Source organism: Ischnura elegans, chromosome 5 (assembly GCF_921293095.1).
Source record: "Ischnura elegans chromosome 5, ioIscEleg1.1, whole genome shotgun sequence".
NCBI lineage: Eukaryota > Metazoa > Arthropoda > Insecta > Odonata > Coenagrionidae > Ischnura > Ischnura elegans.
The window spans coordinates 1,784,614-1,856,702 of record NC_060250.1 but is presented as its reverse complement, the minus strand read 5'-3'; positions in this window follow the sequence as shown (position 1 = coordinate 1,856,702).

The following is a 72,089-nucleotide window of genomic DNA, read 5'->3' as shown; positions in this document are numbered from 1 at the left end:
GCGATCCTGGTGGCCGAGGATATTGTTCACGAGCGAAGCAGGCGGCTAGCTGATGAATTATTTATGGTCAGCGTTACTGCATTTCTATCACACGAATTTTTGTTTTAGTACACAATGTTTCATGAAATATGTTACACGGACTTTTAACTTTTTCGTAAAGTACCACTGCGACAACTTACTGATTAACACAATGAATGGGTTTAATTTCTCAGGGGCTCTTTCCCATGACAACATGGCAACAAGTCTTCCGCTCGTTTCCCCTTCCTGCATGGCTGCGTCCTCGCCCCTACCCCTCCACTCCACCCCTTCCTCCTCCCCTATATCCTCCGCCGTCCCGTCTCCCTCCTGCGGCTGCAGCCACAGTCGGCGATCAATTGCGCCGGTGTTCGCTTCGAACGTGTGTGTGGTGATCCCGAGAAGGGAGAGTGTGTTTTTTCCCGGCTGCTTCCACTGTGTTGTTGTTGCCCTCCTGAGCGGTTGTGTTCTCGTTGGCCGCGTGTGGAAGACCGCGGAATTATTCAACCACGGGTCAAAACCTTAGACACGTGCTGCCAGGTGTGAACACGGTGAGTGAAAATTCCTACGTGCCCCATTCTTCAATGGCAATAAAAACATGGGAAAAGACTTAAAGTAAACCCCATTTTTGACCACTTTGTAATCATTACGGACTCGTTTTTCCAATTCTTTTAACTCCACCAATATTGAATTGTTGACAACCCATTTTGGATTACACCCCGTCGTCATCGAACTAGCGCCAAGTCCTCGAAACCTCCCTTAGCCCTTATGCAGAATATACGTCCTGACTCTATCTTTATTTTTGGTATCCAACAACTAAATAAATGAGATACTCTGAGTAGACAGCAAATTCGGCTAGGAACTTGAGTATATTATATAAAAGTGATATTTCAGCGGAGTGTTGCGCAGAGTTGTCATTCTTAGATCGATTCTTTGCCTTGTATGGGGAATGGTGATCGCTTGACGCATTTTTGTGGCAGCTTTATTACACATTCAAATTAAATGGAGTTTTCAAACTCACTCACTCAGTTATTGAACCCGAATGTTGGTGTGGTTATGTGAGGGTAGAGCTCACCCCTGACTAGACCGAAGTCGTGCGAAATTCACATCATGGGCGGAGTTTGTAGAGTTTTATGTTAGGGGGGCCAGCAATCCTGCCGGGGGTTCATGGGCTACGGAATGCCCTCCAGTGAAACGGGAGAAACCCCAGGGCAGGGCCCTCCTCAGAACAGCAGTTTAAGTACTCTCTTAAACTAAAATTTATTTAAGCTTTTGATGTTTTTGTTTTCATGGTACTTGAATATTTAGGTTTAATATACTTTTTCCGGACAAATTACCGTGGACAAATTAAGTTTCGGGGTCCAGGCTCCTCCTTGACCCCCCTAAACTCCGGCCATGGTGTGGCGATTGAAATTTTTTAGATCGATTCGTTGATTGTTGGTGAATGGTTTGGTTAGATGAGGGTAGAGCTCACCCTCTACTGGGCTGAATGAAAGAGAATTTCGTACTATCAGGGCATCAGTTGTTTGGGGATGTCCGAAGGTTTCACTTGAGGTTTGAACCCGGGACCCCTCGATAGCACCCAAATGCTCAATCCACTCGGCTACCACACTCCCCAATCTATACTAATCCTAAATAAATTATGTTGCCATGGTGCTTCAAGTTAAATGATATGTTCTACGTTAAGGATTGTGCGTACAGTTATAAAAATACATCAACAAAACCTTAACGTTTATCGCTATTACCCCTCCCTAGGCTTTTTGGTTTAATATCCATTACTTAAATCACTTTTTGCCATTGAATAAAACCTTCCTGTCGGGTAATATCGGACACTTTATTCGCCATGTCGTACTGCTATTAAAGCTCAATGGCTTAGTAAATAAAATGTAAGAAATAATATTTTGAATGCCTGATTGCTCTATTTTTTTCATATGATCTTAGTTACATCAAGGATATAATGGTCAGTGTTTAGGCTGTGAGCGAGGATCATGAACTAAGTTGTCGGCGCACCCGATACCTCTTTCTCAGCGCTTGTAGCGCCGCTGGCAATCACAGAAGCTGTCCCCTTTAACTATGTTCACAAAAACCAGCCAGTTGACAATACAATAATTTTTGACACGCATTTGCCGAAGTGTTAGTATCGCGTGAATAGTGTGTTCTTTATGTTAGCGGAAGATTAAAAATTGAACATTGAGAAATGAATCGAATTTTTTAATAATTGATTTCGTAGTGCTCTTTACAATATTTTCATTTTCAATTTATTATTATTATTTTGAAAGTACAGTTTCAAGTCGACCATTCGGTCGGGTGGTAACGTAGATACAATCAGGGACGCCGACTTATAAAAAATATCGGGGGGGCCCAAACCAGAGATCATGCCCAGGGAAATTTTATAAGTACTGAGTTTTAAGTTTTGCAAGCATTTTGGAAGAGTCATGTGATAAAAATTAGATCCGTAATAATTCGAATATCGAATCGGTAGAATACTATAATAATAATGATATATGGACAGTCCGAAGGAAATCGGCAAGCCTGACACTTTTTTCCTCTCACCCATAACAAATTTTTGAGGGGGCTCGGGCCCCCTCAAGCGCCATGGAGTCGGCGCCACTGGATACAATTATATATAAATACACATATACAAGTAATACAATATAAACGTAAATCCAAATATAGTGAAATATACAAAATGAAAAGACCCTTACCATTCAACCATGTTTAACGTTATCATAATGAACTTAATATTTCGCGGAAATAGTTCCATAACTACCTTAGAAAGACCGTTCCAATCCCCTAATCTCTAAAGCAGGAAAGAACATTTCATCGAATTGGAGAGCTGTTTCGGAGGGTTTATTTTATGGAGGCTCTTTTCTTCACAAATTTATATTGTGTAAGTCGTCTTCGCCGACGATAAAGGGGTTCGGGGGAAACAGAGCAGGGAACAAGTCCAAATTCTGTCACACAAGCAACTTCCTTTATTCAGTCCCAAGCCATACACCTTGTTTCGCTGCACAACACCAACTGCCGACCCTAGCAGCCACAAGCCCACGCCCTGGAGTCACCGAAGGAATCGTTTGTCAGGCGACTCTTCCGATGACAGCAGGAACGTGCTTAATGGCTGGGTCTCAGAGGAAGTCCGTTCGAGGCGACCCTCGTCGTCTCGCACCTTATAATAATCTAAATGAAACTGCTCTTACATCCACATCCCCCCTCAAAGTGAGTTGCTAACACTCCCGAAGCAATTAAACCAAAGAAATCAACCCATCCAGAATATAATAAGTACATGTCCCAAACCCAAAATAATCCAAATTAAAAGAAATTACAAAAATTAAAACAAATGAGAGACATAAACCAGACACAGCGATAGCTCTTGGGTTCTACGTTTCCTCCAGCCACCACCCTCTTCCATCATCACTGCCCAAATTACACCCCCTCCACCGACGGTCGAGCTGCCCGTGGACGAAGGAAATAAGGGGAGCGTCCCAACGGCGAAGGCTGTGGGGGCGGAGGGGACACTGAGGGGTCTCCCGCCGACTCAGGAAGGGGGGAGGGAGGAGGGTCAACACTTGGCTCCGACGATCTGAGGTAGTAGGGAGAACGTTCGGCCGGCAATGGATGCACTTGGGGGGGAGGGATGTAGGGAGGCTCCGTGCTGCACGATGATTCCTCCTCAGCAAGGTCGGTAAAAGCCAGGTCGTGTCACGCATTTGACCAATGTAATCCGCCATCTTGAGTCTCTAGCGCGGCGGGAATTCAAATTTTACGTGCATTTAAACGGGAGACATAGGTAAAAGGAAACACGGTTTTCTCACAACGTAATCAATGCAGGGAAGTGAAAGTTTTGTTATAGATAGTTAATAAAATGAAAATTTATGATACGTCTGTATTTTGAGTCTATGGTCCACGGTTCGACTCTGGAAAAATTGTCAACTCACGGGAAAAATAAATTTCGCACTGCAGCGCTCTGGATGCATGGGTTGTAAGGCACCATGTCTTACTTCCTTATTTAGGAAGTCTGGTAAATGAAATTTTCTATGGTTATAGAAAATTATAATATACTTGCGAACACGGGCAGTTTTTGGCACTGAAGACCTCGGTTCGACTCTGGAAAAATTGCCAACCCACGCGACAAAAATGTCTTACTTCAGCGCTCCGGGTGCATAGGTACAAGGAACAATGTTTTATTCCTTTATTTATGAAGTTAGATTCATGAAATAATCCAATATTATAGAAAATTATAGTTTACTTAATAATACGGCCGGTTTTTTAGTCTGACGACCTCGATTTGACTCTGGAAAAATTTACAAGCCAAGCGAAATAAAATACGCTCTACAGCGCTCCGTGTGTATAGGTACAAGGAACCATGTCTCACTTCCTTAATTAGGAAGTCAGGTGCATGATATTTTCCATGGTCATAGGAAATTATAGTATACTTGACAATAGGGGCGGCTTTTGACCCTGAAGACCTCGGTTCGACTCTGGAAAAATTCCCAACCCACGCGACAAAATTTTTCTTACTTCAGCGTTCCGAGTGCATAGGTACAAGGAACCATGTTTTATTCCCTTATTTATCAAGTTAAATTCATGAAATCTTCCAAAAAGATAGGGAATTATAGTATACTTGATAATGCGGGCGGCATTTTACCCTAAAGACCTCGGTTCGACTCTGAAAAAATTTCCAACCCACGCGACAAACATTTTCTTACTTCAGCGCTCCGGGTGAATAGGTACAAGGAACCATGTTTTATTCCCTTATTTATGAAGTTAGATTCATGAAATATTCCAAAGTGATAGTAAATTATAGTATACTTGATAATACGGGCAGCTTTTAGTCTGAGGACCTTGATTTGATTTTTTTTAAATGCCCAAATCAAGCGAAAAAAAATTCGTTCTACAGCGCTCCGTGTGTATAGGTACAAGGAACCATGTCTAACTTCCTTAATTAGGAAGTCAGGTGCATGACATTTTACACGGTCGTAGGGAATTATACTATACTTCATAATACGGGCGGTTTTTGACCCTGAGGACCTCGGTTCGACTTAAAAAAATATCCAACCCACGCGAAAAAAAAATTTCGCCCTACAGCGCACCGGGTGCATAGGTATAAGGAACCATGTCTCATTTCCATATTTAGGAACTCAGGTGCATGAAATGTTTACATGGTCGTATGGAATTATAGTATACTTCATAATACGGGCGGTTTTTGACCCTGAGGATCTCGGTTCGACTCTGAAAAAATCCCCAACCCACGCGAAAAAATAATTTCGCCCTACAGCACACCGGGTGCATAGGTAAAAGGAACCATGTCTCATTTCCATATTTAGGAACTCAGGTGCATGAAATTTTTACATGGTCGTATGGAATTATAGTATACTTCATAATACGGGCGGTTTTTGACCCTGAGGATCTCGGTTCGACTCTGAAAAAATCCCCAACCCATGAGAAAAAAAAATTTCGCCCTACAGCACACCGGGTGCATAGGTATAAGGAACCATGTCTCATTTCCATATTTAGGAACTCAGGTTAATGACATTTTACACGGCCATAGGGAATTATAGTATACTTCCTAATCTGGGCGGTTGTTTAGTCTCGGGGCCTTGTTTCAACCCTGAAAAAATGTCCAACTCACGCGACAAAACATTCCCATCATAGTGCTCTGTGTGAATAGTTTCTAATGTATCTAGATTTTTCTACTTTATTTTGAAAGTAAGGTGCATGGAATTTTTCATGGCCATCGGCAATTATACACTTTGCTCTACCGCATAGGTTCTAGGATTCACTAATTACTTTCTTTTTCCGGATTGATTACTAATATATTAGGGTTTCAGCATAGATATAATAATAATAGGGTAGTTTCCTTCATCAAAGAAAACGAAAGGCATTGATTGCGATTCGTTACCCACCATTAGTGTATTCATAATACACAAATTATTTGGTTTTTGAAATACCGGTTTAGACGAATGGCAAGGGTCAAATTTTATCCTCATTTGAAAAAGGCCAGATTGGCGCCCATGCGATGCCACTCCACGTGACGTCACAGGGACCTAGTTTCTATACGAGAAGATAGCAGTTATACATCGTCTGAGGTTACCAATGCATGCATGAGGCACAGAGCTCAGGGAAACATGTCTTAATAATCACCTACTAAAACTGGCTAAGGTCGGAAAGTTTTCTTCGTTTGATAAGGTATTAATAAACCTTTTTTAAGCCAAGCGCTACCATTCAGCAAGGCACTCAGCTACCCGCTGGCAGCCTGCGACGTATCAGCGCTAAGCCTCGCCTCAAGGTCACCTCACCGGGCGGGAGGGGGAACCAGAAATACGACGTACGGAGATATTTCCCGGCATTCATACTTGAGCGTCGCGTTTTCGCGCGCTTGAAAATTTTCACTTTTCATTTAATCGCGAAAAATAGATATTGTCATTTAAAAATCTAAAAGCGTGAAATACGTTCTCCAGGAGTAATAATCTTTCGATTAAGGCAATAAAAAAATAATAGGAAACCACCCTATTATTCTTATTGGTCCCATGACTTTACATTGTCAAATATAGTACAAGTCAATACAAAAAATACATACACATTTGAAGCTTATTTGTGCTAAAATAGCTTTTGTTAACAAGGAAGAGTTTCAGATTGTAGTTGAAATTTGCCCTCGTAGGAGCATTTTTTAAGCATGAAGGCAGGGCATTACAGACCTGGGTAGGTATATGAATATATATACGTAGAAGGCAACGTTAGGCTATGTATGTGCTTCAATACCTCATTTTCTGTTACCGGAAAGAGGGCCATTGAGGACCTTATATGGGGGATCGGGTTGGTGTGGTGGCTAGAGTGTTGGCTTCCCACCCAGCGGGCTCGGGTTCAAATCCCGGCAGCGGCAGAGAATTTTCAAAGACTGCCCGATCCCTGCTTGAATGTTGTGTGGAGGACATTTCGAGCGCAACACTCCGTCCGTCGGATGGGACGTAAAGCCGTGGTCCCCTTGGCGCCTTTCGTTAAGAGCAGGCTAATGCCGACGCCGGGTTTCTCTCCACCCTTCCTTCCATACCCTTCCCTCATGGCGCAAATGACCTAAGCTGTCGGTCGCCTCCTCAAAATACCATACCATACCATACCAGGACCTTATATGTTGACAGGGGTCAGTATTAAAGCTGTCCCAACATATTATTGAATTCTGCATGCATAGGGGCACATTGGCGAGGTACTGATTGGCAAACACTGCCATTTGCATGGGATCGGTTTTTATTACTTACCATGATATTTTGGTCAGGTTTTTCGCCAGACTGATAACTCTACTGTAATATTATTTGTTAGTTCGTAATACAAGGTCCCTGTACATTTTTTAAACTCAAAATAATATGATTTCTCCAAATGATAATAATATACTCTCATTGAATGCTTATTAATTGTCTTAAGTTGAGGCCTATGTTGATTAGTTAGAAATTGTAAATATTGCCAATCCCAATAATAAATGTAATACTAGAATAATCCGCATGCAAATATTCCAAGAATCATGGCAAATAATGTGACACAGTAATGTCAGTGTGCACTCAGGTGAGCCTTTAGGTACATTTAAGATTTTACAAATAACTGCAATAAATGAATACACATCAGAGCATTAATTAGAATAGGATGGATTCCAAACTCAATCACTGATATTGAGGCAGCAAATGCTGCACGAAGGAAATGCATTCCAAATTGAGCAATTAGACTCAGACAATTAACAATGACAAGACAATCATGGATGTAAATAACTGAAGCAAAAAGCGCGATGTTATTGTACATTTCCATTTGTTTCTTCTGCAATCTATCGACCACAGAGCCATTCTTTTAGGATCAGAACAGTGGCGCCGACTCCATGGGGCCTGAGGGGGCCTGAGCCCCCTCAAAGATTCGTTTGGGGGGGCGGAGCCCCCTCAATAATTCAAGAAAATAATTAAGTTATATTATGCCTTGTGAAATCACAAAAATATATTGGCGATTTTTATTTCCCATGCTTGACGATAGTCAGTGGCGCCGACTCCATGGGGCTTGAGGGGGCCCGAGTCCCCCCAAAAATTCGTTATGGGGTAGAAGCAAAAATGTGTATGGCTTTTTGATTATCTTCTGAGTGTCAAGTTATCGAGAATCGAGTTTTCAGGTTTCTAATGTTGATCAGATGGAATCTAAAATGCTTTAAAAAACTTTAAAACTCACTCTTTATAAATTTTCCCGGGAAAGGCCCCCGGATTGCCCCCCCCAATATTTTTTATAAGTCGCCACCCCTGACGATAGTTACCTTTTAAAATAAATTAAACAATGAGTGTTGAAAAAAATAATTATAAGGTTAAGCAGGTTAACTGAATCAAGTGTTGTGAATCATGGTAGTGTTTCGGTGCTGCGACACACTTTCAATTTAACCTCTTCCTGGGGCAAGACTTCCGATATGGGCCCCCCCAATATTTTTTATAAGTCGGCGCCCCTGGATCAGAAGGAAAACGAAATATTCTTACTCCGTTTCTCGTGGAATTGGAGCAATGCGGAGCACTGCAACACAATTTTTTGAAATTAATTCACATGGCCTATGCTAACACCATGTAAACAACAGACAGGCGGGAACCAAGATGGGAGCGTGTCACGACCTGGCTTTTACCGACCTTGCTCCTCAGCTGTGTCCCACCCATCGTCGGACCCGACGGCCGGGGCGACCACGCCCACTCCCTCGCACTCCCATTCGGCCTCAGAAGTAACAGCGGCGTCTTCGGACGGCTGGGAGGGCGGCGATGCCCGCTCCTTCCTCGGCCTGCCTGGCCTGCGATCAGCTGTTCCTAAACTAGGAGGGGGAATGGGGCCAAAATAGGGTTTAATGCGATTCCTGTGTACCAATACGCTGCGGAATGGGAGCTCCAGCACTAGGTTGCATGTCGACAACACTTTTGATATGCGGTATGGGCCCTTCCATGGTTTGTGAAATTTCTTCACTTGCCCTACCTTCATACAGGGATCACTTAGAAATACGTAATCTCCTTCCTTGTATTGCCAACGCTTACCCTTCCCCTTCACGGCCTCTCTCCGTTTCCTTTCTGCTATGCGATCATTGTTCGCACACTTTAACCACATTTCCTTTAATCTATCCCTTAACCCAGACACCCCAGGGTGCTCTTTTTCTAACACGCCATCTTCGACGCATTGGAAAGGCGATACCATTTGACGTCCAAATACCAATTCATGAGGGGTGAAACCTGTGCTACGATGATAACTACAGTTGTAGCTCGCGACGGCAAAGTCAATATGGCGCCCCCAATCGTTGTTTCTTACATTGACGTAATGACTGAGGATCTGCGCAATAGTTCTATGAACTCTCTCCACTCGCCCGTTGCATTCTGGGTGGAAGGGTGACGTCCTCAACTGATTTATTCGTAACAACTTACAGACCTGTCTAAAAAGTTCTGACATGAAATTAGTTCCCTGATCAGTAAGAAGTGTTTCCGGCACTCCGAACCTCAGTATCCACTGCTTCACTAGTGCCACTGAAACGGATTCAGATTTCTGATCTGTTAATGGTACCATCACTAAATATCTCGAGAAATGATCAAGTATCGACAAGATATACCTATAACCCTCCTCTGTCTTCGGAAGGGGACCCACAATGTCTATTGCAATAAACTCGAAAGGCCTATTCGCTGCTGGTAGTGCTTGTAATGGGGCCTTGCACCTACCATAAGGGCTCCTCTGACTACAGGAAATGCAGCCCTTTACATACTTCTTGACATCTCGCGAATAGGATGGCCACCAAAAGTCCCTTTTAACCCTACTTCCTGTTGCCTGTACACCTAAATGTCGTGACAGTATATGGTCGTGGCACTGACGGAGCACTTTCTCCCGGCAGCTGCGAGGCACTACTACTCTTTTTCCCATTATAGTTTCCTTCCATAGTATACCCCCATCGACCACGAATCCCTCTCTTCCTTTCCATTCAATACACTCGGAATCTTTTTCCTGCTCCTTCCGAAAATCTATAACCTCTTCCACGGATACTTGGTGAATCTTCCTGCTTAAGGCATCCGCATTTGCATGGGTCTTACCAGGTTTATGAATTACTTCGTAATCGTACTCGCTCAATTTCAAAGTCCATCTCATTAACCTGCTACTGGGGTCCTTTAATCCAAAAAGCCAAGTGAGCGCGGCGTGGTCTGTCAAAATGGTAAATTTCCGGCCGTAGATGTAACACCGGAAGTGTCCCACCGCCCACGTAATGGCCAAAAGTTCCTTCTCCGTCGTCGTATAATTCACTTCCGGTTTCTTTAATTGCCTCGATGCGAATGCGACCGGGTGCTCCTCATTATTGACCACCTGTGATAGGACGGCACCTATCGCGAAATTACTTGCATCCGTCGCTATGATGAAAGGCAAGGAGAAATCTGGATATACCAACACTGGGCTGCTCGTCAACGCCCGTTTTAGCCCTTCCACTGCTTCGTCGCACTCCGGAGCCCAAACGAATGCAGTTCCCTTTTTCAGTAACATTGTAAGCGGGCGAGCGAGAATGGCATAATCTTTAATAAATCGACGGTAATAATTAGTCATTCCTAAAAACGATTGTGTCTCCTTTACCGTCTTGGGAGTGGGAAAGTCCATTACCGCCGAAATCTTACTTGGGTCCGGTTGAATTCCCTTTCCGCTGATAATGTGGCCTAGATAGCTTACTTGAGAAAGGGCAAAGTGACATTTTGTCAATTTCAAGGACAACCTGGCCGACTCGAGCCTCTCAAACACTCGGCCCAGCCGCGCTGCATGCTCTTCAATCGACCCGCCAAATACAATAACGTCATCGAGATACACCAAGCACTCTGTGGGGGTCATTCCCCTGAAGACTCCGTCCATCATACGTTGGAATACACTTGGCGCGTTTCTTAGTCCCATTGGCATACGTTGGTATTCGTATAATCCGCTATTTACAATAAAGGCAGTCTTCTCGCGTGACTCAGGGGCCATGGGAATTTGGTGATAACCTGCCGTTAGATCGAGGGTCGAGAAATACCTACACCCCCCCAAATAGTCCAAGGTTTCCGTAATGTTTGGAAGTGGGTATACATCCGGTTTAGTAATTGCATTTAAAGCACGGTAGTCTATGCAGAACCGGTACTTAGGCTTTCCGTCCTCAGATTTCTTTGGCACGATCACAACGGGTGAGGCCCAAGGGCTGTGACTAGGCGATATTATTCCCCCTTCCAACTGTTCCTTCACAAAATTTTCCACTAAAGGCTTTAAATGATGCGGAGTGCGATAGGGTCTCCGATAAATAGGACGGGCGTCACCTGTAGGAATATGATGCTCTACCAAGTGGGTCGCAGGGGGTGTAACCGTTAATGAGAACAAATGCCTGTACCTTCCTATTAGGGGATGCATAACAGCTTTTTCCCCCACATTCAGGTGCGTCAATTTCCCTTCAATGTCACTATCCGAAAGCTCGCACAGACTCGTACTCTCCACAGAGCGAACATTCCTATCGCATGCACCCTCAACATCATCCCCGCAGAATCTTTCATTTGAAACAAAATCTACATCGCTCACTGTCGCCACCACTGTGCCCTTGCATAGATTTACTGCCGACTCCCCATAATTACTCACGCGCACCTTCGCGCTTCCTCCCCCGTCCACTCGACACAAACACCGGGCAACTAAACACTCCTCCATCTCGAGAGCCGGCTCCAACACGCACTCTTCTCCCTCCGTCCACTCCCGCCCGGGTAAGGGGAGGGATACGAGCTTCGATGAACGGGCTGGGATTACTTCCGCCGCTGGGAGTCGAACCGGCACATCCACACGTGGCCGGCGGCTCCAAGGTCCCTCATGACCCACGAAATCAGGCCCCTCCAGCCCCTCCAACCCCTCCGCCTGTCCCACCGAAGAGTCCGTCGGTAGGATAGCCATTCCGCCCGCCCTCCGCCGCTTCCTTCCGCGCTGCCGCCTAGCTCTCCTCCTTGGTTTTCCCGCCCCAGGGCTGTCAAAATATCTCTCGGCGACCTCTGGCTTCCCTTCCGGGCCGGCTGTCGACACGTCCCTCGGTCGTTCCCATGACATAATTCCGGGTCCGCCCCCTCTGGCGGTGGAAGCCACGCCCCCCGTCGTAAATCCTCTCATGGTCGTCACCGCACATCCCGGCCCCTCTCCAAATGCCTCCTCTGACCGCAGCACAGTGGGCGGAAATCGGAAAAAGCCGGACAAAATTACAAAATGGCTTTTTTTGAGTTATAAACTTGAAACTTCGCAGGTATACTCAAAAATGATTGAAGTTTATTGATATGTACTTCATTTGACATATACCCTACCCGTTACTGAGATACAGAGGCTCAAACGTGAGCAAATTTCCATAAAAACGCCCGTCTTCAATTTTCTCTGAAAATCTTCCAAAGGAAGTGAATGGTGAAGTTATGGGTGGATTCTTGCCGAATAAAAAACCACATAATCTGTTAGAATGGTGTTTTTTCTTTAATTTTCCGTAATCTTAAAGAATACAGCCCATAAATTCTTACCGTGCAGTAACAAAATGGCGGATACTGTTTTTCGACGAAGTTTTACATTTAGGTAGAGTTTCAAATAGGTTTTCGGCAAGGTCGCGCAGAGTAACTTATATGAGAGCATTGTTTGAAGATTTCTTGAGGTCTTTATGCAGTTTTCTTTGAAATAAGTTTGCGTCGCCGGAAATTACATTGATTTTTCGATCGCGCGGCAGGGTTCTTCTCCGCGCGTCGGGAGTTGGATTAGCCGCGCCGCGGTAAGGTTATTGAATCTGTATGGGTTTTAACGCTCAACATTCACCGTTTTTATGTTTTGCTTCAAGACACCGATTCTCAAATGGTCTATGGTGAAGACAGTGGAGGTTTTTCATGCGATGTACTTGCACGTTTCATCGAAGTTCATTTCGTTATCTTTGGATACGATCGAAGACCATGCTTCTATTAAAAGCGTTCAAACCTCTACAAAGTGAGTTGTTTTCCTGGGACTCATACTAAGAGACCTACCAGAAAGATACCAGCTAAAACCCTTATACCTTCTTCAATCACCGATCCCTGACCCTCAGGATTCTAATTTCGAAAACGGTCGTTTTATGACACCCTGGAGCGGAGCCCTTGGCCGTCTTAACGGAGGTATTTCCATGGGAACTTCTAGCTTTTTTAAAATGTGCATCATACCCTCAGTTCTACTTTGACATACAGATTTTCATGTCTTTACACGCTAACCATGCGTTCCTCCCCGTGTACGCATTAGGGCATTGGATAACCATTGGTTCGACAAATTTATTATTTCTAAATTTTACATAGGCTCTATGCGCCATTCCATAGAAATTGCCACCTCAAATTATTACATGACTTGATATCTACAAAATAATATTGGAATTGGTAAAAAAATCATTCACTCGGTAAAAAATATTTGCTCCATTATTTATCGCGGAGGCTGAATTTAAGACAAGGCCCTGATGCTCTGAAATTTCTCAATGACTTCCTGACAAAACGCATTCTATGGCCATACCTTAAGAAATGGGTAGAGAGTTCTCGATATAATGAATGATTTTTGTGTCGATACAAAAGTTGGCTCGCTGACTCTATAACATTTCCAGAATTTGTTATGCATCACTTTCCCGATACTTCAACGACAGCCGGTTGAGTATTGTATTTTTGTAAAAATCTATTCCTCACAAATTGATTGACTAAATAAAATTCCCCCTGTAGCTTCATGCTACAAAATTCATATTATATTTGCCAGGCATTCCAGGGCGGCCAAAAAAATGTCGCACCTAATGTGTTAGATCACGCAGAAGAAAATTCAAACTTAAAAAACTACTGCTACTACTGCTGAGCTTGCTCTCGCGGCATCTGTGAGTTTGAGAGAGAGGGGAGACACTGCAGCAGCTCACCTAATTGCTGAAATAACAACTACGACCCCTAATCGGGCTAAGAGAGTTCTTTCAAAGTGGAGGACGAGTGAAAAGGTCCACCCTGAGGTGACAGTGGAAGAGGCACTGTCATTGATGATTGCCTCTGATTTGACCAAGCGTCAACATCGGTCGTTTCGTAGGACAGCTCTGAGTCATGGACACGAATTGTATACCAGTTATGATAGAATAGCGATAGCAAAAAAAGGCAGCTTATAACGAAGGAATTAAAATAACTGAGACCATGTGCGAAGTAAACCTTCAAGCACCACTGAACCACACCATATTGGGAACAATAGCCTACTTAGCCACCACTTCCACCTCTCAAGAATTAAAATGTGAGGTGAACTACACATTAATCTCTAAGTACCGTTTTGATGGCAGTTCGGGCCACTCTCAATATAAGCAAATGTGGCAACAAGTGGATGCTTTAGATAAATTCCTATTCATGAGTTCCCTTGTATCTCTTAATTTGATTAAAAAGCAGCAGGTAACAAAGGCGCTACAGGTAACGACTGAAGTTTCCACTTTCTCTTGGTTAATTACATTTATCTCTAAACTTTTTATAAAGAATTTAAATTGCATCGGAGGCACTTCTCACATATAGGCTCTACAATTTCAGATGTCACTATCTGGGAAAATCCACTGCCGACGTCGACACGATTTTGTCATCCCATCCGCTTTAGGTGAAAAAAAGAGACGAGAGAAAAAGAAGTTAAAAAATCAGAAAGACATTACCTATATCGAAAGGCAGGTGGATGGCCTTAATGATTTCAACTCTGGATTTTACACGATCAAGTTCTGTTTACTACTGACCATGATCAACGGAAAAGAAATGCTTACATTGCTTACCTTATTTTCCTAATTTTTTCTTAATCTTAAAACCCATATAATTTATTATCCTACAGGGAAGTATAGTCATTTCGAAATTAAGAAAAACGATAGTTTTTAGTTTGCAACACACTGAAGGACAGCTGAATCATTGGGTTCTAAATCTGCGGTGCAATAGCGTCGGGTATGAATAACTTAGGGGATGTAAAAATATCGTTCACCTGATATCGATAAATATTCTGTTGGTTTGTGTACGCTGCACTGCCACATATGATATTTTGAATGAATATTGGATATGTCGTATCGATTGGAATTTAAACAGTGGCATTTGATAATTTAAATTTTAATTTATTTTAGTTAGGAAAGGAATGCTAAGAAAATTTTCAGCTAAAATTGACAATATAAATTAAAATAACTATTTTGAAAAAGATGTTCGGGGATTTGTTCATAAACGTACTTACAGGCAAGTGGAAGTTTGAAATTTCTACGTTCCACAAGCAAATTAAAATCACTTTCACAAATTCTGCGCACTCAAGAGAACTTAACTTTCCTTCACCACAGTCAAAGTAGAAATGAGGGTATGATACACGTTTTAAAAAATCTAGAAGTTCCCGTGGAATTGTCTACCTAAACTACCCTGTCTTCATCCTGGTACTTTCTAGCGCTTACTGTAGGTGCAGAACATGAGATTGTCACGCGATCCATAATTTTCGTCCATAAAATTTTGATTATTTAGTTGCCATCAGTAATCTATGTTCATGATTAGTAATGTTAACTCACTGAACACTGCATTATTAGCCATCTTCTTGAACATTATTCTCTTCATCTCAAGAGTAAAACATTAGATTTAATGACGCTTTTTGCAGTTCGTTATTTGTTCAATTTGCCGACTTGGGTGGCGGCGGGGTAAAATGCTCGCCTGTCAAAGAAGTGTCGGGTTCGAGTCCCGCATGGGTAAGTTTCCTTTATCAAGCGCAACGTTGTCGCAGAATAATTTATTCACGCCATTTATGTCAATATTGATCCGTCGGTACGTATGAATAAAGTATGACTTTTGTAACGTAAAGCTAAATGTGGAATAGTATTTATTCAATAAATTTGAAAGAAATAGATTTTTATAAATATACCAACTCCCGTAGAAGTATTGAGAAAGTAATGCAAAGCATATTCCGGAAATGTTATGGATTCAGCGAGCCAATTTTTGAAGCGACACAAAAATCGTTCATTTTTTCGTTCCCATGGAAATACCTCCGTTAAGACGGCCAAGGGCTCCACTCCAGGGTGTTATAAAACGACCGTTTTCGGAATTAGAATCCTGAGGGTCAGGGATCGGTGATTGAAGAAGGTATTAGGGTTTTAGCTGGTATCTTTCTGGTAGGTCTCTTAGTATGAGTCCCAGGAAAACAACTCACTTTGTCGAGGTTTGAACGCTTTTAATAGAAGCATGGTCTTCGATCGTATCCAAAGATAACGAAATGAACTTCGATGAAACGTGCAAGTACATCGCATGAACAACCTCCACTGTCTTCACCATAGACCATTTGAGAATCGGTGTCTTGAAGCAAAACATAAAAACGGTGAATGTTGAGCGTTAAAACCCATACAGATTCAATAACCTTACCGCGGCGCGGCTAATCCAACTCCCGACGCGCGGAGAAGAACCCTGCCGCGCGATCGAAAAATCAATGTAATTTCCGGCGACGCAAACTTATTTCAAAGAAAACTGCATAAAGACCTCAAGAAATCTTCAAACGATGTTCTCATATAAGTTACTCTGCGCGACCTTGCCGAAAACCTATTTGAAACTCTACCTAAATGTAAAACTTCGTCGAAAAACAGTATCCGCCATTTTGTTACTGCACGGTAAGAATTTATGGGCTGTATTCTTTAAGATTACGGAAAATTAAAGAAAAAACACCATTCTAACAGATTATGTGGTTTTTTATTCGGCAAGAATCCACCCATAACTTCACCATTCACTTCCTTTGGAAGATTTTCAGAGAAAATTGAAGACGGGCGTTTTTATGGAAATTTGCTCACGTTTGAGCCTCTGTATCTCAGTAACGGGTAGGGTATATGTCAAATGAAGTACATATCAATAAACTTCAATCATTTTTGAGTATACCTGCGAAGTTTCAAGTTTATAACTCAAAAAAAGCCATTTTGTAATTTTGTCCGGCTTTTTCCGATTTCCGCCCACTGTGCGCAGTGCGAATTCTCCGGATCCCGCTCTTCCTCTCTCGGTCAAGGGAATTATTGACCCCCCAATTGAGAGTTCCCCCTTTTTCACGTCAATAACGGCCCCCGTCTCACGAAGGAAGTCAATACCAATAAGGCCTTCATACCCGCCCAAGGTGTCCACTACTTGGGCCCGAAGATTACGCACATCGCTTCCGAACCATACCGGAAGCACTACCTCTCCGTAATTCCAAATACATCTACCCGTCAGACCCTTTATCCTAAAACGAGACCTACGTGGAACTTGTCCCCCACAGCACTCCTTAGTCACTAGACTCACCTGGGCCCCAGTGTCCACTAACATACGCCGCCTCTTATATTCACACGTGACAATCACCGCTAAGTCCTCCATTCCCCCTTCACGGTGCACACATGGAATCAAAGTCTTTACCGGGGGCCTCGGCGGGCGGCCTGCTCGGCCCCGGAACCGTTTAAAGACGGCTCAACGCGCCCCCCGACGCGCATCCGCCCCCCCACTCGGCAATTCCTCGCCCAATGTCCTTGTCCACCGCAATTAAAGCACCGCATTCCACCCCTGTTTGCACACTCTCTCGCAAAGTGTCCGGGTTGCCCACAAGCATGACAGACTCCCTCACGCATCGTGAAAACGTTTCTCTCTTCCGTCTCCGGATGAGCCCTCCTCTCTGCCTCGCGTATACGCACGGCCACATTAACGGCTGCGTCGAAGGTTTCCGGCATCGCAAGACGCGTATGTTCCCCCACTCTGCCCGGCAGGCCGTTTAAAAACGCGTCCAAAGCCCTTTCATCCGCTTCGGATTGGCGTATCGCGGCCGCTGCGGCATCTTCCTCCTCCTTCCACGTGTGGCTGTTCAATTCACGAATGCGGTCCGCAAATTCCTCGATCCGCTCCCTGGGTGCCATGCGGACGCAAGCAAGCATCTCTCTGTAGAACCGTCGGTTTTTAACCCCCCGGTACCTTTCTAACAGAGTGTAATGAATTGCAGCACGTGCATGCCTAGACGAAAACACTAAGGGCCACCCTCAGCTGTTCTGGGAAGAGTGACAGTTAAATGTATCACTCTCACTTCTTTAAAAGGGTTCGTCGCGACGGCCTACCACGTGCACATCTGGAGGGATCATTTGCCTGTCAAGACAGAAACTATTAAAAGGGTTCTAGATACCCTCATTACTTTTAAAGGGGTAATAGACGCATCCTGTTTTAAAAAGGGTCATAGATATTTTCACTGCTTTTAGAGGGGGATAGACGAGTGCAGCTTAAAGGGATTGTGGCAGCTGGAACCCTCAGGAACAACTTAAAAGGCCCATTTTGGGAGAAGCTCTCCCACTCTCCTTCCCCTGCCTCAGAAACGTATACTGATCTCCCCCCTCCCTTATCTAGGAATAAGAGTATATAAACCCTTGCATCCATGGACCTCGCGGGAAGAGACCTCGCTCGCTGCCAAAGGCTACGCTACTCCAGGGTTCTGGAGTCTGTAAGATTTTCTGAAATAAATGTCTCTTTCCCACTAGCATCACTCTGAATTTCAATTCTTAAGTACCAGCAACCCTCTCAGAGAGTTGATCTAGCCACTCGGATCAATCTCTCCGTTTCAGTCGTGTGTACCGAGTTGTCGGGACATGACATAGAAACGTTATTGGTGTCAGGTGCTTGGGTGTGGTACAGTGATTGCTAGGTAGATTCTGCGTTCAGAAGACTGACGTAGATTCGAATAGAAAAAGCGAGCGGAGGAGAGCTGACGTCGCCGTGAGACGCCAGAGGTTGCACGGGGAGCAGAGACGCTGCTGCTGCCGTGGGTCGCCGAGATACGACGGAGAGCAGGCCCGCTGCCGTCACTGAGAGGAGCCGAGATTCGCCGGGGAGCTGAGACGCTGCCGCCGACGAGAAAGGACTGCCTAGACGCCGCACCGCCAGGGAGGCCGGATCGCCGCAGAGAGAGAGGCAGGAGCCAGAGACGACAAGAGGATTCGAGGAGGAGGAGCGCCGCAGACGCCGCAGAGGGGAATCAGCTGTGAGAACAGCTGTCGCAGGATCGCTGACCCATAGACTACTGGTGAGTCACACTCATTCCTTTCTCCTCGCCCTAGTTATTTTGTCGTTCGGTATCTCAAATCCAAGAAAATGGCCGAGAGTAGCAACAGAGCAGGTTCAAGTGAATACTGCGGAATTATGGAGGCAATTAAATTGATTTCCCAGCCTTTCGATGGGGATAAAAGGAAGTTACGGGAATTTATAGATAATGTCGATGTTGCATTTGAACTCGTCCATCCCGATAACCACGAAAAACTGTTAAAATTTGTAAAGGCTAAAGTAACTGGCGAGGCCAGGTCGAAATTGATCGTAAGGGATCTAACAGACACTTGGGATAGAGTGAAAAGTGTTTTGGAGGAAAATTACTCCACTAAAAGAACATTAGACTACTACGCATGTAAAATGTTTAACTCGAAACAGGGCGTAGCTGAGTCAATAGCTTCGTGGGGAAGTCGCATCGACACGATGCAAACTGAATTGAGAGACGCGGCTAGGAGGGATTTGACAAATGAAGAAATAAATGGAGCAATTGCTCTCGTCAATCATTTGGCTAAGGCGTGTTTTATACAGGGGCTGAGTAATGATAGGATACAAACCATTGTCAGAAGCCGCGGAGAGAAAATTCTTCTCTCAACTGCTATTGAAATTGCGCTGGAAGAGGAAAGTGCAATATTATCGCAGAAAGAAAGGGGCAGCAAAGGGTTAATCACAGGCCCGAAAATTAGGTGCGAAAACTGCAATAAGGTAGGCCACACCTTGTCCAAGTGCTATTTGAAGAAAAGCGTAGATGAACCAAGGGGTGTGAGGGCGTTGAACGAAATGCGATGTTTCAGTTGCAATCGCCCAGGCCACTTGAAGAGGGACTGCCCAATGCTCAAGAGTGACCCAGATAATCGCCCCAAGAGTCGAAACGAGGGACCTAGGGGGTGGAAGAAAAAATGGGAAAACGGGCAGGGTAAAAATGTTGCCTCAGTGAAGAGGGTGAACGCCCTTCAGGCCGACGCCGTTGACACGGTGTCGTTTTTCGTCAAGGAATGTGAGGGGGAATGCCTTGCCTTCCTTGTGGATTCGGGAGCAGATGTCAGCATAGTAAAGGCATCGTTATTGAGAAGAGGAACAGACTACTTCCCGAGGGAAAAGATGAAAGTTATGGGAGTGACGGGGGAGGTAGTGAGCACTCTAGGTTCCGTGAGTCTCACCCTAATGACGGAGGACCGAGAGACTTCCCATAAATTTCAAATCGCAGATGATAATCTTACCCTTAAGCATGATGGGATCTTGGGTAAGGACTTTTGGTGCGAAATGCAGGCAAAAATTGATTATGAGAAAAGGATGATAACCATGCAGGACGTTATCGTCAAGTTTGACTCCCGACCAGATGAGAAAATTTGCCCGCCAGCAAGAAGAATGACCCACATAACACTACCCGCTAGAAGTGAAGTAATAGTCAAGTGTCATTCAGAGAAAGACGGCGAGGGCATAGTAGAAAAGAGGGAGATTTGCCCAGGAGTACACATGGCGGCATCACTTACCGTCAGTGTAGCAAACGAGTGCATCACGAGTCTCGTAAATTCAAATGAGGAGGACCTGCAGATAGAGGTGCCTTGCGTGAAATTGATGCCAATTAATGGTGATGAAATTAATTGTGAGAGTGATACCTTTAGTTCAAAGGTTGCCAATGAGAAAATTAATCCTAGAGAGGTAAACGCACTCGAAGGATATCAGGATGGCTCAGAATTGGAAAGAGAGCAACTCTTGCTGGATTCCTTGAGGATTGGACATTTAAATAAGGAAGAAAAGAATGAGCTCATTAATATATTGGAAAAATACCAAGACGTATTTTACCTGCCAGGTGATACCCTTTCGTGCACCAACGCTATAGACCATGCAATACCGACTCCTCTGATTGATCCCGCCAAACCAATCAACGTGAAGCCATACAGATTACCTGAGGCACATAAGGAGGAAGTTGACAAGCAAGTGAAGAAAATGCTTCAAGATGGAATTATCGTCCCGAGCAAAAGCGCGTGGAATTCGCCCATTTTAGTCGTCCCAAAGAAATTGGATGCCTCCGGAGAGAAAAAGTGGAGGATTGTCGTGGACTACAGAAAGCTGAATGACGTCTCGGTGGGGGATGCGTATCCGCTTCCGAACATTAATGAGATTCTTGACCAGCTGGGAAAGGCACGCTACTTTTCCACGCTAGATTTGGCAAGCGGATTCCATCAAATCCCCTTGAAAAGAGAAGACAGGGAGAAGACTGCCTTCAGCTGTCCTTACGGGCACTTCGAATTCGTTCGAACCCCGTTCGGTTTAAAAGGGGCGCCGCCGACATTCCAGCGCTTGATGAATACTGTTTTATCAGGGCTACAGGGCATCAAATGTTTCATCTATTTAGATGATATAGTGATTCATGGAAATTCGTTGCAGAATCACAACGAAAAGCTCAAGGAGATTTTAGATAGATTGAGAGAAAATAACCTGAAATTACACCCGGATAAGTGTGAGTTCCTGAGAAAAGAGGTGAATTATCTGGGGCATGTAATATCAGAAGATGGGGTCAAACCTGACCCAGAAAAGGTCAGGAAGGTAAAAGAATTCCCATTGCCTAAAACCACTAAGCAATTGAAGGGATTTCTTGGATTAGCGGGATATTACCGCAGATTTATCCCCGAATTCAGTAAGATAGCGAAGCCACTACATGAGCTGCTCAAGAAAAATGTTAAATTTGAATGGGGCCGTAATCAACAGGCGAGTTTTGAAAAATTGAAATTTCTTCTGACCACGGAGCCGATCCTCAAATATCCAGATTTCTCAAAAGAATTCATCCTGACGACCGATGCAAGTAATGAAGCATTGGGTTGCGTATTGTCGCAAGGTGAAATTGGGAAGGATTTGCCTGTGGCTTATGCAAGCAGATCCCTCAATAAGGCAGAGAAGAACTATTCGACAATAGAGAAGGAGTTGTTGGCTATAATATGGGGGACAAAATATTTTCGACCTTACCTCTACGGTCGGAAATTTACGATTGTAACAGACCACAAGCCCCTCACTTGGATTTTTAACATCCGAGACCCTACGTCAAGATTGATGCGTTGGCGACTCAAGTTGGAGGAGTACGAGTACAAAGTGGTGTACAAGAAAGGAAAATTAAACTCCAACGCCGACGCCCTCAGCAGAGTGCACCAGATGTCGCTCCTCGATGAAAGGGAGGAGGAAGACGGCACGGGTGAAGATGACGTCACGGAGGATGAAGGGGAGAAGTCAAGGGAGGAATCTGAAGGACCTATGCAGCTGCCCGAGGGGGAAGAAGGAAGAAAAGAAGAGGACGGGATTTCGGAAGAGAGAAAGAAGAGAATATTGAAGGAATTCCATGATTCGCCGGTGGGAGGCCACCAAGGCATGAAGAGGACGTATGAGAGGATGAAATTATTCTTCTCATGGCCGGGAATGAAGGAAGATGTGGAAGAATACATCCGCAGGTGCGTGGCATGCCAGAAGAATAAACTCACGAGAAGGAAGACCAAAATGCCGATGCAAATAACTTCAACACCCGAGTTTGTCTTCGAGAAATGCAGTTTGGACATCGTGGGACCGCTACCTGTAACGCAGCGCGGATTTAAATATCTTCTCACCTTCCAGGATGAACTCTCAAAGTTCACGTTGGCTATTCCGTTGGAAAGGCAGGACGCCACGTCAATTGCAAAAGCTTTTGTAGAAAAAATCGTCCTCGTGTATGGTACGCCATTAACCGTACTAACTGATCAGGGAGCAAATTTCCTTAGCGAAGTATTTAAAGAAACGTGCAAAATTTTGAAAATAAGAAAGATACAAACGACAGCTTTTCACCCGCAGAGCAATGGCGCTCTGGAAAGGAGCCACAGAACGCTTACCGAATACCTCCGTCACTACATCGCTAGTGATCAATCCAATTGGGATGAATGGGTCAAATTCGCGGTATTTGTCTTTAATACAACACCGCATACATGTACAAAGCTCACCCCTCATGAAGTGATGTTCGGTAGGAAACCGAATATACCTGGATGCTTTCAGGTGGAGCCAAAGGACAGGTGTTACACATACGACGACTACCTGGCCGACCTCAAATTAAGGATGCAAACCTGCTATAAGAAGGCCAGAGAAGGTCTCTTGGAATCAAAAGTCAAGTCAAAAAAGTATTACGATAGGACAAGTAAGGCAGAATTATTTCAAGAGGGGGACAAAGTACTCCTCTATGACGAATCTGTTAGAAGAGGGAGGTCAAGGAAGTTATCAACTCAATGGGTTGGACCTTATGAAATAATTAGCGTAAATGGAGTCAATGTGACTATTAAAATGAAAAGAAAACTCATGAAGGTTCATGCAAATAGGCTGAAATTATTCTATTAATCCATTGCAGGAATGAAAATGGAGGTAGCGCTAGGACTCCTGCTGCTGTTTACCAGCATTGATAGCGCCAAGGAGATTGATTTTTCAATTGAGAAAATAGAGGACTCACCCGGGCTGTACTACGAACACAAAGGGGAGGCACAATTATATAGCTCTGAATGGAAAGTTGTTACATATGTGAATTTGTCAGATATAGATGTTAAGTACGAAAGTCTACTTAAGTACGCTAATTTTACGATAGGTTTTTGCCAAACTTATGTTAATAATACGTGGACTAATGTCACAGATTGCACCCAGATGTTGCATTATGTACCAATTAAGATTAAGGACATTAGTAATAAAAAACAATTACTTTATCAATTAGCACGTAATCAAGAAAGCCCTCTGAGAATGAAAAGAGGTGCTCTTAATTTTATAGGGGAATTAAGCAAGGTTTTGTTCGGAACGATGGACGAGGCAGATGCAAAATATTACACTGAAAAGATTAATAGATTGGAAACGGAACAGACTGGTATATTAAAACTAACCAGGGAACAAATGACCGTAGTTAAAGCCACATTGAAGACGGTAAACTCAACCATTAGGGAGGTACAAGAGAACGAAGACGCGCTGTTAAGAAACTTAAAACTTGTAGAGGATCACTTAGATCAAAAGGATGGAGAGTTAAAGGGCAAAATCCGTCTATTGTCAGTCACCTTAATTCTTGAAAAACACATGATGCAACTGAACCGCATCATTCATGAAATCGAACAGGATTACGATTTGATAGTCAGCGCTATAGTGAATGCTCAACAGGGCATATTGCAACCACACGTAATTACTCCGGTACAAATAATTGAGATGATGAAAAGGAGCAGGGATGAGATACCTAATGACTTATCCCTTCCATTCCCTATGAGTGTGGCATACAATAGTGCCTTATTAAATGTTATGGAATTTGATGTGTTTATTAACCACAATGTTCTTGTGTATGTGATTAAGGTACCATTAACGGATCACATAAAATTTAATGTTTATCAAGTGTTTCCATTTCCTATAAGAACTGAATTGAATGCTTTTAAATTTTTATTTATTCAACCAGAGAAACCATACATTTTTATGGATATTGCAAAAAGATATTATTCTAAGCTTACTGAGAGTGATTTATCTAAATGTAAGAAAATTAATATGTATTGGAGGGTATGTAAACAAGTGTATCCTATTCTGTCTACGCACTTGCATGAAGAATGCGAAGCCAAGATGCTTCAGCCAATTAGAAAAATTCCATCTGATTGTTCTGTAAGAGTAGCCATACTTAACCAAACACTTTGGACTCAATTGGACAATAATGAATGGTTATATGTGTCCGGGAGACCAGAATCAATTACCATTTTGTGTGAGAAACAAGACCCAGTGGACGTACTTATTAACGGAACTGGAAAGCTAAGGTTGTTTAAGAAGTGTAAAGGCTACGGACCGAAAGTTTTAATCCAATCACAGTTTGTGTTCAACTCTAACTATAGCAACAAGGATGTGATTCCGCCGTTGAGTTTGTCATATGACTGTTGTCTCGATGGGAACGTTGTAGAAACGGTGAATTCTATGAAAATTGATACTCACCTGAATCATATTGTGAATAATATAGAGGACTTAAAATACGCAAGTCATAAGGTGCAAGAGGTAGAGAACTTATTGTCTGAAGAAGAATGGAAGCAAAAACAGACCGAGAGAGTATATAATCTCTCATTTATGTCAATTATTGGATTAATTGTAATTGTATTAATTTTGTGTTGCTATTGCTGTAAATGTTGTAAGGTCTATTTCCCAAGGTTTCTAGGGTCTTGTGAAAACGGTGACTCGTGCACTACTATTATATTCAGACCAAAAATTGTTAATAAGGTACACACTTCCAACGAGGTCATGGCAGATAATAAGGACCAATGTGAAGAGGGGGTTTGTTTAAATGAAATAATGTCTTCTCCAGGACCAGGCCGTCGCCCAGGGTCGAGAGGCGCTGTCTCTAAGCGTTAAGCTTAAGATGTCGAGAAAGCAACTAGGTATTTGTTGCTTTCTCTCGGTATGAGGGGAGGTGTAATGAATTGCAGCACGTGCATGCCTAGACGAAAACACTAAGGGCCACCCTCAGCTGTTCTGGGAAGAGTGACAGTTAAATGTATCACTCTCACTTCTTTAAAAGGGTTCGTCGCGACGGCCTACCACGTGCACATCTGGAGGGATCATTTGCCTGTCAAGACAGAAACTATTAAAAGGGTTCTAGATACCCTCATTACTTTTAAAGGGGTAATAGACGCATCCTGTTTTAAAAAGGGTCATAGATATTTTCACTGCTTTTAGAGGGGGATAGACGAGTGCAGCTTAAAGGGATTGTGGCAGCTGGAACCCTCAGGAACAACTTAAAAGGCCCATTTTGGGAGAAGCTCTCCCACTCTCCTTCCCCTGCCTCAGAAACGTATACTGATCTCCCCCCTCCCTTATCTAGGAATAAGAGTATATAAACCCTTGCATCCATGGACCTCGCGGGAAGAGACCTCGCTCGCTGCCAAAGGCTACGCTACTCCAGGGTTCTGGAGTCTGTAAGATTTTCTGAAATAAATGTCTCTTTCCCACTAGCATCACTCTGAATTTCAATTCTTAAGTACCAGCAACCCTCTCAGAGAGTTGATCTAGCCACTCGGATCAATCTCTCCGTTTCAGTCGTGTGTACCGAGTTGTCGGGACATGACAAGAGACTTCCGAGCGTCATCATATGTTTTAACAGCCCCTGCTCTCTCCTTCGCCCGCAGGTGCTCTAGTGCCCCCCCGCGGGTGCGTAAGGTGATCACACTTAGCTTGTCGTCGTCGCTCCAACCACTAAGTTTCGCCACCTGCTCCACTTGCGAGAAGAACGTCTCCACGTTCTCCCCCGCGGCGCCAGAGAAATACTCAATGGAGGATACCATTGAGAATGACTTCCCCGTGATTTGTCCTTCCCCCTTCGTGTTATCCGCGCGGGCCCGAAAACCTTCGTTCTCTTCCTTGAGAATCCTCAGTTGCGCGGATAGCTCATCCACCGCCTGCTGGAGGTCCATCTCGCGGCCCGATAAGCTGATCCGACCCGTCATCCTTGATTTATTTGTGACTTGATTTGCAGTTGCTTCCCCTAATATTTAGCAAAGATCCCCCACTTCGGACACCAAATGTAAGTCGTCTTCGCCGACGATAAAGGGGTTCGGGGGAAACAGAGCAGGGAACAAGTCCAAATTCTGTCACACAAGCAACTTCCTTTATTCAGTCCCAAGCCATACACCTTGTTTCGCTGCGCAACACCAACTGCCGACCCTAGCAGCCACAAGCCCACGCCCTGGAGTCACCGAAGGAATCGTTTGTCAGGCGACTCTTCCGATGACAGCAGGAACGTGCTTAATGGCTGGGTCTCAGAGGAAGTCCGTTCGAGGCGACCCTCGTCGTCTCGCACCTTATAATAATCTAAATGAAACTGCTCTTACAATTGTTTTCATTAAAGAAATATTTAGTGCTCTTCTTTTACTTTTAGTTTCAAGGAGCAACTTTTACTGGTTAATCATTTGTTTTAGTTCTTTTGTGCCCTAAGCCTGCGTTAGCATCCATGCAGGCGGTATACTGCCCCGTAAGCCGACCCATTAGGTTTGTGTTCAAGTACCTTTCGCTGATATTGACAATGAGACATTTTTACGATACGATACATCAGGAAGAGAATTAGAAATATCATAGGGGGCGTTCTTGAAGAGGAAGGAGCTTTTGAAAAGATCGCTATGTGAACGTTTAAAGAAAAGGCGAGTCACGTGAGTGAAATGCGTGTTTTTACAGTTTTCAAACCCATTGCGCTTGCGCGATTGTAGCCCGAAGAATCGAACGATTTGTCGTTTTCACCGAAGCACCCATTTTCATTTGACCCGTTTCCTTGACCAAACTCATCGCCAGCTTCTGATTTGATACGAGGTTTTCTGGTGGGTTTACTAGTGAGTAAATGTTTGTCGCTTTCTGGGTAAGTTGAAGATTTTAGACTTGAAAACACCGTAAAAGAGATGAAGCAGGTGACAAATAATTAGGGATGTCAATGTTTAAATTTCTTCAGCTTCATTGTTTTCTGAGCTCATGTATAATTCCACTCTAGGTTATCAGCACTCACGAATAATCGATGTATAGCGATTTAGGAACGTAGTATATTAGGTATGATTTACGAATGCTTTCATCTGTGTGTTATAAATAAATAAAAAAATTCACCAGTTACTCATAAATTTTGTGACTCTCATTTTATAGTTTTGGCGAAATAGAATTCATAGTATCATATCTAATGATACATTTCCGTTATATGTTATGGGGGCATAAAATCGTTTGGTCAACCCAATGGATGAATCAAAAGCCATGAAACCTCGTTCATCAAAACTATAAAGCCCCAAAAATAATGAGTTACAGGTGAAATTTCTGTTTCATGATTATTTTGAAAGTACCGCTTATTTTATTTTACGAAAGTACCATTTATTTTACGAATCTGTGAATGCAAACCATTAAATACGTAATTTTTTTCAATTTTCAAATCTGTTGTGCTGAATTTTGTGTAACCCGTAAAAAATTTCATGATTCTTCGATTTCACCGAAGCAGCATATTTTCTTGACCAAACACATTGCCAGTTTCTTCCAATTTTTTGCGGTAGATATTTTCAATAGGTTCTTTGAGTTGGTATGTGAGAGGAGTTTTAACTTTTACTGTGGAATTTAAGGGTTTAAGGATTTAGAACACCATAAAAGAGGTTAAGGGGATGACAAAAACTCTGGGATATATATGTTTCAAAATCAAATTTTGGTATATGAAATCATGTGTAATTTCACCCTATGGTATCGACACTCACGAATAATCGATGTTTACACATTAAAGAACGAAATATATTATGACTGAGGAATGTATTTCACGCAGCTCGGCGATGAGTGTTTTCATTCCACCCAGTTTCCTATATTTTGCAGTAAAGTATCTGCAATTGCGCTGAATAGAATTTAAAAGTGATAAATTTGATAGATAACATCATCACGGCTGTCAATTTCTGTTTACACCACTAAGTGTAACTCATTTCCGCATGAAATTCGAATTGCTTTGCCCGGCAGGGACGCAAGTGGCGACTTTCGCAAAAGCCATTTGAATGCGCGGTCGGTGAAAGGACATCTATAGGCCGGCATATGATTCCTCTTTTGTAATATTCATGGTCGAAACAATGCTGGACTTGATAGCAGCATGGTAGTCTTATCTTGATATCATATAACAACTGACTCGGTCGCAGGTTCGTATTCCGCTTGGGTGGGAATTGCACTACCCTGATAATTAATCTAGATAGTCGAAAAGTCGTTAGATAGTAGAAAAGAGACAGTAATTCACATTTTTATAAAAATTCTAGAATCACATGCTTTTATGCGGGCTGTTAATAGCTATTAAAAATCGTAATACACGTAAGACTTAACGCTTTCCTGACTTACGGTATGGGTGAAGTTTTACACAACCAATTGAGATGGTTTGGCATAACTGGCGTATGATGGCTAACTAGTCATCGCATTCAGTGAGTTGAATGGCATTTTATAACGCAAATTGTAAGATTTCATGGATAAATCGAAATTTATCAATGATGTGAAAGGAAAAATTACGTGAATCAAAACTATATCGGGCATGTGTTTTGGGATCTGAAGATGACGTAGAATGTGAAAACAATGGTCGCTAAGATTAGCAAAATCCGCATGGAAGGAATAGCTGTTCTTTCCCTTAATACTTAAAAAAATTGTAATGCGTATTATGAGAGAGGGTTTAGCTTAGATTTGGGGATATAATTTATGACTGAAATTTGGTCACTGAAGACAGCATGTTCGGCGCGCAAGCATATCTGAAAATCGTACCGCAACCGGCTTCTCCTATTATTATTATCATAGTATTCTACCGATTAAGGTAGGTTTCCATGGAGTACTAAAGAGGTGATCTGGGAGCCTCCCTTTCCTTCCAGCACTGCCTTCTTTAATTCACTGTAAGGCCTACTCTCTTTCAATCTTTCTAAAAATCCTATTCTCCTCCTTCCCCTCCCTCGTTTCCCCAACATTCTACCCTCCAACACCATTTTCAACATCCCCTCACCGCTAAGCACTAACTCCATCCAAACCTTCTGTCTCCTGCGTATCACATCTAAAAGCTGCCTCTCCTCGCCAACCATATCCAGCACTTCGTCGTTCCTTTTCCTCTCCGTCCATTTCACCCTCTCCATTCTTCTCCATACCCACATCTCGAATGCCTCCAATCTTCTCTCGTCTTCTTTCCTCAGTGTCCACGTTTCCGCACCGTAGAGAGCTACACTCCAAACCAAACTCTTCACTAACCTTTTCTTTAAACTCTTACACAGCGATCCTCTCAGAAGCTCCTTCCTGCTCATGAACGCCTCCTTCGCTAATGCTATCCTCTTCCTGATGTCCTTACTACTGTATCCGTTTTCCTCTAACGTACTGCCTAAATAGTTGAATTGCTCAACCTGCTCAAGTTTTTCACCACCCACCTTAATTTGAGTCTCACATTCCTCGCTCGTGATGCTTTACAAAACCGCATTACCTTAGTTTTCTTGAGGTTAATCCTCATCCCAAACTCCTCGCAACGTTCGTATAACGCATCCACTAGGGCCTGAAGCCCCCTTGCTGACTGACTGATCAACGCCTGGTCATCCGCGTTCCAGTCCCCCATTACTACCAGATTTTTCTTACCCGGTGTTTCTCTAATTATTTCCTCGAGCTGTTCATACACCTCATCTACTTCTTCCTCCCTATGATTGCTAGTGGGCATGTAAACTTGGACCACCACAAGGTTGGTGGGCCGCGCCTCAATTTCGGCCACCAAAATCGTATCGCTTACCTGGTCTATACCTACCACACGCTTACCCATCTTCCCGTTTAGTACTAAAGCTACCCCCCGCTGGCTTTCTTCCCCTCCACTATATATAACCCTATACCCATCACTCCAATAGTCCCCGCCATCCCTCCACCTCACCTCGCATAATCCTAAGATATCTATCCTCCCTTTATCCATTTCCCTTTTGATATTTTCTAACTTCCCCGCCCTCATCATAGTCCTCACATTCCATGTCCCTATATTCATCGATGCCTTCTTCTTCCCCATCCTCTTGGTCTTCTTGTCCTGCTCCTGGGATGCTGCTGCTGATGCTGAAAAAGATGATGATGATATATCTCTGCAAGGATTTCGCATGATGCGGACCCCGAGGACCTTACCGATCTCGTTGCCACCTACGACACCCGCCCTTAAGGGCTGGGTCTCGCGATTAGACCATCCGAGGCTAGTTTGATCAAACTCCATGTTTTCAGGGAATAGATAGTTGGTAGGGTTTCCCACTTCCATTCCAACAGTGTTTTTTACGTGACACCATCACGTGGACTACCTTTCGTCTGGCTCCTACCCTTCGACCTCTCTGGCATGGGTGGCCCTACAGGGAATAATTGCGAATTAATCCCGCCAGTGCAGCTCTTAGGGTCATAGGAACGCGCAAGCCTTTCCACCGCGACAAGGTTGTAGCCCAAGGGAAAGGTTTGTAACTATCGTTACGAAAATTAAGAGCGGGTTGCTAAGCCAAAATTGTTTTCCTGTTACGAAAAAAGCTATAATATGAGTCGCCAGACGCCTGCTAGTGAAATACTTTTCTTTGAGGGAACGGAGAGGGAAATTACGATTTCAGATTACAGTTCGTTATTTCTGACTCTTGAGTTTACCCCATGAAAGTCAGAAATAGGCATGGAATTACTCCTGGGATTCATTGAAAGCCAAGGGCTCTACCCTGGAAATCTATTCCGCTTCCATCGACGGGAGTATCCATTTGGCACAGCGCGCAATCCTAAATGCATGTGCCGATATTTCTGCTTTCATCGCACTCGAAATTGAAGAAATTTACTCGTCGAGGCCTCACTTTAAATAAGCTATCAAATTTTACTTTTTTTATTCAGGTTGAAATGTTAAAATCTTAATTAGTACTGCTATTTGATTAGCACAATGGGTCAAAAACGTTTTCCTACAAATTGGAGGTACTGCCATCGCTTTCGTCGAAACTTAGGCTTCTTCTCTAGTCGTGTAATATTTTAGTCTCGTTGTTAAGTATTATTTGTATTATTGTAAAGTTGATTGCGTGAATATATTACCTTAGGCTCCCAAAATGTACGTAATTGACTCACCGACTCTCATGTAAGGGTTTGGCTACAAAATAATATCAGCAGCTTTTTAATCGATCCTTCGCGGCGAGTTTTCGATAAGGTCAATATCTTAGGATAGTAGGACGTAGAAAAAAGGGTATCTAGATAGGTGCTTGTGGTGAGTACGCCTTTTTAATCAATCGTGCTCGATAGCTCTCTTTAAAATAATAAATTGGAAAGAGTATGGAAAATATTTTTCCCCCTCGATCGTACTAAGCAATCTTGAATCTGTTACGAATCTCGGCTAAGAACGAATTATAATACGGTGACAGAGGTATGATCTTCATGATTGTTGCGTTAGAATGACATAAAAGAGTTTAGAAATTCAAATTTCATGTGAGAGCATTTGGGGGCAACTCCATTTCTTAAGGCCTTTTTGCACGGTACATTAACCCGTACAAGTTAATGTCTAAATGTATGAACGCGAAAACGAACACGAAAATGTCCTGTGTAACATTTAAATTCCACTCAACTTGCGTGAATGTATGAACGGAAAATAGAACCTGTTCTAATTTGATTCATGCATGTTCCCTCCCAGTCCATAAAAATCATTCACGCAAACAAACGTTAACTAGTATGTGTTAATGTATCGTGTAAATAGGCCAACAAGCACTTTTTTATACCCTTATGTATACCCTTATTTATACCCTACCCTTTATGTACCTCTCACTAGTGAGTGTTAAAATTTGAAACTTTCTTAACCCATTTCCACACAGAATACTTTCTGCTTGCGATTGCGAAGATATTTAGGCACGTTGATCCTGTGGTTGTCTCCAGTAATTCTGTGAAATATTTTGGCGATAGTTAAACTTTTCTCTCCAGACTGGCTTGTAGCCATCTAGCTATACTGAGAGGTAACGAGGTATAATGATGTTCAATTTCTCAATAGCTCATTTTCTATGAGTGACCTTGATAGAAAGGATGAATCTTCAGAGAAAGCATATTTTTGGATGAAGGAAAGCTAAAATAATCTATACCATGCCATAACCTGTTTACTTTTACAATACTTGCATGTAATTTACAGGCACAATAGGGGTACATATTGAATTTCCATTTTGCACATATCCCACTTTTTCCCTTAGTGGGCTTATTTTGATGGGCCTTAAAAGTAAAATAATAAGTGGATTAAGTTATTCTCTTACAAGCTTTAACAACACAATTGTGATAATTCGAACGAAGGGGTGCGGGTTCTCTCCAAGATCTGCTCAGATTGGTAGCATGTAGCGCCTTATGACTACGGTGGGCGGAAATGGGTGAGAGTAGAAAATTATCGTTTTTTTTGTGGAATAAATGCACATTAACATATTTTGATCTAAAACAGGAATACCATGCCCATCTGGAATATTATCCAGCTCAACAGTAGGGTAGTTTCCTTCATCAAAGAAAACGAAAGGCATTGATTGCGATTGATTCGTTACCCACCATTAGTGTATTCATAATATACAAATTATTTGGTTTTAGAAATCGCAGTTTAGACGAATGGCAATGGTCAATTTTATCCTCATTTGAAATAGGCCAGCTTGGCGCCCATGTGATGCCACTCCACGTGACGTCACAGGGACATAGTTTCTATACGAGTGGATATGAGTTTTACATCGTCTGAGGTTACCAATACATGCATTGGGCACAGACTTCAGGGAAACATCTCTTAATAATCACCGCCATAATTATAACTGCCTATGGTCGGAAAGTTTCCTTCGTTTGATAAGGTATTAATAATCCTTATTTAAGCCAAGCACTACCTGCTATAGAGCGTTCCACATTTAGTTGACAGTACGGGCCTTATGGATAACAGTGTTGCCAAGCTTCCGCTCCGCCGGCAGGCATCCTAACAGCGTATGCAACCACACATAATTTGGCGCCAAAACGGTTTAGTTCAAAAAGGAGTTAGGGATCGCACGAAAGACTGCGTAAATTAAGGAATTTTTTAGCGTATATTACAATACCTTTGCTGCAGTATAAAAGGAAAAGTCTTTTGTTATTTCATGTACGTACTTATTCAATGCACAAACTGAATAATGAATAATCTGTAATGTAAAAAATAACAATAAATTGAAGGATAATAAATATTATAGCCGCTCCTGAATGAGGCAAAATTTTTATTTCTTCCATATTATGCTCTAGCTAGTATTACATGAAAGGCGATGTTGTATAAGACATCATCAATCTTTAATTTTTCAAAATTTTCCCGTACTTGGTTTATTGTAAATTAAAGATCTCTTTTCAAGCTGACATCTTCAAAGCTAATTTCCTTAATGTTCTCTTTCCTTCACCTTGTAGTAGGCAAGGATTCCAATTTCCTTGAGTAATAAGAGGCATTATCTACCACTATAATTGATCCTTCGGGTAAGTTTGCAAGAAGTGAGTGCTCAAACCATCTCTCGTAACACTCGCCACCCACTTCTTCATGCTCATCCATTGAGTTCTTTTTGTACAGAAACACATGCGATGCTCCTTTTATGAACCCATTTTCCGTTCCTGCGTGTATAATTGCAAATCGTCCTCCTCGGGAAGTGGGGGCCAAGCCCAGTATTTAGTCCAGCAAGGAAAGCTTGACGCGGATTTTCTAATTCTTTGTTTCGCAAACTAATGTTCACTATTTGTCCAACATTAATCCAACTTTCGCCTGTAAATACACTCGTCCTGTGTTCGCGACGATATTTTTTTAGCTACCTTAGATATTTAATTGTGCCACCAACTAATAATATCATCCCTTTCGATAGGGATGATTCTTTTCCCCCTCCGTTCGTACACGAAGCCTATGTCCAAAAGAAGACGATATAGTGTTGTCCTTTTGTAATCTGGGAGAATACTATCCATATTCACCGGGTTTCAGATGGATTTTAAAGTCGGAGGAATATTTTTCACGAAGGATTCATGTACCTTCCTTCTAATTCCCGATCTCACCAAACCGTCGAAAATCACTGCTCTCGAATTTTTGTAAGGCTGTCTAATTTCTTTAGTTTTTGAAGGAGTTACCAATGGACCATGGGAGCTTTCCTTTCTCACTCTGTAAATAGTGAACTCCTAGCACCTAGTAGCCTTCGAAGCGTCTCGGCAGGCCTCACTAATGCTGAGAGATTTCCTTATGTACGAGAAGACTTTGAGCACCAATCGTCTTTCGCGGCTATATGAGCTTCTCACCTTTTCTCCTCTTCTTTGTATCGGACATATTGATTGGGCGTGTTACAGCAAAGATAAGTGTAAAACACACTTCACAATTCTCAAGTTCAATGCACCACACAACACTTGTTCACTCCAAAAAAATGCAATGACAAACTGAACGCCTTCGTAAATTCTTCCCTCGGCCCCTTCGGCCTGGGTCGCTTTTGGGGCAGGTTTTATGGTACCCTATGAAAGGAACTCAGAAAAAACCCAAGCCCCCTTTTGTAAATGCGTGCACTGGATGGGGTAGTGTTTGGTACAGATTATGAGATATTCTTTTTCTTGGTTTCCCCGATGGGACCTAAACAACCAAGACGAAAGAGTCTTACTTCCAAGCCGCTTGCTTACTTTCGTGTATCAATGTATTCAGATAAAAACACTGCTGTTACGACGTATGAGTAGGTATTCTCTGTTTAGGATATCAAACGAATACATAAATACATTTCATAGTATGCATTGACAAAAAACTCCTTTTCCGCCCGAGAATTTTCCCTCTGCGCGCAAGAAAAAGCAAGAAGCCCGCCCAGCGGCACCGTAATATTTTTTCTTAGGATAAAAACCTTGTAACTCGCTTCAGAATTGATGTAAGTTAATGATTTTTCACCAAAAATACCCTTGTAGTTTTCTTCACATTTGGTATGCAGCATATAGGGACCTACGACGTAAGAAACGTAAGTTAGTAAGCGACTACTTTTTACCTTGCAAAAATCATAATTTTCTTGTCCTAAAGTGTGTTACGTCGGCATAACAACATTAAAACTCAATATTTGTACAATTGGTGAAGACCTTCAAGCAGAAAATAGCGTGAAGAATTTTTTGCAAAAAAATTCAAATCAATAAAGACAACGGTCAGGCAGAAATTGCGAGAAGAAGATGAAGTAAAAAAATACACGTTTCTGACGGAAATTTACGGAAATGTTTTTTATAGCTTTTGTTATAATTTTTATCGAAAAACTATTGGTGCCAATGAATGCAGCACCTTTTTCTACATTAGAATAAAATTTTTAATCAGTGCATAACGCAACTTTAATTTTCGTGCTGTTGTTGACAACACCGCGCTCCTGGCCTTATGGAGATTAACATGGGAAACGATTATCCATAAGAGCCCATACTGTCAACTAAATGTGGAACGCTCTATAGCAGCCTGCATCGCAGCAGCGCAAATACCCTCGCCCCAAGGTCACCTCACTTGCGGCAGCGGGAACCAGAACGACGTCACACGGGGTTTTCCCAGAATTCATACTTAGCCGCTGCGTTTTCGCGCGCTTGAAAATGTTCACTTTTCATTTTATCGTGAAAAATAGATATCGTAATTTAAAATTCTATAAGCGTGAAATGCGTACTCCTGTAGTAATAAACTTTCGATTTAGGCAATAAAAATAATAGGAGACCACCCTATTCTGCCACCGCCAGAACTCACCATCACTGCCGACTGTTTGTGAGGTGTGGCTCGCATCCCACTAACCTTCGAAAACTCAAATAACTATATTTTCCGGCTTTCCTCTGGAATTTCTCAAGAACCCTTTCAACAACCGGATCCCTTTTCCTTCTGCCCGCCTTTTTGTCTACCTTTTCCTCGGAGTGAAGCCTCTTTTCAATCAACATTGGACAATCACCTTCACTCCTTCTCCCCTCGCTTCATGTTTCATCGCGATAATGCTACTTACCAGCTCCCCTCTTAAGCCCTCATTTTACTTTCGTCGTAATCATCGCTTATGAATATTGGAGAGAGATTTATCGGAACGAACCCGGTTTAATCCGGTGCCCTTTCTAATGCGAAGGATTGGAGACAGAAGTCAAGCGTTAAGAAATTGACTATTCTTTTCGAGCATGTTCCGTAGGCGTTTAAGTCAGAAACGACTCTACTATTGAGAAGAGTTTACGTAGGCGTTTAAATTAGAAAAGGCTTCGTTTTCACCTTCCCTCATATTTCTACCTCTCATAAGTCAAAAGTTGAAATAAGGATGAATATACGTGATTTCTAGACTCCGAAACCGTAAGCTGGGCATCATTTTTATTTCTACCTCCATTGTTTGAAGTGATAGGGAGGTTAACGCTGCTATTGACATCTCCACCTGTATCCATAATTAGTAATGTCTGTAATTAATAACCAATACATCATGTTCTTTATTTATAATTTTTTTCTAAAGGACGAATTGCGGTGGAGACTTACGGTAAAGCTGTCTGCTGCATGATTTATCTTTCTCAAAAGCTATTACTAGAGACCTTATCGTATTATTTTCAGCTTTTTTTAGCCTGATCTTCAAGTTTAAAAAGCTGTAAGGTGATGTGACGATATCAAGTTAACCCTTTCTAACCCAGGGTTGTTTCTGGGAGAAATCAAATTTCAAGATTTTTCATTTTGAAAACTTGAAAATTTTACACTCAATGGTAATTATCCTGGCAGCTAAATATGTCGTCATTAAAATTCACACTACAAAATAATATTTAGTGTAAATATCTCCAAAATAGAGCTGAAATTTAAAGCATTTTTGATGTTGATTAGAAGCAACATTGGGTTATAAAGGGTTTGGAAAGTAAGGGTTTAGAATTGGGCGTAAAAGATTGCGGGGAACGAAGCGTTCATTCTTATGTTTCTTTCATATTTCCGTCCGTCGGTTCAAATTTCTGGCGTGACCTCAGTTGTGGCGCTTCTTTCGTTCGTATCGCACACTCTCCGGTCTTGTTTACCGCCCGAGATATTTTTATTATTATTATATTCGCCCTCCTTCAGATCTCTCATCATGGATGTTGAGGATTCGACCCTTTCACCTCCCTCTCACTCCCCATCGCTTTTTTTCTCGGATTCGACGAAAAAGGGGTCCTCCCAAGAGAAGATGCGATCACCCTCCTCCCCCCCCCCCCCCCCCGAAAATTTCGTCCTTTTCATCCTATGGACGGATTTTATATTCGAACGAGAGTGGAAGGTTGGAATGGGTAAACGGGGAAGTGGTAGAAGGTGGGAGGGGATTCCATTGAGGGATGAATGGTATGTGGTATTGGGGGGGTGAGGGTCTGTCGCTCAGTTTCCACCCCCTCCTTCTTTTTTATAGAGAGGGCAGCGCTGTGTCTAGCCCATCCCACCCACAATCTTGAGATGTTCCGCTCAAGGCTTTGGCGTCGCTTTAGTTTTGAACGTATCCAGTGAAAGGCGAAGCCAAGATATTTCCTCCCTGACAGTCTTCATTACTCCTCATTTCCTTTTGCACCCGGATGACTTGCCATCCGTTCCCATTGGCATCAAACCCTTCTTCCCTTTCTTCCTCTTTGGTTAGGCCTCGTTGACCGAATCCCATCGGCTTAGTGTGGAGGTTAAGGTCGGCCCTTATCCATAACTTCAAACCGCGAGTTGATTTAGTCCTTTCGCGGTGGATGTTTGCGATTGCTGAATTGTTATCCATTATCAGCTGATGTAGTCACCAATTATGTCCTTCGCTTGGCGATGGATCATGAAGTCAGGAATCCGAGGCAGCATTAATTTATTATTCGACCAATTATAATCACCTCTATCACTTTGTAAGGTGATCACAAAATTAGATAAATTAACGCTAGCATGAGTTGTACGTTGAGATAAATAAATTAAGGACATAAATGAATGTGAGAGTGGTTTGCAATGCATATCAGGGGCCAATGTTGATGGAAAGTGGGAAGTACCTAAACCTTAAGTTTTTAAAGGCTGTATTTATGAATATAATTTGCCTAATTGGGATAAAATATTTTGATAAGTTCCGTGCAAAAACTAATATGTTTTTGGGAAACCTGCATTTATCATTCGCGGATTTTCAAGACGAAGGAATGTTAATTTTTTCAATTTTAATTGCAAAATTGTAATCATTTGAATAATGGGTGATGGTGTATAGAAATGTCCATTTTATTAGAGCTGTGACTAATAACTTCTAAGTTAGTTTTTATAAAATTATATTTCTACTTTGGAGATATCGTGTTTTTCTACAGTTAACTGAAAACTAAATTGTGAATAATAAGCTGATTGAATATTAATTTTTTATCTGGTAACACCCAATCTTCTGGTGAAAACGTTCAAACGCACAACTCCTAGATTTTTATTGCTTATTGCGTTGAAAACTCTTTGTGATAGAAAAAGGAAGCAGACTGATTTATATTTACTAAAATTTCTACTTCAAAAAGCTATTGAAACAGCTCTTCTTTGGTAGAAATCGTTACGTCTCATTCAGCTGTTTACTCGTAGATGGTTCTCATTGATTTCAAAGCAATAATTTTTCCTTGAGGATGAAATAAACCACCTCTGCCTTGGTCACGAATACAGTATTACACGGGGAAAGTAGTAATAACTATTAATTAAAATTACAGGTAATGTATTTGTGTAATTTGATAAAACAGTCTAGCATTTTTCTACATTTCCATCGGAATACATTCTGGTTTGTGTCCCTGAATGGAATATATATGAGAGGTTGGTTTTGCATGTTAAGTGCCAGTGAAGTTGGACCGTGAATAAAACAAAAGAGGCTTATGTAAAGAGGCCTTTTTAGAGGCTTATGTAAATGGTCATCAAATGTTGACACAAGTATGGTGTCGCCCAGTAAAAATTGTCATAATGTTTTAGAAAATGGTAAAAACTTTTCTAATGTTTGGTACTTAAATCGCGCATTTTGCTGCTGTAACTATTTGAACGAATGCGGTGACGGTCTCTGTAGTACGTAAACTGCCTTTTAATGATATCCTGGGGTGACATGGAGTGGGGGAATTGTTATCAAATTGAGTGTTTGCTTGAATACGACGGACAGGAAAGTCCGTTGAATCAATGACACACAGCATACCGTATCCCTTGGCACAAATGGAATTAAACCCTCTTTCGAAAGAAAAAGTCTTAAATTTTATGTATACATCTGTCATAGGTTCCAGTGTAACTTATTTTGATGATTATGTAGCGATGGCTGTGCACTTATATTTGGGTTATTTCACGTCTAAGTTAGGTCTTTGCTTGCTTAGGTAATGCGTCAATGTTTCACAGAATTTGATCAGTAATGCCTATTATCCAGCGTTGCTTCGAAATTGTAGATATCAATTCAAGGGCGTACCCAGGATTAAAAGAAGAGGGGGTCAAGCCTTGGTCGTTCAAGCTGATACTTAGAAAAGGTTAAGGAAACTAACATTTCTAGAAAATTTTAACAGCGCTTTATTAGTTTTCAAAATTGTTTGCCAAAAGAAATAAAATATTTTTATTTTAATTACATGTTTTATACTGATAGTACCTTTATTGGATTTAAATAAAATTTGTTCAAAATTTTCGTTTTCGACCACATTTACTTTTGCTTCTAGGGAAGGGGGGACAGCTGCCCCCTCCTGCCTCACCCTGTGTGCCCCATATGTAGTACCAATTCATACTCATCATCTCTCTTTAGAAAGAACGTTCTCCGCTTTTAACCCTTTTTCGTTTATTAATTTCTGGAAAACTTATTTTAAAATTTAAATCAAACTATAGAATATATATTTAAACTATTTTTACCACATTCAATCCCTTTTTCTCCAGCTAGCTTTTCTTTAATGTGAGTTATTTGTTATATTTTTGTACCATTAATGTTCGCTGGAATTACAGGGTACCCTAGAGATTTTTGTACACGTATAACCAATGCTGTTTATAGTATATATTTGGAGATAAAATGCATATGAGATATATGTGAGAGATAAGTGCGCCATGCAATGTCACTGGCATGTTGAATCTGTTCTCACGACATAGCGATTACAGAGTGGAAGATGCCCACATTCCTCTTTGAATGGACGATAGGAGAGGCTAGATGAAGTGCAGTTCATACATTTTCCCTTTCACATCCCCTCTCATAGACAGATCTTTTAATTTCAACATCAGCTGCCCTCACTTTGCTCCATTTCACTCGTCACTTTCTTCAGCTTTTCTCGCCTGTTGAAGCTTCTGCAGAGTGCGATAGTGCATTCAAGGGAAGCCAGCAGAAGCCTCTTGATCGAAACGTCTGTCCTAATGATCCATCGATTATGTATCAAACGAATTGTCAAGTCCGTTGTAATCCGAAGCTGCCGAATCATACAAAGGGTATGTTAAAGATCTCATCGACATAATGGCTAACGATTGCCTTTGTCAAGCAATGAAAAATACATATTAATAGTATCCAGTTATCTTTGTTCGTATACGTATTGAAGAGAGATTTACTCAGGATAGTTGCAGAATATTTTGAGCGAAAAATAATGAATCCCTTTCATTATTCCAATCTTAGATCCGTCTTCTAAGGCTAATCGCAATGAAAAATCGACGTCAACCCATTTGCAAATGATTTGATTACGTGACCCACTCTTTCCCAGCGGGTAACCGAGTCTCAGAAACGCCTCGTCCCCGCTCTTGACTTGCTTAAGTTCGTTGTTGCTTACACTCGTTGAGTGAAGTTCTCTCTTAAGGAATTGGTGAGCTGAAACTGAAGTGACATCACCAACTCATGAATAATGGACGGCAAATTTTGCGCTTTCTTGCTAACTAAAGTATGAAAGAATCGGCGGATAAAAGACTTTTTTCCATCAACCGAAATCTTAAAACGATTCCTCATTTGTTATGTTAGTGAACGACTACATTGTAAATGCCACCATTTCTTCAAAACCGGAGGAGGGCAATTAAACCGTTAGGATAATCGGTAAGTGTATGATTCCATGCAAAAGCATGTAATGATGACACGAAGAGAGTTAGTGGGTGGCGATTTATTGGGTGCGCAGACGGCGGTCGTCTCGGCAGGACGGAGGGGAGGGACGTATCTCGTGTGGGGGTGGGGGGAATTCCGATTCGGAGGGAGGGGGCGGTGGAGAGGGGGAGGGAGGGGGCGTGGTAATATCCGCTGCGCATGCCCACCTCCTCGTCCTCCCCGATTTGAATGTGGGAGAGTGGGGCGGGAGGCGTGTGAAAAGATTGGGCCGAAATAACACCCACCCGCACGCCCAACCGCCCCTATATCTCGATGGAGGGAAAGGGGTGGGAGGCACGCACACACAAGAAGAAGAAGGAGAGGGCGCACGCATCAATCACGCGCCACGCCCCCTGCACACGGCCAACCTCCCCAACAACAACGCTCGAACACCCAAATTGAACTTACATTGACGACAAAGGACATAGTATTTTAGTTTGGTTTCCGGTTGGTACAGCAAATTATTGGTTATAATTTTAAGCATGTTTGTAATAAGTTCAATAATTTGAATCAAAATTATATTTTGCACCTAAATAATCAAAATCATTCATTCCATATGTTTTTGAGTCGTATTGTGGCATTCGAAATTGTGTTTAAGTGTATCTATTGTGCTTATGAACGAAATCAGGTCATTATGTATTGTAATTATTTATCTTTGATAGGTGAAACTTATTATGCAAATCAAGAGTTGTACGAAACCTACTTGATTTTGTAGAGTATTCTCTTGATCAATATGTTGAGTATTTGTGTCAATGTGACCTGCACAAGTTTAAGCGAAAAATCGAATTTCTGTTGTCCTTCATGCATTGATGTTTGGCCTCGTAGTGCGATGTGTTGGAGGGACTGGGTTGTCGAAGGGGGGGGGGTGAGAAGTGAAAGGAGGGCCCCCATAAGCCCTCCCCTCAAAGGGGTTTTAACCCCCCACCCCCATTGGGAGGGGTGAAACCCCCCCCTCGAAAATCCTCGCGTCCTCCGCCAAATCCTTGCTCCGCGAGTTTCAATTCACGCTTCACGCTTTTCCAAATCTCCCTCGATGCACACAAGGAAGGAGGGAAGGCTGGAGCGGCTCATTTGAATGCGGGCCGCACTGTCGCGCCGGGTGCCGCCGCCTCACAGGGGAGGATTTGGGGAATACGCTCACCGCTCCCTCGGTCGTCTCTCACCCACTTTCTCCACTGATATTTTGAGAGACTTTTGGGAAACGTGTGCGTGCGAATATAGCCAATGAAAGACAACATCGTCCCAACATGAAGGGAGCAACGGTGACATTGTAATCATACACACTAGGGATTATACAGTGAACCGATTTTGGCACTTGCACCTTTGAATTCGACAGCACGAAGCACATACTCGGCGAAAGAAAACGCTCCTGCAGACGAGTAATCGCTTATACCGCATTTAATTAATTAATTGATCGGAATCAAAATATTGGTTGACTTCAGTCGAAGGATGCTGGCCAACATCAGTTTACTTAGACAATGTGACTCGATATGAGGATGATGACAAATTCTTAAAAACGACGCACGCACTGAGAATCAGGTTAAACTCAGTTACTTGAGGAGCAGAAAAATTAACTACGGAAGGAGCAAGAAAGAAATATTCAGTAGAATAGCACAGACGAAGATGGCATTCCACCAAAATATAAATCTACATGCAGCGGGAGTAGACGTGAGGAAACGTCTACCTTTCGAAACTCACATTTACTTCTTTACGTAGGCGAGGCAAGGATAATGACATCAGCGGAGAGATAGAGGATGGAGGCTTTCGAAATGTGGAGCTGCAGAACAATCATGAAGATGAAACGGATCGATCGAGTGGATAATTAGAAAGTTCCAAGAACAATTGGAGAGAAGAGAAGCCTAGTTTAAACCCGGATATGAAGACGAAAAAACCCAATTGGCCACGTCTTGAGACATGACGGCCTGATGAAGACAATCGTGGAGGGACAAGGAGATGGCCAGAGCGAAAAAGGAATGCAACACATAAAATATACGGAGCAGGTAAAGAGGGATTTGAAAGAGAAGGAATATGTGGGTGTGAAAAGATTAGATGGTGGGAGATGCAAGTGGAGATGTTGGCTGACGGGAGAATTGAGGGATATGTGGGTCGGAGCAAGCCAAGGGCCGCAATCCACATCCTGACTCGATGTGAAGTTCTCACTCTGCCTCAGCGGTTCGCATCTCAAACAAACAAAGTTGAATTTGACTTCTGAAGAGTTCGTATTTTAGAAAGTAACCTCTTTCAACACACTTGAGTTACCTTTATTTGTAATAAATTATAAAATAATGCATTTGCCTACCAATATTATTTCATTCATGGTATTCCGCACTTGAAACACTAGCATTATTAGAGTATAATATCACTTGCGGAAGTATTGTTTGTGGAGATATTGAACATTTTGAAAACAAGAGTATATTACGGTGGATATCTTTGATCTGCGCGACTCAAATCGAGTTTTAGTCGGGATCAAGGCTTGAGTTGCGACCTGAAATACGGCCCTTAGGATAGTCGACTAGAGATGACGATTACAACAGTGGTCCTTTATGGCGCGCATTGCAATGGATCGGATGCACACACCTCCACCCCTACTGCCCCACCCCCCCACCCTCTTCCCCCCTCCCCTTGGAAGGGGTGCACGGGTGGCGAGAGCCCTCGAGCGGACGTGATTAAAGGCGATGCGAGTGAAGCCAGTGTCCCTTTGGGAGGAGGCGAGCGACACTTGATCCAATGTGAAGACCGAATAGAGAATCATCTCAAGTCAGGACCACTCATTGGTACGGCTACCTGATTTTCTTCAATGCACATTTTCTTCATGTCATTGTTCGGGAATCTAAAGGTAGTGTCTCGCATTGTGGCTTTGGAAAGATGATCGCAGTAGTAGGTTTAGGGCCACGGGTGCGTCGACAGTTAAAGTCATTACCACCACGCGCAATCAAAATGCGACATGTGTGTATCATCTTGAGTCCTGATGGTTAATAATTCATCATAATATTAATTCAAGATAATCATATCATCTTGAATCCAGTTTTGGTTAATATTCTCAATTAAAGTTACTATGGTAAATTTCCCCGTGAAAAGAGTATCACGCCACCGTCAGCGCCACGAGGGAGAATTGGAGTTTAAAGCCCATTTGAATGCGCTGCGGAAGACAGCAAATGTAGAAGCTGGCACAAGGAGACTGCTACATAGAGGGGCCCAATTCCATCCAGTAAGAAGGCTGATTCCTGTGGCCACTTCGGTCGCATTTTGATCGGTTTTCAAAAATGTCCGCGACGCGGTGATGAGTGCAATGCGATCCACTTTTTTCCAATATTTTACATCATAATGTTCGTCATAGAGAGAGAAAAAAAACCTATGAAAAGTTATAAATTTGATAGATCACACCATTATATAAATTTCAGTTAATACGCCTAATTGTACTTCATTTCCCCGTGAAACTCGTATCAATTTGCCCGTCAGCGACGCGAGTGGCGACTTTCGCAAACCCATGCAAATGCATTGTGGGTGGTGACAGCGTATTCATTCAGAGTCCGACTCGGTGATCCTCTTTTGAAATATTCGTGGGCCGACTGAAGATTCCTCTTTGCCAATATTCATGTTTGCGGGTGTGTGCTGGGCGTCCTCTGCGCACGAGTGTTGGAGGGGGAATGCCTGCTTCCGGTAAGTGAAGAGGCGTGCAGAGCGGCTTTCTGGCGCCCGACCGCACCGAGATGGGATGGACCAAGGGGGGGTAGCAGGGGGGGCACTACACCCTTCGGCGGATATAATAACGGAGGGAAACCGTTACGAAGATCCCGAAACGGAGCGAATACTAGCCGAACTGCGCTCCATTTCTGACAAACTTGCGACGAGATCCGAGAGAGCTGCGGGAGTGCTCACCAGAGCCCTTCGGCGCATCAAAAGATACTCAATTAAAGACGGCTCTTCATCAGACGCCGACGACAACCTCTCCGTATCGTCGGTTCCATTGGGCAAATCTCCCCCTGCCAGCCAGCATTCTGAAAATTGTAACAGCCTGGACGATTTTGCGCCAAAAGTTCCCCCAGTCTACATTCGGACAAAAAATGTCAACAAAGCACGCACTGTCACGCCAATGATTTCAAAAAATAAATCAAAAAATCATTCCTACTCCGCAACCGTTCCGATTTCGAATCAGTATGAAATTCTTTCAACAGAACCTTCTTCCGATAACGCTCCATCAGAGCCGAATGCGCCAATTGCACAACCTGCTTCATCTACTGCTCCTAGACTTCCCAAAATTCCCCCGATCAAGATTGCTGATACGGAAAGATGGCCGGAAATACATTCGAAAATCAATTCAATTTGCTCCTCGCCACCGATCTCACACGCGACCGGTTTGAATTCGGCAATAATCAAGTGTCACTCCATCGACGACTTCGTCAATACTAAAACGGCTTTGACTGAACTCGAAATCCCTTTCTCCACCTACCAACTAGCCGAGAACAAGCGCCGAGAATTTGCTTTGCGTGGCGTCTTCCCGTCAGTGGCGGACGAACGGATTCTTAAAGATCTCCAGAACCAAGGATTTCCTGTGCTATCCGTTACCCGCATTACATCCACCCGCCCTTCCCCCGCTCAGCGGAAAAACGGACACAATTCCGTACAACGCTATAAAACCAATGTCTGCCACGTCACCACTGAACCAACAATAAATGCCACCCTTTTCATGGCAGTTAAATACGTCACTGGCCTAAGTGTCACCATGAGTGATTACAAAAAACCGGCACAACCTCATCAATGTCATCGCTGTCAGGGATTCGGTCACTCCAAAAACCACTGCTCAATGCCAGTCCGCTGCCACAAATGTGGGCTCAACCACTACTGGCGTGAATGCACCAAGCCAACTTCCTTACCGGCTAAATGCGCTTTATGCGACGGCCCGCATCCTGCCACCTTCCGCGGCTGCGAGAAGTATAAGGAAGCCAAGGCTGCCTTCTTTGCGCGCCGCAAGACTGCCAACAACCAAACTCCCACCCCCCCCCGCCTCTTACTCGTTCGTTCGCCGCCACTGTCAATGTCAACTCCAATTCCGAATATCCTTCTCTCGCTTCCCAGCCTCAACCTTCCGCTCCGTCTACTCCAGCAGCCAATGAAAACAGTGATCTACTCACCTGGTTCACTGGAATCATCTTCCCTTTCCTCTTTCACCTCCGACAATGAGAAGAAAATATTTCTTCTCAAGGAACTGATGCTTCTCCAATCCGGACAATGAACACGCACTTCACGCAAACTAACGAGCTTAAAGTCATTTCATGGAACTGCAACGGCATATTGAATAAAAAACACGAACTCCTTCAATATGCCGTAGACAACAACATAGACATAATCCTTTTGCAAGAAACCCACTTGAAGCCGCATCATTCTTTTTATTCACCACACTATCACATATACAGATTGGACCGCATCACCAGGGGCGGAGGAGTGTCAGTTCTAGTCAGCAAAAACCTTACCCATTCCCTTCTCAATTCTCCCAACCCCGAAGTTTTCGAAGCTCTTGGAGTCCAAATCAACACTAAAGCCGGTCCCCTCAACATCTACTCTGTATACCACATGCCAAGCAAACGTATCACCATTGAGTCCCTTGAGCGCCTGTTTTCTGCTAGTCCTAATGGGCTGTTCTTCGGTGACTGGAATTGCAAACACCCTAGTTGGAACAGCAACAGAACGAACGCGAACGGTAAAACTCTCCACTCTTTCATCCGCAAAAAGGATTTCGCCATTCTCGCTCCTTTACAACCGTCTCATTACGCCCCACGCTCGTGTGACGTAATAGATTTCGGTATTTCTTTCAACCTTCCCTTTCTTTTCAATCCGTCAATCGTTTATTCTTTCACTTCTGATCATATGCCTTTACTCTTCTCACTCTCTCTCTCTCTAAATTAAATTCTCCGCCTCGTTCTGTTGCTGTTACCGACTGGGATAAATTCCTCTCAGTTCTCAACCAGTCTCTCGAGGGCCAACCTCTCATCTCCGACCCCTCCCCCGAAGCAATCGAGAACAGAACTGAATTCATTACCACCGCTCTCAATTCTGCCAAAGAGCGCGCCACCAAGTCCTTTCCTGCCCGTGTCCAAAAAGCCCGCAGATTCCCCGAGTACCTAGTGTCACTTATCAAGCGCCGCAACGCCGCTCGTCGTGTCTGGCAACAGTCCCGAAGCAAAACCGACAAAGCAGCATATAACAAACTTGCCAACTCCGTCAAAACGTCCATAGTTAAACTCAACCAACAATACTGGGAAAATCATATCTCCAAACTTACCTTTGAAAACCAAAAACCAGAAAACTCTGACAACTCACTCCACGATTCTTTACCAATCTGGAGAACAATCAAAGGCCTAAAAAATAAACAAAAAAATCCACACGTTCCAATCTCCACAGACCAAGGCCTAATCTTTGATGCTGAAGTTAAAGTCGAACTCCAAGCTGATCACTTACATACAGTCACTTCATTAGATTCCACACGTTCTCCCATTGAATTCAAAGTAAATTGGTTTTGTGATCGCCTTCCAGCATCTGACAATAACATTCTGATTTCCTCCCCTTCATCTGTCCGTACTATTCTTGCCACTCTCCCTGCCAAAAAGGCCCCCGGCCTAGATCAAATAACTAACCTCCAGTTGAGATTTGCCAGCCGCAGCAACCACTTCAATGCTCTCCTTTCTGATCTCTTCAATCACATCTACTCCCTCTCCCATTTTCCCTCAAAATGGAAACACGCGAGAGTAATCTTAATACCAAAAACTGGAAAAGATCCAAAAATCCCAGGCAACAGCCGACCTATTTCCCTGCTGTCCAATTTATCCAAAGCATTTGAAGCTCTTATCCTGGCAAAACTGGAATCCTTTGTCACTCAGAAAAAAATAATTCGTCCAGACCTACTCGGCTTTCGCCGTAAAATGTCGGCTACTCACCAAATCCTGAGATTGGTGGAGAAAATAAGCCATGCATTCAATCGAGGACACACGACGGACGCGGTATTCCTTGATGTTGCGCGTGCATTTGATAGAGTATGGCACAAGGGACTCCTCTACAAACTAAACCTTCTCCAATTCCCTCCCTCCGACATTCATTTCCTCGCCAACTACCTCCTCAATAGAAAATTCTGTGTCGCCGAAGGTATGGTCAACTCTTCCCTTAGGCCTATGGAAGCTGGCGTTCCACAGGGCTCATTGCTGAGTCCGCTGCTATTCACACTTTACGTCAACGACATGCGAAGTACACCTAAAACATCACTACACATGTACGCTGACGACACTGCCATAGCAGCGTCGTCTCGTACAGGAGATGCAAACATCAGAAAACTCAATAGACATTTAAACCTTATTCATACCTGGACAAAAACCTGGAAAATCACAATAAACGCAACAAAAAGTACTCACCTACACTTTTCACGCCGACGTAAACACATCCCGCAATCCACACTACACATCAACAAGCTAAAGATTCCAAGAGCTACCACGCACAAATTTCTCGGCGTCATTCTTGACGGCAAGCTTACCTTTACCCACCACCTACGATCCGTTATCTCCAAAGCCATCGGAGTCCGACAGGCAATCTCTTGCCTCTGCTCCCCCACCTCTCCCCTTTCCCATCAGTCAATAGCCAGATTGTATAAATCAATTGTTCGCCCAATTGCACTGTACGCGTGTGAGATCTATGCGAAAAATAAGAGCATCCGTCAGAAACTGGAAACTTTTCAAAATAAGTCTCTCCGGCATCTTCTCCGTATCAGTCGTCTTATTCGTATGTCCGACGTCCTCTCCGCTCACAACATTCCCACTATGAACGACTTCATTTCCGCCCTTGTCAATAACTTCAAGTCCAGGCTGAAGAGCACGAATAATACACTACTTACAGACATATGGGATTACGACCCAAGTATCCCGACAAAGTATACACTGCCTCACCAAATCACTCTTCTATGAGTCTTTCCTATCTTCTTGCAAATCTTTTAGCTTTAGACCGACATCTATTACTAATCTTTAGGTACTTTAATTAATTATGAACTCATTCCGTAACTGCATTTATATGTATTTGTTCCACAGCCAACTGTCAATAACTGGCTCTCCCTCATACAACTCTAGTATGCATATGCCCAAAGAAAATGTATATACTGCAGTGGTAAAAAATAACCCTGAAAAAAAAATATGAACTATTAAAAAAAAACATAAAAAAAAAGAATAATAAAGAAAAAATTATATCCAATCAAAAAAATGACAAAAGATAGTACACATTGTACTATAAAAAAATCGAAAAAAAAATATATATATATGTTTATAAAAAAAATATTAAAAAAAAAATAAAAATACATAAAAGAATTAAGCCACTGCAGGAGAAAAAAAAAATCTATGTAAATATTGTCTCATCGCTTTCTCAATTTAATGCCATGTAAAATATTATTGTTCAGATTACAGTGTAATCGTCTAAGTTTAGTCTAATTTTAAGTTTCTCTTTCTCGCGAACAAATCACTACACCGACAACGATACACGCACGCCATTTACTGCTTTCATTTGTTAACTGGCTGGTTAGGGTGAGAAATATCTCACCGGCACAGCTGACAAGTTCGCGCCTACGGCGCGGTCATTCCGATGATCCGTTACGAAGACGAAGGGATTGGGGGGGGGGGGGTAAGGGGGGGAGGGTGTCTTAACCCCCGCGAGACATCACGAGAGGAGCGAATTCTCTAGTGGTGTCGAGGCTAGGGCATGGAAATAAATGTATGTGGCTCTAAAATAAACTCCTCAGGAATCAACGCCACGCGAGAGAATTCAAAAATCCTAACTAGTCATACAATATTAGCCGATGGGGGATTTTAGAGCGAAACTTCTTGGAAAGAATAAACATTCTGCTGAGGAAGGCCAGGAGGAAAGTGCGAAGGGCAATTAAAGGAAGTAGGTTAGTAGGCTACACTACAAGTCATGCAATCTATTTACGAGTTCTATTTCTGCCGTTACAATCCCTTTTTGATCGTGGAAAAAATGACATTCTGAGTATGTTTGTGCTACAGTCTATCTCTCTTATTTTATGTACATGATCTGATCTTCCGTAGTATGTTGGCGTTCGTCAGATATTGTTAACTTTGTCACAGAAGGCACTGCTCATGAATTTATTTAAAAGGTTAGGTCTATTTTTCAATCTACTGTCTGACAGAGATTCCCATCCGAGTTTATCTAACAGGTATATTACAATAACAAGGCTATCATAACGACCTTTCACGTACCTGGCAGCTCTTCTTTGCACGCGTTCTAATTCTTTTTTAAGCCTATTTAATGAGGGTCCCAAACACTGGCAGCGTATTCCAAGTGTGGTCTAACGAGGGAGAAGTACATAATTTCTCTCACTTTGTCGTCGCACTTTCCTAATATTCTTTTAACAAAACCCATTTTACGATTAGCTTGACTTGTAATGCAAATGTAAAATGCATTAAAACCTCGAATTCTGAGATCTATAAAAAAATTAGTAAAATGAGGAAGAATAAATCAGTTGGGCCAGATGGCATATCAATAGATCTACTCAAAATGGGAGGCAGTGAAATTTCAAATATGTGAAACATTCATTCAATGCTAAGATAAATAACAAAGTCCTACCCAAGGATTGGAAAAAAACATGACACTCATCTTTAAAGGAGGAGATAAGGGATTGGTCGAAAACAACAGACCGGTTAGTTTGATATTAACAGTGTGCAAATTAATAGAAAAGATAATTGCTGATTATCTTTGGGAACTATGGGAGAGCACAGACTGGTTGTTCAATTTTCAACAAGGGTATAGAAAAGGGCACTCCGGTGAAACGCAACTACTGGGTTTTGCCAAGAACTTGCGGACTCCATGGATGAAGGGATAGAAGTGGATGCAATAATTGTCGACCAGTCAAAAGCATTTGGCAAAGTAGAGCACGATATGCTTTTAGAAAAAATGAGAAAATCATCACCTCAAACAGACAGTAGACTTTATTTTTGGGTTGAAAATTTCCTGAAGGGTCGAACGCCAGAGGTTTAAGTGGGTGAAATGTGCTCCGAAGAAGCACAAGTAACGTCGGGTGTCCCACAAGGCAGCGTCCTTGGACCGTTTTTATTCTTAATTTCTATAAATGACCTCCCAAATAGCATTAACTCCCATATTAGGCTTTTCGCAGATGACTGCATTATGTACAGGAAAATAGAAAGGAAGAGCGATCGAGAAGTGCTTCAAAATGACGTAAATAAAATGACAGTTTGGGTGCCAAAAATGGAATTGATATAAATGTAAAAAAGTGTGAATTTATAACTTTTAGCAGAAACTAAATGAAATAGGGGAGAATATTTATATTCAGGGACGGTTATCCCAAAAAGCGACCGATGTAAATACTTAGGGGCGTATTTAATGAAAGATTTAGGGTGGGAGGCAAATTTTGAACAACTAACAAAAAAGGCGTTTAAAATGTCACATTGAGGAATTCAAATATTGAGAATAAATGGATCGATCAGCATTCATCGCCGCCCTGCGGACATTTTTGAAATACCGATGAAAACGCGCCCTCATTGAGGACATTAATGAAACTTCTCCGTGAAGTAGTGAAGCCTCCCCAGTGATACGAAGTCTTCAAGGATTTAGCACTCAGAATCAAGCAAATTTCAGGCTGTCCATTTAAAATTTCTTCATGCCGATCGAAGGAGATTTGCAAGGTAAATTTACTCTCTTTAGTGATTCGAGCCAAAAGATGGTTTCAATGAGTTGGAGTATCAACCCAGTGTAAGCCACGGGCCAGCGAAGTCCACGAACTAAGGGAGAAGGGGAAGGGGCAGTTTCTATCCCAATGCCACCTCGAATTACAAAGATCTTCCTAGAAATTTTCGATTAGTTTCCGGGTTAATACGGCGTCAAGTAATTTTTGGCGAACAAAATGAGTCGACGCGGTATTAACCCGAAAATTAATCATCAATTTAATCACCGCGAAAGCCTCCATAATAATCTTCCTCGAAACTTCTGGCATGTATGGCAAACATGCGCATATGACATTAGCTGAGTTTTGTTTTTTAAGATAAAGCTATCAAAGTTGGCGCTTTGTTGGACCACTCTAATAAAGGTAATTTATTCGTTGAAATAATGAAAAATATTCACGCAATTATTCATTTCATAATAAAATTAATGGATGAAACCAGAATTCCTCATAATGGCAACGAGAGATTCTTCACTCCCAACCCCCAATACTTTTCCCTTTTTTCTAATGGTTTTTCACGACCATTTTACATTTCTGGCTTAAGTTTATTTTCCAATTTCTTCACTTAACTATAATTTTTACAGGTATAATACTCATAAAGTCAACATTTTGTTAATGAACCAAGCATGTCATCCCCACCCTCCCACTCAATTGGCAATAAGGCCTAGTTCCCCTGTTATTCTGAAGGATGCGCGAATTCCGAGCAATAAATGTGACGGCCATGAAGTGGTGTGACATCTCTCCTCCGATGCGGTGATGGAGAGGACAGGGCCGAAATGGAGGGCGCCTGCTGAATACAATATTTTTGCCTCTTTCAAAAAGAGGCATTTCGCCAATTATTAGATATAATTGTGAAAATCACAAATCTCTACTTCAATTCTGTTTGTGGAAGTTATGCAAGAGATCGTGATACTAGGTAGTTGAACGAAGATAATTTACTGGCTCTTATTAGTCTCCTTTTTCTCTAAGGTGCGTATAAAATTTCGCATGTTGATATTGGGGAGATTTGGAGCTAAGAAGTTTATCAAATTTTTCCCTTACATTGAGCTGTCGGATTTTTTTCTACGGTGCATTATTTTTATGACCTAAAAAGTCATAGACTAGACTAGAAAGTAAGAAAAGTGACTAGTAAGCCATAGTTACTGAGTTCATTTATAAAATATCCTACAAATTTGAATTTGCAAATACACCATCGGAGAAATACATTACGATCCTTGAGCAACATATACCATTTCGAGGCCGATGTCCTTAGACGCAGTATCTATCCAAAAGCCAAAGAAATATGGTATTGAAGTCATTGCTGCGGTGGATGCTAGGAAATTTTACCTAAAAATTGAAATTTATCTGGGCACGTAGCCAGATGCCCTTTCAAAGAATCCAATTCACCTCATGAAATTTTCAAACGCTTAGCTGAGCACATTGAATGCAGAAATATTGCCAGAGACAATTGGTGTACCAGCATGCCTTTAACAGTAGCACTTTATCAAAAAAAAAGATTGGCTATAGTAAGGACGATGAGTAAGAACAAAGCAGACGTTCCTCCTGAATTTCCCCCAAGAAAAATAGAACCTTACAGCATGGGCGAGGGGCAGGGGGGGGCTGCTGCCCCCCCTCTCCAGAAGCAAAAATCTCAAAAGTATTTAAGCAAAATCAATTGAATTCAGTCGAAAGTATTCAACAAATTTTCTTTAAATCCACGAAAAATCATATGCATTAGTAGGTATAAGATATGTTACTAAAATAAAAATATTTTTTTCTAGCGCTGTTGTAATTTTCTTAAAATATTTATTTCATTCACCTTTTCCATGCTAAAATGTCACAACTTGGCTCGCTCCCCCCCCCCCCTAGTTATGACCCTGGGTACGCCCTTGTCTTACATCCTTCCCTTTTTGGCTTTACTCCCGACACTTCCGCGTTGTAATACCTACGTTTCAATAAAATCCATGTAGTACTTATTTCTGCCATTATCCATGACGCAAGTATTGCTGCCTCAAGTGGTAACAATATGCTTCCTGACATTATATCATTTTACAATACTATCAAGGGGGTGTGGATTCAAATAATCAGCTTCCCTCAAATTTAAGTAAATGAAAGGTCGTAGCACTTTTCCACAAGACTTTTTTATTCGTACATCGCGTTTCGGCCTACTGAGCCATCATCTGGTACAAGACGCTTGAACACATGTGAAGATCCCTTTTATACCCTTGAGAGAGGAGAGTATTGGAGAAGGAGAGGATTTGACATCTTTGAGGATGGGGGGGGGGGGGGTGGGAGCGGGTGTACAGAGTATAGACAATGGGGAAAGATACAACTACGGGATGTGGAGAACCCACGTTGGAGGGAGGGTTCTGGTCATAACTGTAAAATGACGACACGTGCGGAAGACCACAGCAAAACAGGAGGAGGGGGTGTTGAGAAGAGTGAACAAAGGGGGGGCTTAGTGTAAAAAGAGGCCGCGTGTCTTTTGAAAGTGAGAGGAGTAAGTAGCGACGCAGGAAAAAAAGGCGGGGTGAGGAGTCCCTTTGGGTTAGCTGAGAAGGAGTGAAAGTTAGCGGGGGTACAAGGGGGTGGAAATTGCCAGCAATAGAAAATGGTCAAATGCGTAGAGAGGATGGGCGGACGGGAAACACCCCGTGGATGTTGGGGCACTTAAGGCGTGGGTGAGGAAAGAATTTCACCATTTGTTTTGGTGAAGGGTATCTTTAGGAGAGGGGAGTGGGTGAAAAACACTTGCTCATTCATAAGCGTATTCAAATCACTTTGTACAATTTCGAATTGCTCAAAAACATCCAGTCTTGTACCCTTACTTTCTAAATGTAGAATTTCAGGTTTAAAATTACAATAATGTAAGGTCTGAAGAAGGTGTTTAGCGAGAAGTGACGTTTCATCCCCATTTTTCCAGCACCTTCTATGTTCTTTCATTCTGGTAATGAAACTTCTGTCTGTTTGACCGATGTAACACATGTTGCATGACTCACAATTAACCTTGTAAATGCCAGATTGATTGAATGAATCTATTTTGTCTTTGTTGCGGCACAAAAATTTACCAAGAGTGTGGGGGTTATAAAAAGAGACATAGAATTTATTTTTGGGGAATTTGCGAGCAAGCCTATTTGAAAGATCCCCTACAAACAATAGCCGGCACCATTTTTTGGATTTCTCAGTGATGAGGGGAAGGGAGCAAAGCTGTGAAATAGCTCGCGTTTTTAACTTTCTTTGAAGCATTTTGGTAATGATGTTTACACTATAGCCGTTTGAAACTGCAATTGACTTGATATTAGAAAGTTCACTATTGAAATTCACAGCACTTAACGGTAAATTCACCAATCTATGCAATCACACCTTACATTATTGTAATTTTAAACCTGAAATTCTACATTTAGAAAGTAAGGGTACAAGACTGGATGTTTTTGAGCAATTCGAAATTGTACAAAGTGATTTGAATACGCTTATGAATGAGCAAGTGTTTTTCACCCACTCCCCTCTCCTAAAGATACCCTTCACCAAAACAAATGGTGAAATTCTTTCCTCACCCACGCCTTAAGTGCCCCAACATCCACGGGGTGTTTCCCGTCCGCCCATCCTCTCTACGCATTTGACCATTTTCTATTGCTGGCAATTTCCACCCCCTTGTACCCCCGCTAACTTTCACTCCTTCTCAGCTAACCCAAAGGGACTCCTCACCCCGCCTTTTTTTCCTGCGTCGCTACTTACTCCTCTCACTTTCAAAAGACACGCGGCCTCTTTTTACCCTAAGCCCCCCCTTTGTTCACTCTTCTCAACACCCCCTCCTCCTGTTTTGCTGTGGTCTTCCGCACGTGTCGTCATTTTACAGTTATGACCAGAACCCTCCCTCCAACGTGGGTTCTCCACATCCCGTAGTTGTATCTTTCCCCATTGTCTATACTCTGTACACCCGTTCCCACCCCCCCCCAATCCTCAAAGAGGTCAAATCCTCTCCTTCTCCAATATTCTCCTCTCTCAAGGGTATAAAAGGGATCTTCACATGTGTTCAAGCGTCTTGTACCAGATGATGGCTCAGTGAGCCGAAACGCGTTGTACGAATAAAAAAGTCTTGTGGAAAAGTGCTACGACCTTTCATTTACTTAAATATGTCTAACTTCCACCAATTGAAGCCTGAATCTGTTGAACTTATTCCCTCAAATTATTACAGTATCGGCCGAAGAACGAAAATGTGTCCCTTTCCGTGGTATTGTCTCCCTTTTCTGACGAAAAGCGACTGATAACCTTCCCGTATTATGTTTGATTTCTTTGCGATTTCCCTCCATCTCTTGCAGTAGTTGCACAATAAAGGATTAATGCAGTCTAACTACTGGGCAGTTGATACCTTAGGGCAGTACTTCAATCAATTTATTCGTAACGCTGCTGTCGCCAACACCTACGAATGAAATGACAGTATTATAGTATCTTCCAGAACAATAGCCCTGAATTATTCCGTGCCTTTTATTATCATACCAATTATCCAATGATATTTTAATTCGCGCATCTTTATACCTGTTTTGAACCCTTCGACTAATATATCAGCTTCCATTGCTGTCGAGGATTTGCTCCAAGTTTTGTAGCATAGCTCTTTCACCTCCGATTTTGTATCTCTACTTCTCGCACAAATACTGCATTATCTGTTCCTCACTTCAATAAACAAGACCTTTTGAGTTCGAAAGCCGACAATACAGGCCTGTGAAATGAAAGAGAAAAATAATTGTAATTCTACCAAAATGTAGTTTCAATTAAAAAAATTACATCCAATATTATCCTACAGAAGAATCCCTGTCTTACTCAAATAGCAGATATTAATGCCAGTGTGTTGACAAAATTCATCCTGCTACGTTTGGGCAATAGTACACGTTGTTAGACAAGTATGCTTCTGAATATTTCTGCTCTTCTAGCTACCAAGGGGTTGTAGGTATGAAATCATAATAATTAGTCAACAATCCTAAGATTGATTTGACGCAGCTCTCCATTCTTCTCTCCTATCCGCTAGCCTCTTCATAGCGACATGTTTCTTCCCTTTTGCATCCTTTATAACCAGTCCAATGTAACTCATTCGGGAACGTCCTATTGCCCTTCTTCCCTTCCACCTGTCCTTCTATGATTGTGTTCATCAGGCCATTAGGTCTCATAATGTGTACAAGTATGTTGTCAAGTCTTCTGCTCAGGGTTTTTAGGAGGCTTCTCTTTTCTCCCACTCTCCTTAGCACTTCCTTGTTACTCAAACGGTCAATCCATTTTATCTTCATCATTCTTCGGTAGCGCCACAATTCGAATGCTTCCACTCTTAGACTTCTCTGCTGCTATCAACATCCAAACCTCACTTCCTTAAAGAATCATACTCCATATGTAGCAAATGATGAATTTTTTCCTTACTTCTATGCTCGTATTCTCAGATGTAAGGCGATTCATCTTTCTGTAGTAAGCCCTCTTCGTCAGCGCTATTCTACTGACTATTTCTTTGTTGCTTCGTCCATCGTTGGTAATTCGGCTTCCCAAGTAAGAAAATGCATTCACGTCTTCCAGCTTTTGATTTCTTAGCTTAATGTTTGTATTAGCCTCGTCTCTTTTACAGCATACTAATATCTTAGTCTTCCTTTTGTTGATTTTCATATGATATCTGGCAATATTCCTTTCTATATTTTTCAAATTCTTCTTAAAATTCTTCTCTGTCTCGGCTATGACTGCTATGCCGTCAGCAAATAGTTGAATACTAATTTTTCTCTTTTTATATTGACACCCAAAGCCATCTCCTGGATTCCAATCACCTAAAATTATAAGGCTTTCTTCACCTCTAACATGTTTGATTAGATATGATATCTTCGTAGACGCCGTTTACTTCTTCATCCTAGTAGTCCGTCTTAGGTATGTAAACCTGTACCCCTACGGTATCTACCGGCTTAGTCTCTAGCTTTACCATAATTTTCCTTTTATTAAGGGCGGAACCTTTTCCCTGAATTTCGATCGTATGCTCCTTATCTTTTACATAATTAACTGAAGGAGGAAGATTTCTCGCAGTTGTTCAAGGTAATTTAGTAAGGGTATTAGAAATAATTTATCCCCTACGAAATTAAAGCGGGCCAAATGTTGGCAAAGTTGAATCCATTAGTTCGTAATCAGACATAGCTTAGTCGCAAGAAGATACATTGAATGAATTACACACCATTTGTGCGTTGAAGATGTTGTTATAGCATTGAAATCTAGGTCACTATAACTTTTCTTATAATCGTGGAAATTTGCAAATGTTTCTTTCAATATAGAAAAATTCCGCTCCATCGCGTTTGAATATTCGATTTTATTTGTAAATGGAATAAAGTATATGCTTTTATATAGGGCGTTTGAAAATCAATAATCATTCTACCAAATAATGTTTGTTAAGCATGGAACGGCAACTAATTATTATCTACCGTACATAGGTTAGAGTTATTTGTGAAAGAGGATATTCCAGCGTCGCATGCAAAAGGTTTTGTGCTCTCACTCATACAAAGTACTGCATCGAACAAGCAACTTCATGCCCAGTCACGCGCCCGAGTGCATAATTAAATACACTTGTACATAGTTAAATAAGCATGATAATCGACATGAAAAAATCATTTGACTAACCTGGGATTCGAACCCGGATATCCCCGATGGCCGGTCAAATATGCTACCAATTATACCTCGAAGAAACCTTTTTCCTTGAATATGAAATTCTCCTTTTACTTGTGTCTAAGATTCGCCTAGAAAAAAATTACTTGGTAATGTAGCTGACCGGAAATCGGGAGGATCTGGGTTTGAATCGTGGCTAGCATAAGCGAAATGTTTTTTCTCGTGGCAAATAACGGTCTTGGTATATATAGTATTCTCATTCATGTTAAGTGAGAGTGGACTATAAAATATATAATTCCTTTCGAAATTAATAAAAAAATGGGAAACATACCAAGTACAAGACGTAACTTCAGTGCAGGGTGCCATCACGGGAGGGTCATACAGTGTAGTGAGGGGTAGAGGAAAATTGATCGGGTGATGTTCCTGAGAAATTTTAGTTTCTTCCCAATGACCACAACCGCGCTGCGGTGATGTTAGTATCATTCTAAACTAAAAGAAATTTTCATGAAATTACATTAAGTTGTCATAAATTTCTAGGCGTATTATTATGCCGAAGAATATCAACAGTTAAATATAATGAGTCTACATGATCCTTCGCACTAGTATTTTACATGAAGTCTCGCATAATTCTGTCGATGGATGGGTAAAATAAACTAACTACCTCGTTCAGTCATTCTTACAAAAATTAGAATTGAAAAATCGCGGAAGTTGCCGCCCACTTCCGAGAAAAGTTGCATTCATCATATGAGTTTCGGTTCATTACGACCTGTAGTGAGAACCATTCATTGAAGAAGAGTGTAAGCAGCGCGTGAAACAGGTTAGTGAGAGATATAACGCTAAGTTAGTTTTCATAACTTCACTCGAGCGAAATAAATATCCCACATTCGATTTTGATCCGTGTGTATCGTTTGTTTTCTCGTCACTGATGCTACATAAGTAAATTTCTTGTCTTATACTTGTAGAACTGGTTCGCAGGTTTATTCGATCTCGTGTATCTATTTTTTGCGTACAACAAGCATATTTACGCAAATGGGAGATAGTTAAAGATTAAATTTGGTCATCTAGACGTCATCGCTATATTACATCGAATTAACATCAACCCTTGCTTAGTGGTACGGTGGTTCAAATTTAAATTCTTTCTTTAGGGTGACTCACGTAATAATTAATCATAGTAATTTTAATAATAAGAATATTTTTATAAGAAAATAACGTATCGTAGTTTTCTCCCTCGGTTGCAAATTATCGAGAAACATATATGTCGTAAATGCGAGAAAAATAAACCAACGTGATACTTTTCATGTCGCGTTTTGATGACATAACGGTTACTTTTGAAAATATTTAGACACGAAATGAAGATATATACACATTATATTACTTATAAATATTTATTCTTGGTTAGCGTCAGCAAGAACTTAAAAGGCAATGGTGTAACCTATAACCTAACTGATAGTGTGCAGTATATTCTCAATATTAATATTATTTTCAATGCTTGGTTACAAAAACTAAATATATTATAGTCATAGCCAATACATTATCGAGAGGTACTTACTTAAAAGCAGTTTCTCCTTCTACAGTGTACATAATATCTTTTGTTGCAGGTTTGGAATTACTAAATAGTTAAAATAATTTGATAGTCTATTTGGTAGCTGTATCACGTTTTTACAGATTTTACGTGGATGAAAATACGCGTCTGAAGATATACAAACTTTTAGTAATGTAGCACACTTAAAAAGGATTTATATATTCACCATTATTCCAAGTACTTTTTTTCCGCCTTCCCACAAAAGATATGCTTCCTCTTATATTTCCTTTCACTTTCCATGCGTAAGAACAGAAAACTTGAAAACTCGCACTAGCCCCATTTCAATCATGCCGCTCGCAACAAAAGAACTCAGGGCTTCGGATAATAACGAAAAAAACTGTTGACCTGCTGGGGACCGACCTTTGGTCAGAAGGTCTTCTTATTTCGACGAAAGCATAGTGGGGAAAAAACACGGAGGGGACTCAAGAGACGTTGGAGGGGAGGTAGTGAGGGAAACTGTTGTGGGGTGGGAAGATCTTTCACCGAGAGTGGGGGATCACACAGCAGCGCCATGGAAGAAAAATCGTAAGCGCTTGACGTTGAGAAAACACTCTCGGGAATTTGAGCTAGAGCGTCGTTATTACAAAGATGACATTCATGAAACGTATCTTATTTCCGAGAAGGATGAATGTTCTCATCTACCGAAAAAAAATTCAAATCGCGTTTTCTATATGGTAGAACTACATCGAGAAAACAGGCGTTTAATGTTTTTTTGAGCGCCAATAACTAATTAACAAATGCTTTTCAAATAACTTTTATTCGCTTGCCGAGAACAATAATCTTAGCTTCATAACCATAATCATAGCAGCTAACCATATCCAAAGCATGTTCTCTCCAGAGTTTATAATAAGCGAGCAAATGGCGAGCAAACTGAAGTCTGCAAAGCCGTTTTTCGCGGAGGTATAATACACCCCTAAGCAGATGCAGTTATTATGCGTCAAAACTAGACAATAGTTTTAAATATTTTTTATTTCTCTGAGGCTCCGGGGGGGTCTCTCCCGTTATACCCCGCCACTGCCTTCAATAGTTACGCCACAATAGTTACGCCACTGCCTTCAATGTAACTACAAAAAAATAAGTATTTTGAACATAATTGTATCTATCATTGGAAGGTTTATAGCAATAGTCAACCAAAAACCTTAGGTAAACACTGCATTAAAGAAGAAACTTTTAGGTATAATATATAAATACTCTAATGGTTAAAAAATCACTTCCGCAGTCTTTTGCGTTAGGTTTTGATTCTTTTTGATCCATCGCTATCACGCGACACGATTTTTTTCGGACGAGCGACCTTTTTCCCCCGTGCGTGCGCGTCTCCGACCGCAACGACAATCACGCCCGTGCATTCTTCACGCCCCCACGTCCACTGCACTCCCCACCTGTCCGACCCCTCGCGTGACGACAACACACGGCCGTGCTCTCAGCGACTACACGAGCAAACTCCCACCCCCCTCTAATGGCGACCTTTCCAACCACCTCCCTCCGTGACGAATGAGACAGCGGACTCACGGCGGAGAGAGCGGCCTTTTCATTGGGCGGCAGAGCTATCCGAATTTAAGCCGAAGAAATAATGCAAGTAGTATTCGGGGCTGCTAGCCGGAATTAGTGTTCGTGATAATGCGATCCGTTGAATTCGTTACTTTTTAACCCAATTCCTCGCGAGGAGAAGTTCAAATATTGAGAATAAATGGATCGATCAGCATTCATCGCCGCCCTGCGGGCATTTTTGAAAAAACCGATGAAAACCCGCCCTCATTGAGGACATAACTGAAAATTGTCCGTGAAGAACTGAAGCCTCCCCAATGATAATGAAGTCTTCAAGGATTTAGCACTCAGATTCGAGCAAATTTCAGGCTGTCCATTTAAAAGAGCTTCATTTCAATCGAAGGAGATTTGCAAGGTAAATTTACTCTCTTTAGTGATTCGAGCCAAAAGATGGTTTCAGTGAGTTAGGGTGGAGAATGAACCCAGTGTAAGCCACAGGACAGCGAATTCCACGAACTAAGGGACAAGGGGAAGGGGGAGTTTCTTTCCCAATGCCACCTCGAATTACAAAGATCTTCCTAGAAATTCTTGATTAGTTTCCGGGTTAATGCCGCGTCGAATAATTTTTGGCGATAAAAATGAGTCGACGCGGTATTAACCCGGAAACTAATCATCAATTTAATCACCGCGGAAGCCTCCATAATAATCTTCCTAGAAACTTTGGGCATGTATGGCAAACATGCGCATATGACATTAGCTGAGTTTTGTTTTTTTAGAACAAGCTATCAAAGTTGGACCACTCTAATAAAGGTACTTCATTCGTTGAAATAATGAAAAATATTCACGCAATTATTCATTTCATAATAAAATTAATGAATGAAACCAGATTTCCTCATAATGGCACCGAGCGATTCTCCACTCCCAACCCCCAATACTTTTCCTATTTTCTAATGGTTTTTTCACGACCATTTTACATTACAAAAATGATACCTTCATTTATTTGACATTCCTTTAGCAACTGATATCCGCTCCGTCGAATCATCTGCTTTAATGCTATCTAGTGTGATCATGTGTATTTCAGCATCCCTCTAATTTATAACTATTTTTAACGCTAGAATTTATTTCTTTAACATTTGAAACATTTTTTCAGCTTTCTAAAATATTTGCTCTGAGTTGCCATCTCGTATTTTGCATTCCTATTTACTTATTTTCGTGTTAAGGTAAAATTTCGTTTGCGATAATAAACCTGTTTCCTTACAGTATGTGATTATTTTACAATCGCGCCAAGCTTCAAACTACTTCAAGCGCAAAACTATGCTTTCAACTCCCCAGGTTTTCAATTTTTCTGTCAACGACGTAGAGCATTAACCCGTGGTTTGAAGAAATTGATTGCCACTTGATGCTTGTGCATGACTTTTGTTGGTAGCATGGTGTAGGCAAGAAATAAGTAAATTTACTAATAAAGTATTTGATAACATTTGATTGAATTAAAGCATGATGAGCTGAGGGATCTTTTATAGCAAAGTATCACATAGAGAAAATTTTAAAATTGGAAACACTCGTAAGATTAAAGAATTGGGAACGTTTTACAAGGAATTTAATTCACAGGTAGAGTAGTATCCATTTTCAAATGAATCAAAAAGTTTTTTTATGGAATAAACGATCAAACTTCAAGATTCAATGAAGAACACGCTGTCTGTTTGAATTACACAATAAAAGAAACCAGGATCTCGAGATGGCAATTCAGTTGATTTCAGCATATCGTAGGACTACGTCCGCTAAAGAGCTGGACAATCAAGGCATCTCCTTTCTTGATTAAGGGTTCCGTTTCCATTAAATTGTACATCTTGCATTAGCGGAGCACTCGTGCGAAGATTTTATTCATACTTTCACGCTCCCTACACATTTCTTTGATTTTTTTCTCCAAAATTACTCCCGGGTAATGTGTAACACAAGGCATGAGTTTTTTACGAGATCTAAATTGCATTTAGCCTTACGAAGGGCTTTAATGACGACGCCTCGCCGTAAAAAGAAGTTCTGGCAGACTGATAGCTGCTCTAGTGACAGTAATAATTGCATGGTGTGGAGACATTTGCTAATTTAGCCATGATGGTTTTTAATATCAAGTAAAATATGTTTTGCTCCCACGCATAATCTTGTCATCGTTCAATGCACGCTGAAGCTTTTAGAGGAAATTAATCGGTCTGCTCTTTGTTCCATGCTAACATTTATTTCAAGCGAAGGGCTGGTGAATGCAATCTTTGTTCCATGATCTTGTCTGGTGCTTCCCCACAGATATCACAAGTAACTGCTGTTCGAATTCATTCAACACTTTGAGTGGATAATGCTGAGATATGTTTTAGGCGTTATTATTGATTCAAGGGCTAAGATTATATATAAATAGATCTTTAACAACTCCAGAGTTGATTCCTGCCTTCACGATGAGAAAATATAGCCTTAAAAATTCTTGGATGTTTTGTTGATTAGCTCTGAAAACCAAAAATATTGTGGTCTATCTAATGTCCATTACATTCATTTGTTATGCCTTGCTGAAGATCCTGAGTAAAATTTGAGAGCTCACGACGAGTGGAATTTTTTTTCTTTAAACATCATTCGAATAATGCACTCACAATTTTTTTACGATTATATCATTATGACAATTACGGATTATACCTGACGGTCATAGAATAATTTATGCTATGATATTTCTGATAAATAAGGGGTTTTTCTACTGTTCGTTACTGCCACACCATGCGAAATACGCGTCACATTTCTTTATCTTGCCTTGCAAACTTCCTAAGGTGCGCGAGCATTGGATCAGTTAAAAGCCGATTCCTTTGGGACCGGTCCGTTTCCATCGCGTCATCTTTGTTGCCACAAACATTGAATGACTACATGAGCTATTAATTTGAAGGTCCAAAAGCTCTCTGAATCGGATGTCATTTTCACTTGAAAACGAAGATTTATCCCCAGGCTTTAATTGAGAGTGCAAAAAATACATTGCGCTATTTTACATTAGCTCCTTATATTGCTCTCGTAACAATATGGACAGGTTGCCAACCAAATTTGGGACTATTCGATTGAGGAGCGGGCATACTCGACGACGATCTTGAATGAAAGAGGCAAGCGTAACCTCAGAGTAAGGATTGGGGTAGAGGGCGCTTTCAGGCTGCGCAGTAGCAGATTCTTGTAGTCAACATGGTTACCACGTGATCGTGGGAAGTAGTGCGGGAATCCCCTGTGGGAAGAATTGTGGGAAGTGTGGGATGTATATGCTGTATATGCGGGATCTTGACTACATGCGCAGTAGCCAAAGCGCACTCTCCCCCATCCTTACTCTGAGAGCGTAACTGTAGGCGATATTGAGAGATAGGGACGTGTTTCAGCTACATCCGGAGATTTAGGCTAAAGCCTTCTTTTGTGGGCAAAATAACGACATGTCGCTCCAAGTTCTTAAGTAGGGATTGCTATTCAATTAATGACACGCTTGAAATCTTGATAGGATTTCATTTTTTTTATTTTTACTACATTTTACTATTGAGTATTTTCTACTGCATCCAGTCTGAGTATGTGGATATCTTTTTACTTTTGCGGTATAATAACGGTATTTGGAAATTTTGAAACCCTTCTTTGTACCGTAAATAAGGGTGGAAGACTACAGGGCCTCTTACTTACCTAGAGTAACTCCTACAATGCGACGACATCAACGCTTGGCTTTATCTTATACGCTCATTTCCTTGGCTCTTTTTCTTCACTTGTCGTATCGCTCCCGCTCGCTGCGTGGGTGATGAGAAGGCCTGTTTGGTGAATGACGTACTATCGTTTTCAAAAGTATGTAGACACCCAGTAGGGGCTTTCTCTAACTCGTTAACGTTTTGTTGTTAACGGGTTGTTAACGAAAGTCCTCTCTTGCAACGACACCCTCTTATCGAAAGTGTATTTCTGTATCTCACCTTAACGACAGCTCGTCGTTGCAAAACAAGACCACGGCTCGTCGATAGCAAACAATACACCGTCGGCGCCTGCGAGTGAGGCTAGAATTTTCAACCAATCACATGCCTAGATTTATTCGTTCGGTAGCATTAAGAAGCAGTGCCTAACTACGGTAACTAATAAACGATAAATAGTCACCATAAATAAACAAGAAGCTGCTAAAGAACGCACCGGTCGATTTGGAAAAGAATAATAAATGATGGAGAAAACTGATGAGTATCATTTTAGTAGTGGATTCATTTACTGTTTTTATAATGTGTCGTAATATATTTCCATGAAGAACAAAATAAAGTAAGGGGGAAATTAGTGTAAGTAAGCGTGTATATTCAAGTATTCAACAGTCGTCGATGGAAGAATATCGGCAACTTTTGGTGCATTATGTATCGTAATTTTCAAGTATAATTATCTTGAAGAGGACTTTGTCTGCTACTTACTCGTTCACCTACGCCTATAATAATTTTACTCTCGTGGTTATAGTAGTGACAAAATTATTTTTATTAGTATTATAACGATGTAAATTTCGGAGTGCATCTTCAGCCACGGCTTGTTTACATCGTTTGCCTTATTTCCGCTATAAGTCCACAACTTCCACAGTGGTAGTTATTCAATCAGAAAAACTTATTGACGCGTTCATCATATTTTGGGATGTTTGAAATCAATTCGTTGATAAAAAATACCGAGATTACGCGGATGTCATGGAAGGAATCATCGCGAGTGTTGTGATTGTGAACTCGTGTCACAAACTTAACGTTTTTTAGTGTCAATTTCTTGAATAAAGATTACGGAAGTGTTAATGTTGTTGGTGTTGTTGTTACTTATAATTATATTCTACGCAAAGCGAAGATAAACACAATAAAGTAAACATAGAAAAAAATGTGCATTTAAGGAAGTAATATAATATTTTCATAGTCACTCACCATGTTGAGGCATCGAATTACTAATTAAACTCACACAAAAGCAAAACGTAGCATAAGTTAATCGTTGGTAGCCACAATTAGGCATAGAAAATCACTGCAATCAGCAACTGCAAATGATATTAAAATAAGTGTAAGCATGTACCCATCAAAACACAGGCATATTATTCGTTGGGACTTAGTTTAACAGCATTGCAAAAGTTAAAAGTGACGACTAATGAGTTCTGAGTAAAAGAGGGAAACCGTTATTTTTTTTGCGAACGGTGGCTTTAGCCAGCCAAAAAAGGTATCAAAGATCTGTCAGTGTTAGGGCCATATCGGGGGTTATTCAAACGGTTGTTCCGAATTAAAAGTCCTTCGAAAATTAGGATTCTGAGTATTCCTAAGTCGTTCTCTCTGCACTAGATGCTTGATTATATTTGCTCTATCCTCAAGAGTGATTAGCTCCCTACCTAAAAAGTGAAGTCCCATCAATCGAGCCGAAAGAAACTACCGACTAAAAATAATCTAAGCACCAAAATTGGGATGTGTAAATATTATTTTCACACCAATTTTTACAAGGTTTTACAAACTTTCTCAAATCTACTTCAAACTGCACGTTTACGCCCCCGCAAAAACTAATGTCTCTGTTGCCACTATTTATACTAATTGATTACAGCAAAACGTTTTAAAGCTTTCCATCTCCTTCGCAAAAGTGTTCCTACAATTTTTCAAGTGAATATACCTTTATCGCTTTGTTGTAGCAGAATTAAAACTTTAAAACCGATACCGAAAAACATTATAGCGGGCGTCGATAAGCTTAAGACGTGCTCTCAAGCACCCGGATAAGGTATCGACAATTTTCGTTAGTGCTACCGAGAAAATATCGTTAAGCAAGCGTAGAGAAAACCAATTGTCGTTAGTTAAGATTTTCGATAAGCTAACGACGTAGCAACGTCGATAAGACTTGCTATCGAGTTAGAGAAAGCCCCTACAGGAGTCCCACTTAACTGATGGAGCCGTGTCGGTGAATACTTGTGAGGTTGGCACATAAAGTGACCTGCATCCCTCTCTCGTATGCCACCAAGAGCCGACGAGGACGGAGGTGGACGCGACCTAGCCACCGAAGCTGGAGTCAAACTCCAGGAGCATAAGTCCAATTGGAAATAAGATTAGACGACGGAATCACTGAGGTAACTCACTTCTACGCTAACCTTATGCCGTGGGAGTGTTTTCTTTCGGGCTCCGTGGTGAGGTTTTTCCTATACTTAGATTCAAATTCGGACTAACCGTTTACCTCTCACCAATATGTCGCTCCGTGGCCGAGTAGGTCTATATTGTGCGCGATAATTTCGGTCAAGTTCTGGAAGTATTCGAATCCGAAGTCAAACTTTTTTTTACTTTTTAAAAGAGACATTCTGAACATCAACATAATCTATGCAGATGACTCAAGAAAAAGGTATCACTGATTTTTTTTGTAAACGACTGGATTTATGTAACTAAAAGTAGCCTCCGAAGCAATCCGCTCTACGAAACCTTTACAGTCAAATTAACTAATGGCGGTAATGCTGAAAAAACGAAAATTCCAAAACGCGTATCCAGGAAAACAATTAAATCAATGCAATAAGGATTTCCAGCGTAATTCGCCCACTTAGACTACAAGCGTGGAAAAGAATATACCGAAAGTCAATCTACAAAATATGACATCAAGTTTGCCGTAGTTAATTGTCGTAGCATCAAAAACAAGAGCGCAAACATCAAGCATAAAGCATATTACATATTAGCCCTTCTTATAGACCTCCAAACTCCGAAATTGATATTATTTACCAATTAGATAATCAAATATCTTCGTTTATTTTGAGAGGCAGCTAAGGTGTAATAATTATTAGGGGAAATTTTAATCTCCCATCCGTAAATTGGGATTCTTACCCTGCAAATCGAATTCAAATAATAGGTAAATAAATTAGCATGATGTTACAACGCACAAGAAATTCACTCACACTACTACTAGACAAGTGTATGAGAGGAAATAAAATATTAGTCTCTTTAGGATTAAGCCACCATAAGCTGATAAAACAAAACAATGTTATTGACGGTTTAAGTGACCACAGAGTAATTTTTGCTACCTTAAAAATCGGACTCATTTGTAAAACCAAAACGAAATGTTTATTTATTTCATACTTACAACTTCATTAAATTTGGCAAGAAGTTTGATAAATCGTACACGGATTTCGTAGCTAAAGAAGATAATAATATCACCGACGCATTATGCAAATGCTTCTTTGAAATTCTACGTCAACTAATATAATCCGTAAAAACTGTAATTGATATAAAAAAACTTCAGTGGTACAACAAGGATGTTAGGAGGGTCCCTAAGAAACAGAGAAAACTGTAAAACGTACTCAAAAGGTCATTTATATTCATTATTACCGGACTAGACATGATTCGTTCATTATATACATAAATATCCATGGCGCTACATTTCTTGCGAAGGTCGTATGACTATCCCCATGTATGTGCATTGGATAGTTTCAACATAAAAGCGACAGATTAAGTAAAGATAAAGTTCTGAAGAAGTTAGAATTACTCAAGCGCAATGTGAGAAAATTGTCGGATGAGAAAGTAAAAGATAGGCGTTATTTCGCACTCAAATACTGCTCCGGGCGGACAGAAAGCGTTACACAGATGTTAAACAAATTTGGTTGGGAGCCACAAGAGACTCGGAGGCTACGCGCTAGGCTTGAGAATGGATATAATTATGAGCGACGCGGAGAACATCATATTAGGGCCTCACTACGTTTCCAGATCCGATACCATGTATACGTGAGATATTTTGTCGAACGGATATGTATGGGAATTCGTTTTTCACTCGCACAACTAAGGATCTTATTAAATTATCAGGGTAATTTTTTAAGAGCATTTCTTTTTGTGTGAACGGCAGGAGTCCTAACACCTCCGCCAAACACCTATTGAGGCGGCTTGCAAGGTAGTATGTAGATGTTTATGTATTAAAATTATGATGAAATACTATTAATAATTTTACACTTATGAACGCAAGTTATCACCCATATTTTCAAACTTATTAATCGCACTCACCCCAGAGTTTGCTGTGATGTATTTAGGTGGGGTGAGTGAACCGACTTTGGTGTTTTTCTTAAGTTGCCAAAGGTTAAATGAAATAAACCAATTTATTTCCACTTGGTCCTTACACTAATTGTTGTTCGCTCACCCACTGAAAGGAAAGCGTTGGCGCTTTTAATCACGTCATTTTCCACATTTTTTGTGACCAAGAACAAGAAATTTAAAAAATATTACTGTCGATCAGATTACAATTATTTTTTTAAATCTAGGGTCATCAAATAGATTTCAGATACGAGTGCATCTTATTATTTTTTGAGAATGTAAGTTACTGTGGAATGTCGGAATTACACGCATATTTGACAGTAATTAGCCGAAAAGACTCGAAGATGCAAGTACTCTCACCCCCTCCCCAATTATTTCTTCTCCGTAAATGAATTGGTCTAGATATGTGTTAAGGTAGATAAAGTCATCATTTTAATAACTTTAGTCGTTAAAAAAATTTAGTACGAAATCTTTCTTGAGTCATCTGCATAGCTTATGCTGATTTTCAGGATGTCTCTTTTAAAAAGTAAAAAAAAGTTTGACTAAGTTTGAAAAGTTTGAAAGCTAAGTAAAGCGTCTGGCATTGATGACATTCCTGCAGAACTAATTAAAAATTCAGGAGAGAAGACGTTGAACCAGCTATACAAAATCATTAGTGAAATGTATTCGACAGGTGAGATACCAGAGGACTTTGAGAGGAACATTATAATCCCTATCCCTAAGAAGAAAAGAGCGGAGAACTGCGAAGATTTTAGGACCATAAGCCTTATTACACATGCATCAAAGATACTGACAAGGATCATCTATAGAAGAATAGAACGAAAAGCAGAAGAGTACTTGGATGAGGACCAATTTGGATTCAGAAAAAACAAAGGCACAAGAGTGTGGCGGTCCTCTTGCATGCTGTATGTTTGTGATTTGTCATTCCCTGCCAAACACCCTAGTGGTGGCTCGCTGGGTATTATGTAGATGTAGATGATGCACGATGCGAAGTGCACAATCTGCTAAATTTGTACGCATATTTTGAGTTTTGTCTCTCATCATTGAAAAATTTCGAAATGAGCTTAAGCATTTGATGTGATGCAGCCTTTCAATCATAAATGAAATAATGGACATTGTTTACATTCGACGATAATGAACGAATAACTGCAGCTATTAAGTGATATTTCTATTTTGGGGCCGAAATCACATGTATGTTTGGTGTAATTCTAGAGAAAAGCGGTTAATTTTTATTTAATTTTTCATATATGCCAATACAAAAATGAAGGAATCCCCGAAAAGATCGCACTTTTTTTTATCCCTGCCTTAGAAAATGCAGAAAATGATATCCACAATAAGCATTAGAGGTAATTCATCTAGATAGAAAGGAAAAAAAAGATTGGACGTTCTAGAGGAATATTGCATTGTACAGTCTCATGAAATTAATTTATTAAATGGTCAACTTTTTGAAAACCATCCACGTCTTCTCAGCATTCCATTCTCAAATAAATATAATATTTCCCCAGACCATTACCTTCCGTAACAGTGTCCAACATCAATTCTCATTCTTGGTTTATTTTTCGCCTTCTCCCATCTGTAGCCGCTCACTTCTCGCGTTGGAAACCCCAACCCCCAACCCCCTTCCACCTTATTTTATCCTTCCCTTGCGCTTCTCGTCTCTCCTTTAACCCCTAATATATTCTGTCTCATTATCCCCAGACGCCACAGAACCCTGACCACTTCAATTACCTCTTTAACTATGTCTTCACCCGATGCCCAAACCTTCTCAAACAATTCAAAATGCAAAAAAATGCCAAAAATGCCAAACCTTCTATAACAACTTCTTGAACCTTTCTTCATGAGTGGACAACCCCAGCATATGCCGTATAATCCCTCAATAGTGTCCCGAAAACGGACGTTCTCCCGCCCCGTCCCTTTTTCTCCCGAATTCCCCAGATTGCCACCTCATTTGAGTGGCCAATGACCTTTCCTTCTCTTTCCTAAAATTTTTATAGATAAATGTTCTCCCTCTCCAGCCCCTCTCCGCCTTTGAGTGAGTGAGATGTAAGATCCGAAACTATATTGCACTATATGGCACGAAACTATGGTGCCTTTTCGGATCGGCACTTTTTTCCGTAAAGTGCCATTAAGGGCTTGAGGAGGTTTCGTGCAATTTCGGTTTAGTGCCTTTTCGGTTTCGTGCCTTTTCGGTTTAGTGCCTTAAAGTGGCAGCGGTCCGAA